The sequence below is a fragment of the Lissotriton vulgaris genome, chromosome 6 (assembly GCF_964263255.1).
Source record: "Lissotriton vulgaris chromosome 6, aLisVul1.2, whole genome shotgun sequence".
NCBI lineage: Eukaryota > Metazoa > Chordata > Amphibia > Caudata > Salamandridae > Lissotriton > Lissotriton vulgaris.
In genome coordinates, this window is record NC_141694.1 from 1,344,450,812 (window position 1) to 1,344,522,900 (window position 72,089).

The window sequence follows — 72,089 nt, forward strand, 5'->3', positions numbered from 1 at the left end:
ATGGGTCTGGTATGCCATGCACAATGCTGTCTCCACCCCCTGCCAGTACCCTGCACCAGTGTGGCTAGAACTGGATTGGGCTGGATAGAGACACTCTATGCCTTGAGAGATCAAAGGATTTGGTGGTATAAATATTAGGGCCCAGACCCCAGAACTTTAGAACTCTTTTAGATCAAGGAATCTGCCAAGAAGATGAGCTGGAGAAGCTGTGAGGAAGAACTACAACTTTGCTGTGCGCTTTGCTGTGTTGGCCTGCAGTGGTTGCTTCTGTTTTGGGCAGCGAAAGAACTGGATTGAACTTTCTGCAATCTCTCTTTTTGCAAGTTTCCCCAAGGGCTTGAGGAAGAGCTTGCACCCTGTTCAAGAATTCTCAGGAAAAGCCAAAATGTCAAGTACTTCTGCCCTCAGCACTGGGACTGTGTGCTTTGTGCTACAGAAGATAAAGCAACCCGACACGTCTACGACTCAGCTGCCGACTCCGTGTCCTGAAGGCACCACAGAGGGCACCGCCACTATGCCACACCGCAACCCTTGTCTCCCCGGTAACGCCACCAAGCTGCTGCTTGTATCGCGACCTGTCGGCACCGCAGCCTCTCTTCACATCGTTGTCCTGGTATCCCTGATGACGACGCTCCACGCCGACATCGAGGCCGCTTCTTGCACCGTAGATCGAGGGCACTGCTTGTAATTTACACGATGCACCATCCTCATTTTGCACCGCAGCCTTGGCCTACCGACGCCGGCACCATCAACTCCAGTTAATCAGCCGATGACAGCGTTTCAGCAACGACAACATGGCTGCTTGCACCGTGACCTGCCAGCACTGCGACGAGTATCGCATCACTGCGCACCGCAGCCCTGGTCACACTGACGCCGTTGGATGACCGCCACTGAGCCACTGCCTACCCCATAACCTGAGGGCACAGCACACCGCATCGCTGAACTTTACACTGCACCTCTCGCTGCCTGCCACTAATGGCGCTCCTGACTTCAAGCGCAAGGAGTTCGATCTGCAATGTGTGTGACTTCAAGGGCCTGACGACTGCGGCACCGACTTCCAGAACTGATGCATGCAGATGCCATGCTTTTGGAGCTCAACAAGAGGTCGCTGATGCCCTATATTTCTAAAGGTACTGTTTTGTGGGTCTTCCCGACAACGTAGCTGGCCTGTGATGCCGCGGTCAGCCAGAACTGTTTGAATTTGTCATTTACCATGCCGTGATAGACCCAGATGGAGCTATCAACTTCAAGGAACTTTATTTCAGGTCTATTTTGATTATTGAAGATTTCTAAGTACTGTATTGTGGATTTTTATCGTTTTTGGTCTTGTCTTGTGTATATCAAAATATTGGATTTTTTTCTAAACTGGTGTGGTGTCCCTTTGTAGTGTTGTCACTGTGTTACTGTTGGTTATGTGTAAATGCTTTACACACTGCCTCTAAGATAAGTCTGACTGCTCGTGCCAAACTACCAAGGGGGTGAGCAGGGGTTATTTTAGGAGTGTAACTCCCTTATCCTGACTAGAAGGAAGGGTCCCCCCTTGGACAAAGGTGCAAACCCCGGCCAACGAGAGACCCCCATTTCTGAAACTCCCTCTGCTGCATCCTCCTGTATTTTTTTTCTGCGTTAAGATACCTACTGTCCCTCTTGGCAGAGTCAGAGGGACCATTGTGTTGCAGTATTGCTGGACGCGTGGATAGAGGGTGCCTTCATTGCAGCTTCTGCCAGTCGAGGTCATGCCTTCTGGTTCTGCTGAGCGGCAGTGGAAAGGTAGCCATTGGAGTACACCATGACGGTGTTCAGTGGGCTTCAGTGAATGGGGCTGTTCTTCCAGGTAGGGAAATTGTGAAATTGGTGGTTGGCCTACGGAGAGCAGCCTTCGTCCCAGGCACCTACTAGGTGGTAAGTGGCTGTGTTTGGATATAACTATGCCATTTTTTGGGATCTTCTTGCTATTCCCTGAGTGTCCATTTTTCCATCATGAAGACTATGTTGATTGATGGGTTCATAAGCCTGGTTACATTGATGTCAAGCAAGGCTTCCTTGGGTTCCTTGTCCAGTTGCAGCAATGGTGGGCAAGAGAACTATTAAGTGAAAGCATATGTTATCTCCACCTTTTTCTGATGTTGAGTGTTCTATTTCTGCCAAGAAACCTAATAAGAGCAAGGGTTCTTTTCCAGGGATTCTGCTTCCCATGTCTAGGAGGAGATTCAGGACATCATTGAGCCTGCTGTTTCTAAAAGTATGGGGCAGATTTACAAGCCCCTTACAACACTTTTACGCCACCGTTGGGTCACTTTTGTGATGCAGCAGCAGTGTAAACCATGCGCCACGTTATTTACGTGACGTATATAAGCAGATGCGTCACATTATAAAGCCATGCGCCGCATGAAACCTGCGTTAGGTTTCATGTGGGCCTTCGGGCGCAGGGTGGACGTTTCATCGCAGGAATGCCTTGTAAAAGTGACACAGTGAAATCTACAAGATTTCACTGAGTCACTTTTACGTCCATGCTGCGTTAATACCCTGCACCTGCTCGAAGCAGGCGTTAAGAGTGTCGCAGCATGTTAGGCATAGGGCACCCCTGAGCATTGCTGGAGCCGTGTCGCGCTTGCAACACAACTCCAGCAATGCGCCGCCCTTATGCCACAGGATGCGACACGCTCCGCCCTCTCCTTGCGCCACAGTGCGCTGCATTGTAAATGCAACGCATTTGTGGTGGCGCAGGGAGGGAATTGTGTGTTGCATCTGTTCTGGCGCATCCCTGCAAAATTGCAGAGATGCACCAGAACTTGTAAATCTGCCCCTTTGTATTTGAACTCCTCTCGAGCTACACTGTCACCGGCTAAGTCTGCAGCTGGGGTACCGGATGATGAGTTTCAGCTTCAGAGGTTGATACTCCTTCTATGTTTTCTGGGAAGACATTTGAGAAGAGAGGAGCTTTGGGAAAGTCTCTCCCACACTCCAGAAAATCTGTGGGTTTCTTCATTCCTGCAGAAGAGACAAGGTAGAGCTCTTTTCCCTCAGCATGTTAAGTGGTCCAGTCCCAATCAGAGACTTGGAGATGGGAGAATGTAAGGAGATTTAAAAGATCCAGGTTGCTCACTTTTTGCAGAATTTCTATTTGGTGGAAGGCAAGGATATTCTTCCTTAGTCGGTGAAGCTGGATATGATTTTGGCCCCTATTAGAAATTGGGTTTCTGGATAGCAGAGGTATGCTCATGCCCTTGCAGGAACCCCAATCCTACTCAGGGCAAGTCAGATACACATCATAAATGACCATGTGCTCGCACTCCGGTAGCTTGGCACAGAGCAGTCAGGTTTAATTTAGGAGGCAATGTGCAAAATATCTGTGCAACATTTCAAACAGTAAAACTGGGACAACACCAGACAATAAAATATACCACACCTAGTTAGACAAATAGAGCTTAATTTATTTAACAAAACAAGACCAAAACAAAAAAAATGAAATAAGTATAAACAGAGTTATGAATTAATAAAGATTACACTGAAAGGTAGTGTTTAAAAACATAAAGCACCAACCGGGACAATCTGGTTACTCTAGACCAAGTCAAAAAGGTCACGTCGACTGTGATGGATTGCGAGTCAGATACAGGGCCCAACCTAGTCCGGCTGGAAAGTACCTAGTTGCATCATCGATGAAGAGTCAATGCATGGAGCAGAAAAGGCGATACGTCATTGTCGACCCCTTTGGATGTATGGGATTGTCGATCCGAACCATACGTCGGAGATGCATCGTCGTTGACCCCCAAGGTGTAGGCAGTGCATCGACATCGAGCAGCGTAAGTTGAGGGTGCATCAGGAATAGGTCCAGAAGAGTAGTGAGTTGGTGGTGCCAGAGTTCTAGTACTTATACCCAGTGGTTCCTTTGAAGTCAGGGAGATTTCAAAGAGAGGCCTTCAAAGTGCACAGAGTCTCTGCCCTTTTGTGCCCTGGCCCCATAATCACTACAGGAGGGTATATAGCCCTTTGTGTGGGGATAGGGCACAGCCTATTCAGCTGTATGTTAGCTCTTCCCTCCCATCCTGCCCTAATTGTATCTTGTGCTCCAGTCATACAATGCTCATGTTACATACTACATCACTCATGACTTGTTAAATAACATCTCTGATGACATCTCAAATGACACCATTGATGGTATCATTGTTAATGAACCCAGTCCTGTGCAAGCATCCACCCAGACCTCCTCTGCACACAACCTCTATTTGCGTGCCAAGAAAATTGGACAGGGCCTTTCCCTCTAGCCAATTTGGGATTTTTGGTGTTGTTTTTTAAAGGTTTGCTTTTTATCTTTTTGGAAATTACATTTTTTACTTTTTCTAATTTTATGAACAACGATCAACTATTGTATTTTATATACCCTTTTATTATTATTTGGGATTAATAGTTTTCTTATTTCTTATGTTTTTTAATAGGTGTTTGTGCTCCTATTTCAGATGGTGCTGCATTGCTTTCGGACAAATAATTTTATTAGTCTCGGCAGAAGCTATGACCTTCAGACAGCATTTGCAGTATATGTGTCATCTTTTTCACTCTGTATTTCCAGTGGTACAGTTTGATCTCCTTCTACAGTTTCATTCCTGTCTGCTCCCCGATGTTTTCTTTCTCTGGCTGCTCAATCTATGTATTCAGAGTGCATAATTTGCAGGTGCTTCCACATTCCACTTGTTTCCATAAAATACCAGCCAGGTTGGTCCCTGTACACCACCTGATTGCACAAGGTGCATCTTGCCCAGTGAAAATGGAAAGAATTTCCAGACTAACAATTCCCTTTCAACATAGTGGGTTGTGCTACTGCACATGAATGAATGAATGAATGACACAGTATTTTTGAAGCGTATAGCTACCCATGGGCATCCCAGCGCTGGAAGATAGCTGAAGCTTCCGGTAATCATTTAGGGAAGAGCCATGTTTTCAGCAGCTTGTGAAAGGCCAGGTGGTTAGATTCCCTTCGTAGCTGAAGAGGGCAGGAGTTCCAAAGTTCGGCTGCTTTGTATGAAAATAGTCAGCCCCCACTTCTGACTTTCTTAATCCTGGGGACGACTGCTAGATGTTGTTCATCTGAACCTAGGGACCTGTTGGCTCAGTAGGGTTTGACCATAGAGGAGTGAACTCTCTCCCGGACGGGGAGCCAGTGTAGAGCTTTCATGAGGGGTTTAGCAGATTGCCAGCTCTGATTCACCATAAGGGTCCTGGCGGCACAGTTCTGTACTGTTTGGAGTTTGACAAGGACCGAGCTCGGGGCACCAAGGTATAGTGGATTGCTGTAGTCCAGGCGTGACAGAATGAGTGCTTGGACAATAAGCTTTTTTGCATGAAAGGGAAGCAGGGGAAGCACTCTGTGAAGCATCCTTAAGATGCCAAAGCAAGAGGCCACTACCTTTCTGGCCTGGACTTTAAGGCTGAGGTCTGAGTCCAGACAGAACCCCAGGCTTTTTATCTCTGACTTCGAGACGGGTGCCCAGCCCATCCAGGATGGCCAGGTGGTATCTGCTCTGAAAAGTGAAGGATTTCCAAGGAGCATAAGCTCAGTTTTATCACCATTTAATTTTAGGTAAGAGTGTTTCACTCACTTGGCTACTTCATCAAGGTAGGTGCAGAGACAAGAGAAGGCCAGGTCTGAGTGGTTGAGTGCAACCACCAGCTGGGTGTCATTGGCATACGTCCCGATGTTCACTCCATAGGGACGAACAATGTCCATGAGGGGAGCCATATAGGCATTAAAAAGTGTGGGGCTCAGGGAAGATCCCTGAGGGACCCCACAGTGAAGGGGCCAGGGTTTAAAGGTAGCCTCTCCCTCACATACCTGGAAGGATCTCCCCTCCAGGAAGGATTGTAGCCAAGTCAAGGCTACTCCGGACATGCCCAGACTTCTGAGTCAGTCAACCAGGATTGTGGTTCTGAAAATTATGGGCCCTGCTGTAATATGGTACCGAGGTCCAACACTCGTGCCAGAAAACGTCCTCATACCATGGCGAATTTGGTATCGGCAGACCGGAAATGATCAGGACATTACGCCTGTGCTTTTGCGTCACGATCGAGTGACGGGAATACCCCTAAATCGCACTTCCTGTGTTGAACCCTCGGGTTCCATTTTGTGAGCGGCATCCATCTTGTGATCGCCCTCATATAGTCAATTGACCCAAGCCGAATTCAAGCTGAAAGGACACGTCCACCTTTCCTGACTCCTCTCTGACCTGGGCGAGCTGCCTTCACTGCCTCCAGCCAAAACCTGTTCGGGCAGTCCCCAACCCAATGGCCGAGCAAGATTAACATCAAGGCATAACATGTCATAAACCATTCACTGCATACAAACCATGCTTATCATACACACACCTGTCCCTGTTTCTTCTTTATGGCGAGTTTTACAAGGAGGAGGTGCCCGATTTTATTGGGGTTTCATCGATATCTGATGGTGGTTCTGGACCTGGCCGGGTAATCTTTCGCGAACTGGACATACAAAAATGTAGGCTGGTCATCATGACTTTGCTTTTTCTTTGTTTTAGAAATATGTATATGGTCGCATCGTAAAAACAAGGAATTCTTGCCTGAAGTGTAATATTATGTATAAAAAGAGAAGGCTGGCTCTGTAAAAACGAGCAGTCTCCTGAGAACCTACACGCTGTTGTACTTCTAGGACGCTTGTTACTTGGTTGCAGCCAATAAAACTCGATCTTTGACATCACCTAGAAGACTCCGTGTTTCTGTGGTCCAGAACAGGAAGAACTCAAGAGGTCTTTGGGTGTTTTTTCCCCTGGCACCACCGGATTCCTAGAAACCCGGTACCTCAGGATGCGAAGGCCTCGTTGAGATCTAACAAAATCACAGAAGCTGCCTGCATCAAGGATCTTTCTGGATTCTTCCATGGCAGCTAGAAGAGCTGTTTCTGTGCCTTGGCGGGTGCGGAAGCCAGTTTTAGAGGGATGAAGAAGATGATTAGTTTCCAAGTGGGTAGAGAGCGCGGAATTAACATGTTTCTCTGAAGGGATTTCACCATGGCTTTTTTCCATGGGGGGGAACCACCCCTGAGGATACAGATGAATTAATCAAATCAAGAATGACCGGACTGGCTGCTTCTGCCACCTGCTTCAAGAACTTAGCGGGGCAGGGTCTCTGGGCGATCCGCTTTTAACAAGTGCAGATGTGGTCTAGAGTGCGTCATGGTCCATTAAGGAGAGAGCCATTAGAGAGGGTTCCTTGCCCCGTGTGTGTGAATCCTCAGAATGAGAAGTGACATTCTCTGATTCCGTTCCACTTGCGGATATTAGAGTCTGAGACAAAAAAAGACAGTGAACACCGTTACCAATATCGAAAATGGAAAAACTTCTCTCAAGAAATCTTTAATAAAATACTTGAGCTAGGAGTACCGCCAGGGGGCACGGACTGCGATAATGCATATAGGAGGTTAGAGGATCGTATTTTAACTGCCTTAGAGAGCACTGCCCCTATACGTACCATGAAAAAACCCAATAGTAGAAAGAAGACCTCCCCATGGTTCACTCCTGAGCTACAGGCCGCAAAATCCTCCTGTAAAAAACTAGAACGTAAATGGCGCCTAAATTTCTGTCCTATAGTCAAAACTCAATATAAAAAAGCTCAAAAGGAGTATAACATCAAAATACGTACCACAAAGGCCATGCATTATAAATCTCGCATTGGGGAAGCAGAGAACTCCTCTAAGGAGCTATTTAAAATTTTTAAGGAGATTTCTGTGTTACCCAATGACAACACCTCCCAAACCGACTCAGTGGAAACATGTAACAGAATACTAGAAAAAACTTTTCTGTAAAAAGACTTAAAAACCCTCATATACTGTATACTAATGAATATTCCATATACCTTTTTAGATTGAAGAGGTTTTTAACATAGTCATGAGGAAGGTGTTCCAACGATCTAAGCACGGAAACGCGTCGACAATATTGGCTTTTTAACTGATTTTCTACATGTTGATACATTGAAATTTGTTTGTGATTTATAGTGAAATATGTATGAAATTTTATGTGCAAGAAATTGTTTATATCAAGTTATTTGATAAAAGAAAACTTCTTTTTTAATAAATATGGTTTTTTAATAAATACGGTTTTGATATAATTTATGTTATGTTTGGTATATGTGTAATTGAGGACAGAAAAGTTTCATAGGTAGGTGTCTAGCTTTACAAGTTACACTCAAGCTCTTATTTAAAAACCACAGAAAGGAATCCTCTTTTTGTCACAGAATCGCTAATTACTTCTCTGGAAAAATAAAAGACATATATGCCACTTTCTCTGGTAATCTGACATCTGGCCTTGATTTTGTAGAAAGGGAAGGAGTTAGCTCCACAGAGATATGCTTACAAGGTTTTTCGGTCCCCTCTCCAGAGATCCTCAATAGCATATGTAAAAGCATCAAGTCAGGCTCCCCTCGTGACCCGGCTCCTCCTAAGGTACTAGGAGCGAGCTTGACAGTACTGGAACCATTCTTTAGACATGTGCTCCAGGTCTCCTTTTGTTTCGGCCAGACTCCCTGAAGTCTTGAAGAAAGCAATTGTTCTCCCAATTAAAAAGAAGCCTAATGTGAGCCAAGATACTCTTGAAAACCTACGCCCTATTTCCCTGCTACCCTATTTAGCGAAGGTGGCGGAGAAAATAGCTAACAATCAGTTAGTGGCTCATCTGGAAACTAACAATCTCCTTCACGCCTCTCAGTCCGGCTTTCGCCCGGGCTACTCCACGGAGACTGCCCTTCTGAGAGCAACTGAAACCCTGCGATTAGGAGCAGATGCTGGTCATACCATGGCACTCATTATGCTGGACCTCAGTGCCGCGTTTGACACTGTAGCACATTCCATCTGGCTACAGTGCCTAAACATATCCGGGGTCACCAAGCTGGCACTTGGCTGGCTGAAAGCGTTCCTCACTGATCGTAGCTTTCAGGTACAGAGGGGAGCTTACTCCTCAGACAGCATAGCCTTAGAACAAGGGGTGCCCCATGGCTCTGCCCTGAGCCCCACCTTGTTCAACTTATACATGGCTCCTTTGGCAGATGTGGTGCAATCGTACGGTGTTGAATTAGTATCCTACGCCGACGATACCCAACTGCTAATTTCCCTATCCCAAGCTCCTACCACGGCAGCTACCAACTTTAAGGCCTGTATGCAGGATCTAGCAGGTTGGATGAACCAACACTGCCTGAAGCTTAATGGCTCCAAAACGGAGGTATTAGTGATAGGAGGGAATGATGCTAGCTGGACAAGAGACTGGTGGCCAACTTGTCTCGGCCCTCTACCTACTCCCTGTAAGGAAGCGAAGAATTTGGGCATCTGGGTTGATCCCAAACTATCTTTTGATGGCCACATACATAGATTAGTGGGGAAATGCTTCGGGGTACTGAAGACTCTCAATCGCACCCTGGACTTATTACCCTTAGAGGCTAGACGTACCATGACCCAAGCCTTAGTGACCTCCCGCATAGACTACGGCAATGTGCTATTCCTAGGAACCACTGAAAAAAATATCAGGCGACTGCAGGTACTTCAAAATACCGCAGCACGACTGGTCCTGAGACTACCCAAAAGAGCAGCATCCAAACCAACCCTGGCTACCCTACATTGGCTACCTATAAAAAAAAGGATCCTATTCAAAGCGCTCTTAATGTGCTATAGGATTACATCGCACAAAGCCCCTCTTTATCTGGCGGACCTAGCCCTCACCTATGAGCCTATCAGAACTCTTCATTCTAGGGGAACTGGCCTACTTAAAATCCCTCATGTAAAAAAAGCCAGAATGGGTGGCCGCTCTTTCAGAGTGCTAGCGGATAACAAATGGAATTCCCTTCCAGCGAACATCAGGCTAGCAGACACTGAAACTAAGTTTAGAAAACTCTTAAAAACCTACCTGTACGCCCTATAGATCTCTTCTCTCTGTCACGGCTATGCTTCTCTCTCCACAGCGCGGGGACACGCCGAGATGGCGTCGCCATGCGCTCTACAAACTCCTTTATTATTATTATCGGTTGGGGCAAAGGATCCGTAGATGGTTTGGATTTTGTTATAGAAATATTCCACAAGTTTGTTGCAGCGTTGGTTTGTGGCTAGTTGGGTGTCGGGTAGCAAGGGGGCTTCCAGTAGTTTCTTAGCGACTCGGAATTTTTCACGGGGGAATTTGCAGCTGAGGATATGGTTTGGTTTCCTCAAAATACGTGGCCTGGGCTTTTTTAATTTCAAGCTTGTAAGTTTCGATCGCCTCTCTATATTCCTTTATCTAATTCAGTTAAAAGTCCTTTCTCCAGACTCTTTCAGTTTTTTTACAGACTTGTTTTAAATCTCTGAGTTTAGGGGTGTAGCAGGCCATTCTATTGGGCCCTTTGTGCAACTGCGTGGTAGTTTTAGGAAGGACTTGGTCTAGTGTACCCTCAATCCAGTTGTTGAATCTATTGTTTGCCACCACTGGATCAGAGTCGGGGGGGTTCAAATTTTCTAATTCTATCTATGGGAAGTGTGGATGGCTGCACTATTACGACCTCATCCTGGTATGTCCCAGATGTAAGGGAGCAGGCAGATGAGAGGTTTGTGACTGCTGCTCTGGAGTTTTTCCTTAGGTCGTAATGGACTAGAATTGTCTGCACAGCAATGTCCCTTTGTAGAACAGCAATTTGCAAATGGTGGTCAAGAAATTGTTGTGAGAGGGGGCGTGGCTTGGGTGCCGATGTAGACGCTAGCGGGACCCCGGGACTCCTCCACATCCGCCCCTCGCAACAACATATCCTGACCCCGGACACCGGACCCCTGGCCCCCACCTGGCATCGGAAGGTCTGGGGAGCTGGGTGCCCCCGAGACTGCCGAAAATGACCGTTTCTCCCCCCGATGCGGTTGGCACGCTGGTAGCGCAAAATGGCGACTGCGGTCATAGCTCGGGCTGCCTGACACAGGCGGGCAGCCGATTGAAGAAGGCTCGCTGGGGTGGCGGACCCGGCGGCACCTGGAACGGAGCGCCCTACATGCAGTTTGAGGTGGGGAGAGCGGGCTGACGAGGCGACTTTGAGGCGCCCTGGACCGGCGAATTTGGGGGCCCCCTGACCCCAAGATGGCGGCGCCCGCGTGAGAGCCCCGGGCCCCGAACTTCTGGCCGGACACGTTGGGGGCCTGCAGTCCCCCCCCCCTCGTGGAGGAGTCTCCCGGATACTGAAGCGGGAGTGACGCCGGACCCTGTACAGGGAGGAGCGCGACGGCCGAGGGTGGTGACAGGGGGCTGCTCGAGACTGTGGACCTGTCACAAGGAGGAGTCAGGAGGTCCGGGGGACGTCTTCCTGCGAGGCCTACACATAGCTGCCATGGCCCGGTGAGCCACCCCCCTGAGATCTCTGGTGTCCCGGGGCCAGCGGTGAAGGCACTGATTGCTTCGCTGGGTGCCCCCGGGCGGGAGAAGACCCGGGGGGCCTCCTCTTTCTTCCCAATCTTGGCGGGGCCTGCGCTGGACTTGCGGTGAGTGGCCTAGAACTCCAGGAGTCTGCCCCTTGGGATGGAGGGCACCCCCTGCTATCCACGGGCAGGCCTCCCCACTTTCCTGTTGATTGCTGCAGCGGATGACCGCCTCGGCAGGCCCTGTAGCCCTCTCTGAAGATCCTGGTCGGGACGTCCTCCCTGCGCTGACATTGCCCCAGCATCCACTATCGGGGGAGTGGGAGTGCTCTTGGGCGCAAGAGACGAGGGGACGCGGACCTGGTGCCGGGGCTCCCCTGTGGAAGCGACTGAGGGCCAACGGGCCAGGTGCACTGAGCCTGAGTGGGTGGCTTGGAGCGGACTTCGGAAACCTACCACACGATGGTCCGGGGGGCCCGGAAAAAGGGATTTGATGTAATGAGGCTCGAGGACCCGGGTCACACGATGCCGGGGGGAGAGGGGGTGTCTGGCTCTGGGGGCTCAGCCCCGCCACGGGACCCCTCCCTGAGTGACATTATGCAGGCCATTATGGCGTCCCAGGAGGCCCTGGAGAAGCGAATGGACACCATTAGCACTGACCTGTCCCTTTTGAAGGATGACCACAGGAAGCTGAAGGAGCTAGTTACGAACACGGAGGCGAACATGAAAGACATTCCAGGTGACGTGGCAACCCTGAAGGCCTCATTGGCGGAAGTGGCGCAGAAAGTTCAGGTGCTGGAACTCAGGGCCGAGGACAGCGAGGGACGCTCCAGACGTAACAACCTCCGCCTTGTGGGAGTCCCGGAGAGGGAGGAAGGCCAAGACGCAGTGGCCTTCTTGGAACGCTGGTTGCGGACGGAGGTGGCGCCAGAGGGGCGCTCCCCATTCTTCGCTCTGGAGCGCGCCAAGAGTCCCGTTGCGCCCGTCTAGAACCGGTGGACCGCCTCGCCCGATGGTGGCACGCCTTTTACACTACCGGGATCGTGATCACATTCTCCAAGTGGCTAGGGCCCTGCCGAACCTACGCATTGGTAACAGCAAGGTCATGATTTTCCCGGACTTCACCAGAGACGTTCAACTTCAGCGATCATCCTTCCTGGCCGTCAAGCTATGTTGTTTCCGGCCCGCCTGAAGGTCATTGCTGGCGGGAGCACTCATTTCTTCCTTACTCCGCAGGAGGCTTGGGACTGGATAGAGACCAGGGGGATGGCTGATGGAGACATCTCCGCTACATCCACGCCTAGAAGCGGCTCACCTGAATTGACACCGACGCGACGGCCTGGCTCCCCCACTGGATGGCAACAGGAGAGAAACAAGGCGGTGCTGGCGGTGGCAGCCATCAGCCAAGGGGAGGTCAGCCCCTCCGGTAACGGCTCGGAACACTCAAAGAATGCTGAACTGAGTCCAGGCTCCAGCAGCGCTCATGGCCTCTCCGAGATGGATCTCCCGGTGGTTACCCCGCAGACGGCGGATGGCATCTTTGGAAGAAGCGGCTGTGAGGACATGTTACACTCTATTACACGGTATTGGGACGCGGGGAGGGTCCTGCTTGCTGTTGCGAGGGTGGCAGGGGTCAGCTGGCATCTGTTGCTCATAACTGTACTGTTGAGGGGGGACAGAATGAGTGAACTTTTGGATGCTTGGGGGGGGAGGGAAGCTCTGGATCTAACTGGCATTGACGTTCCGCATAGCGTAGCCTACTCTTGTTGATTGACGCTTGTTTTGCAGGGTTTGGATGGGGTTAACACGTTGGTTATCTGTCCTGGGGAGAGGGAGTTGGGTAGAACTGTTTGATACTGGGTATGAGGGGTGGGCGGTGGGTTTGGACATGTCAATCAATCAATCAATCAATCGATCAAGAAATTTACATAGCGCGCTACTCACCCGGAGGGTCTCAAGGCGCTTGGGGAAGGGGAGTCTGCTACTGCTCGAACAGCCAGGTCTTGAGTTGCTTCCTGAAGGAGAGGTGGTCGTGGGTCTGACGGAGGTGGATGGGGAGGGAGTTCCATGTCATGGGTGCCAGGTAGGAGAAGGATCTTCCTCCTATGGTGGCTCTTGGATGCGTGGAACAGCAGCGAGGGCGTGGTTGGTCGAACGAAGCTGGCGGGTGGGAGTGTAGAAGGTCAGGCGGTTGTTGAGGTACTTGGGGCCCCGGTCATGGAGGGACTTGTGTGCATGGGTGAGGAGTCGGAACATGATTCTCTTGTTGACGGGGAGCCAGTGCAGGTCTCTCAGGTGTCCGGAGATGTGGTTGTGACGGGGGATGTCCAGGATGAGTCGTGCGGAGGTGTTCTGGATGCGTTGGAGTCTCTTCTGTAGTTTGGCTGTGGTTCCAGTGTAGGGGGTGTTACCGTAGTCCAGTCGGCTGGTGACGAGTGCCTGTGTAACCGTCTTCCTGGTTTCTGTGGGGATCCATCGGAAGATCTTCCGGAGCATGCGTAGGATGTTGAAGCACGAGGACGAGACGGCGTTGACTTGTCAGGTCATCGAGAGGGAGGAGCCCAGGATGAAGCCCAGGTTGCGTTCGTGGTCCGTTGGTTTGGGTGCACTGCCCAGGGCAGGGGGCCACCAGGAGTCATCCCAGGCGGAGGAAGATGGTCCCAGGATGAGGACTTCCGTCTTGTCTGAGTTGAGTTTCAAGCAGCTGTTCTTCATCCACTCGGCTACTTCTTTCATCCCTTCGTGTAGGTTGGTTCTGGCGGTGGCTGGGTCGTTGGTGAGGGGGAGGATCAGCTGAGTGTCGTTGGCGTAGGAGATGATGTTGAGGTTGTGTTGGCGTGCGGCTCCCATAGTGGACTGTGTGAACTACAATGTGTACTGCCATGGGACCCGACTTAGGATACAAATGTCTCACGTGGAATGTGAGGGGGATGCATACCATGCATAGACGCCACAAGATTCACTCCTTCTTAATTCGGCGGGGCATACATATGGCCTTCCTCCAGGAAACGCATCTCTTAGCGCAGGAAGGGAAAGCATTGCAGTGAAGATGAAGGGGACAGGTGTATCACACTGATTACTTGGCCTATGCCAGAGGGGTGGTCATCTGGATAAGGGCGAAGGTACCCTTTCAATGCACACACCAGCTTATTGACCCGGAGGGTAGGTATGTAGTGGTGAGGGGCAGACTAGATGGGAGGGACCTCATGCTGGGATGCATATATGCACCGAATACGGACCAACCTGCCTTCTTCTCTTTGCTGTCCCGCACATTGGCACCGTTCTTAATGGGCTCTCTGCTCCTTGGGGGGGATTTTAATTGTGTATCTGATACTGCCTTGGACCGGTCACATCCCCCTTTACTAAATGCACCGGCGAGTAGACTGGCGATTTCGCGTTCCGACTGGCAGCGGCGTTGGGGGCTAATTGATACTTGGAGAGCCCACCACCCGTCAGACAGGGACTACTCCTTCTTCTCCTCCCTTCACGAAATTCACGTCCGCATAGATGCCTTCGTGTGCTCCCCGGAAGTGCACGGTGAGGTGTCCCATAGCGAATACCTTACGCGCACGATCTCCGACCATAACCCGTTGCTGGTGCACCTGCGATGGTCGCAGTCCCGCCCACGCATTCCCACCTGGAAACTTCGCCCAGAGGCACTATTCGATCATGTCTTCCGGACCACGATAGCCACGGATATAGAGTTGTATTTTCGGGATAACGCGGGGACTGCGGGATCGGCGACAATCGAGTGGGACGCCTTTAAGTCGGAGGTGTGGGGACGCTGCATTGCGACGGGGTGGGGGGTGCGGAAGACCCTGCTCAGCGCAGTTGACCAGGAGGACGCAAAGCTATGCGCGCTGGAGAAGGACCGACCTGAGCGGCCAGACATTCAGGAGGCACTCCTTGAGGTGAGGGAGTCGGTGGCGGCGACGGTGGAGCGCCTCAGGTGCTTCGATCACAAAGCCTATCTTAGACGTGTGTATTTGGAACGGGACAAATCCGGGGCGCTCTTGGCCTGGCTAGCCAACCCGGTTCGCCGCAGTTCGGTTATTCTCGAACTTAGAGACCATGCGGGAAAGGCGCAGTTCGACCAACAGGGGATAAATGACTTATTCCATGACTAGTACACAGAGCTTTATCGTAGTCGGGTGCTTCCGCTGGAGGCTGAGTTGCAGAGCTTCCTGGAGGGACTGGACATACCGGAACTGGATGAGGAGACTGTGAAACTCCTAGGGAGTAAAATTGATGAAAGGGAGGTGAGAGTCGCCATCAAGAGTATGGCGCGGAATAAAACACCGGGCTCTGACGGACTGCCTACGGAGTTCTACTACGCCTACGCCGACCTCCTGGCACCCCGACTGGCGTGGCTCTACAGTGAGACTAAACGTCTGGGCAGCCTACCGAAGACCACTGGCGAGGCGCTCATCGTCCCCCTATTGAAACCTGGCAATCCACCTTGGGACAGGTCGGCGTACCGCCCGCTGTCCATGCTTAACCTGGACTACAAAATCTTAAGCAAGATCTTGGCGACACGCCTACTTCCCCACATGGCCAATCTGATCCACGTGGACCAATCGGGATTTATCCCGACCCGCAACACCGCGCTTAATATACGATGGCTTCTCCGCGTTCTGGAGGCTGACACCTACGAGGTGGACGAGGCAGCGGTGTTCGCCGTTGATAGGGAAAAGGCTTTTGACAGCCTGGAATGGCCGTATCTTTTTCATGTAATGCACGCCATGGGATTGGGTGCGGATTTTGTGGACTGGACTGCACTCTTATACAAGAACGCTACGGCGAGAGTCAGAACGGGAGGTGTAATATCGGAGGCTTGTGTGGTAGGGAGAGGCACGCGACAGGGTTGCCCACTCTCGCCCCTGTTGTTCGCCATAGCGGTCGAACCGCTGGCGGCGCGTGCCCGTTTGGGACGGGCATATCAGGGGTTGGACGTATATGGACGGGTGCACCATATTGCATTATATGCTGACGACCTCCTGCTGTTTCTGGTGGACACTGCGGCCTCTCTGCGGGGAGCTAAGGCTCTACTTCAGGCGTTGAGCAGGGTGTTGGGCCTCAGAGTGAACTGGGCGAAGTCGTACCTATTCCCGACTCGGGCGCGCGACCCATGCCCACACTCTTTGGAAGGAGTGACCTGGGAAGAGAGGAGCCTTCGATACTTGGGTATTTCGATCTACTATACTAACATAGACATTCTGGAGGGCAATATTGGTTCGGCTATCCGACTCACTAAGACAAACTTTGACTTCTGGAGTACGCTCCCATTATCCCTGGCGGGAAGGGTGGCACTCCTTAAGATGCTGACGCTGCCTCGGCTGCTCTATTTTTTTCGGACACTTCCGATCTGGATCCCAGAGCGCTACTTTCGTCGTCTACGGGCCATGATGACCGGTTTTCTATGGGGCTCGGGTAGGCGCAGGGTGGCGCTGACCACGCTTCTGCGGCCTTGAGCTGAAGGGGGACTAGCGGTGCCAGACTACGAGCTGTACTACCTGGCGGCCCAGCTACAGTGGTTGACACAGTGGGCAGTGAGAGCCACGAGGGAGGAGAACGGATCTGGTGAGGCGGTGGGACCGGTGCAGGTGATCTCCCGGATTATACTGGGCCTGCCGATGGGAGACCTCCATCTTACTCAGGAATTTGCGATGGTTCAGAAGTGTTGGAATAGATACCTGCGGAGAGGCCACATTGTGGTACCGTATACACCGGAGATCCCACTCAAGCTCTGCAGGGCGCTCCCACACGGGGGCTCATGGCACCGGCTAAAGAACTGGGTGAACCAGGGACTGACGACCATTGGGGACCTATATGACTACGGGGCTCTAATGCCCTTCGGCCTCCTGCGGGATCGCTTCGAACTGCCAGGGGGAGACTTCCTCCTTCATGCGGCACTGACTGCGGCGATCCGTAAACACTGGAAGGCGGGTTTGGCGGAGCCTGCGCTGTCCACGGGTTGTCACTACGTGGTGATGGCTGCGGGGACGGTTAAGGCTATAACGTGCCTCTATAAACGCATGACTGTGGAGGCTCGGACCCCACTAGCAGTTCTGAAGATGAAATGGGAGGCGGGCTTAACAACGGAGATCCCTGACACGGCGTGGTCAGGTATAGTTGAACGGGCCTGGAAAGGGACGCGCAATTCGAGGTTTCAGCTGGTGCATTTTTACATCATACACAGAGCGTACCTGACCCCTGACAAGCTCCATAGGTATTTCCCGACACACTCAGCGGCCTGCCCACGCTGTCCGGCAGAGGTGGCTGATTTCCAGCACATGTTCTGGTCCTGCCCGGCTCTGGGCTCCTTCTGGCAAGGAGTGGTGGAGAATCTGCGGGAGGATACTGAGAGGGATTTGCAATCCACAATGGCACACTGCGTCCTACACTGGTTCCCACACACATCTAAAAAAAAATATCTAGTAAGTTCCTAGATCTGGGTCTGCTGCTAGCGAAGCGAGACATAACGTCCCAATGGAAAGCAAATAGGGGGCCCACAGTGGAGAGGTGGCGAGCGGAGCTCACAAAATGGGCCAGCTGTGAGGGGGAGATACGTCTGCAACAGGCACTTAGGGCAGGCACTGATACTGCTCTGGAGCGGGCCCGGGCCTGGGGGCGGTTGGTACTGGAACTCACACTGCCGACCTCTGACAGCGAGGGCTCCCCCGCAGGTAGCCCTGGTCCTTAGACACCATGGCTTGGGTGGGTGCCAGTCCCAGATCCTTCCAGGAATCGCCCTGCGCCCCACGTGTTGACTGCACTTTCCTACTGCTTAATCCTGATTGTCGGTCTCGGACCTGCTGTGCCCGCGGAGGAATCGAGCTTGCTCTTGTGGACCTCTGACACGCCAGGGGGGAGGGGTGGGTGAAGGGGAGGTAGGATAGGGGGATAGGGGGGTAAGAGATGATGGGGTTTACGGGGGGGACTGAGAGGAGGGTAGAAAGTTGTTTGTTATTGTTCAATGCTCCCTGGAACAAGTAAAGGGGGAACGGGATGGTTGGAAACGCAGCCATATGCACTACCTGAGAAACAGCTATTTGTGAGTGCCCTTACAGATCTTAGCGAATAATGCCCTACTGTATATTGCCGCTCGACCTCCGGGGTGTAAGCTGAATGGCCGTGTTAGACTAAGTTTTCCATATCTGAACGTTTGTACCACGAAAGTATGATGCTGCCCTCATAGGGGGCTAGTTTGTACATGTATTCCGGCTGCAATAAAAATTCTTTTACAAAAAAAAAAAAATGAAAGTGTTGTGAGATTTTTTCGGAAGGCTCTGTGCATATTTTTTGACAAGTGTACCCTCAGTGATGACTCAGAAAGCTGCTTTCATTTTTCTTTTTTGGCGTACCATTGGTACCATAGTCATGAGCTGTATGGGATTGGTCACATAGCCTGGCCAGTGCCCAGGCCCTGAGCCCTGCCCTCGCAGGCTGACTAACCACTGCTGTACACTGCAATCATATATTTGCCTTGAGGGCTAGATGCAGGGCCTGACCTGTGGCCAGCCATTTCACCCAAACTGCCAGGGGGCAGAAAACCTAATTGTTTTCTTCTGAATTATTTTGGGTTATAGCTGTACAGCTAGAGTACCACCAGGCTATGATACTACTGTGGTACCACTCAAGACTGCAGAGGGTCCTGTGGTACTTCAGTGCTACTCCCAATGAAAACAACATTGTTAAGTCTAAAATACTTGGGAAGTTCCTATGCCCCTCATCCACCCGGCACACTTATATGCTCGTTATTTTTGGTTTTGAGGACTCAGGAACCGAGTACCAAAGTCCTGTAATGGCAGCCGCAACATTTTTTCTAATATTGCTGCAAGCCACTCAGATCTTTTCCATACCACAGTGCCAGTTCCCAAGTGGGGGATCGGAGAAAAGTTCCCTTTGCTGATTGGGTTGAAGTATTTTTTATAATTTGGGTATAGCAGTATCATACCTTGGGAATACTATGTTTCCAACCATCTAGATAGTTCTAAATGTTTCTGAAGGTTACCTCATTCATGCCCAACCTGAGCCCCATCTTTTAATGATAATTTATAGAAAACAGCTGAACGGATTTGCACCAAGTCAAAAGAAGTATGCTTTCTGAGTAAAGTTCTATCTTTGTGCCATATTTGGTGAACATCTGTTCGGTCTTTTTTTCTATATGAGAAAGCAAACTTTCATACGGGAATTAAAATGGGAACTCACACTTTAGCGACACACCTATGTTTTTTGGCCCTCCCTTAATTGATCAGAGTGAAACTGTTTCTCTGCACTCTCAAAATGGTGGTTCAACATTTGAATTTCCCTCTCAATGTGACTGTGAAGCTAGTCATCTGCCACCGCCAGCAAATCCATAATGCAAAAAGAACAATTGATGAACAGAATTAAAAACAATATCATACATTCACCCCACTCCAGCGATCTGGGCCTAAATCCATCTTTGTTTGCTCACAATGCCATTCCAGTTTGAACCCACCCATATGCAAATCAGTCTTGACCCTGCGCCCAATGCGAACAGTCCAGCCCGAAATGCCAGACCAAGTCCTCCCTGGACTGGAAACAAGCATCCTAGGACCAGGTTCGGGCTTTCAGCCCTCATCAGCCAGGATAGCTTGACTCCAGTGGTATAGAGAGCACGGGACTCACGTCTGAGCATACCCGTCCCACTCGGGGTGACAAATGCAAAAAGAACAATTAACGGACAGAATGCAGAACAATGTCATACATTCACCCCAGTACAGAGATCTGTGTCTAAATCCATCATTTTTTTGCTAACCATGCCATTCCAGTTGGGACCCAGCCATATGCAAATCAGTCTTGACCCTACGCCCAATGGGAACAGTCCAGCCCGACCCACCAGGCCAGGTCCTCCCTGGACTGGAAACAAGCATCCTAGGACCGGTTTCAGGCTTTTAGCCCTCATCAGGCAGGATAGCTTGACTCCAGTGGCAAGGAGAGCACGGGACTCACGTCTGAGAATACCCGTCCCACTCGGGGTGACAAATGCAAAAAGAACAATTGCTGGACAGAATGCAGAACAATGTAATACATTCACCCCAGTACAGAGATCTGAGCCTAAATCCATCGTTTTTTTGCTCACCATGTCATTCCAGTTTGGACCCAGCCATATGCAAATCAGTCTTGACCCTGTGCCCAATGGAAACAGTCCAGCACGAACTGCCAGGCCAGGTCCTCCCTGTACTGGAAACGAGCATCCTAAGACCAGTTTCGGGCTTTCAGCCCTCATCAGCCCGGATAGCTTGACTCCAGTGGCAGGGAGAGCACGGGACTCACGTCTGAGCATACCCGTCCCACTCGGGGTGACCAATGCAAAAAGAATAATTGTTGGACAGAATGCAGAACAACGTCTGAGCAGTCCCACTCGGAGTGACAAATGCAAAAAGAACAATTGATGGACAGAATGAAGAACAATGTCATACATTCACCCCAGTACAGAGATCTGGGCCTAAATCCATCGTTTTTTTGCTCACCATGCCATTCCAGTTAGGACCAAGCCATATGCAAATCAGTTGACCCTGCACCCAATGGGAAAAGTCCAGCCCGAACTGCAAGGCCAGGTCCTCTCTGGACTTGAAACAAGCATCCTCAGACCAGTTTCGGGCTTTCAACCCTCATCAGCAAGGATAGCTTGACTCCAGTGGCATGGAGTCCACAAGACTCACGTCTGAACATACCCGTCCCACTCGGGGTGACAAATGCAAAAAGAACAATTGATGGACAGAATGCAGAACAATGTCATACATTCACTACAGTATAGAGATCTGGGCCACAATCCATTGTTTTATTGCACACCATGCCATTCCAGTTTGGACCCAGCCATATGCAAATCAGTCTTGAGCCTGTGCCCAATGGGAACAGTCCAGCCTGAACTGCCAGGCCAGGGCCTCCCTGGACTGGAAACAAGCATCCTAGGACCGGTTATGGGCTTTCAGCCCTCATCAGCCAGGATAGCTTGACTCCAGTGGCATTGAGAGCACGGGACTAACATCTGAGCATACCCGTCCAACTCGGGGTGACAAATGCAAAAAGAATAATTGATGGACAGAATGCAGAACAATGTCATACATTCACCCCAGTACAGAGATCTGTGCCGAAATCCATCGTTTTTTTGCTCACCATGCCATCCCAGTTTGGAACCAGCCATATGTAGCACCTCGACTCCTGCTGGTGTACCAAATTTGAAATATTCTTAACCTGGGACATATTTTATTTCATTCTGCCAGTGCAGGAAACACATAACAGAGACCTGCTTGGGACATTTTATTGGCGAATTAAAATATGTTTTGGGACCACTGTCCATGCAAGGGGCGGGTCATAAAATGTTGCAAGCACTTAAGTTGTAACACCCTACGGACTGAACGGAAAAAAAGCAATTCAAGACAATTGCCTGGTTGAATTTATTCTAGCGTCGCTTTTACGTGTATATTTTATAGCAGATTCTATTTAAATCCTTCACTGCGACCGGAGAATATATCTGTTCGCGTGTTTATTTTGATTTTAAGCATATTTAGCAAGAGATTGATTGATAAGTGAAGGTAAACGATGATTTTCGCTACTGCGTGTTCAGAAAATATGATAGTGTTCCATTAAGAGGCCTATTCGATTATGTGCTTGCGACGAGGGGTGTTTATTACTAGCGCTGGAAAGCTTAAAGGATTTATTTAATGAAACTGGCAGAGAGGAAGCCGGATCGGGAAACCACAGGGAATTCACACTTTAAAGGTCCGGCGCGCGCTCAGGGAGCGGATTTGGGAGTATCGCCGATTATTCGCTCAATTGTCATGTCCCACTGTACAAAGACGTGGGTCAATCTGTGTGTGCAGACGGCTGTCAGCAAATCTAACGCCAGCAATTGAGCCACATCACAGAACAATGTTCGGAGTCCTTTGAAGGGATGAAAGCAGAAAGACTATGAACCTGAACATTGCACATAATAAATTCAACGAGGCGTAGAAAAGCGCGCGCAATGAGCCGTGAAGGCCTGCGTATCACGTAAGGCCTGCTGCTGTGAGCGCGCGAAGTAGGGAACGCAGACGCGCTTAACTCCGCTAGTGTGCGCTCTCCAGATGGGCCTGGAAATGCTAGATTCCCCAGACAATAGTAGCACATTTTTCAGTGTTAGGACTCTAAATTCAGGATTAAATACATTGATAGCAGATTTGGCAGACTGTACCACGCACTAGATCCCTGAGGGAGATTTCCGCTTTAGTGATGCTCTGAAAGGCAGCAATTTAATGCACCATTATATAACTTCAAAACACCGGAGCATGTTCTCGGGAAAGTGTCTGTAAACGAGTTTGCAACAATGTAGAGTTATTCACTTTTTTTTCTAATGATGATCATCTAATAGCCTTTTAAGTGACAAATATTGGTGCGTTTTTGTCCATTTTCTAGCCCTTACAAGGTTACAGGGGCGTAACACAGGCAGCACCTTTGGTTGGGGAGTTGTTTGGGCAATCCGCCCCATTGAGCCCAAGGCCAATGACTGTTTGTGAAATATGCGAAACTCAGGGGCCCTTTTTCACTTTGTGCTGCAGGAGGACTCCATCAGTTTGCGTTACGCCAATGGTGCAGCGTAAATTTGCCCACCCTCTGCACGTCACAAATAAGTCACAACTTCATAACAGATACATTACACAAATGTGATTTAGCACTTGATTCTTATATTGTCTAATGATATTCAAATAAGTGTTGCGTTTGACATTATTACTAAAGTACATTTACTGTAGGACTAGTGAATTTACTCAAGTTGTGTGTTTAACTGTATTAAATAAGATATTAATAAGTCATCCTTACTTAGTAGATATGTACATGATAAAGATGAAATTCGACTTTTATAATGTGTGTATTAATACTTTGAATAACACTTACTGTTTAGACAACTGGATAAGAACCATCTTCATATATGTAGAAGGTGATTTCCGAATCGGTATTTGCTATTGAATCCTATGGGCCTTGAAGCCCATAGGATTCAATTCAAATACTGATTCGGTATTTACCGAATCGGTAAATACTGAATTTGTCAAGGGTGCAGGGGGTGTCACTTTGACACCCTCTAGCACCCCCAAAACGGGCATGTGTGCAATGTGGCACACAGACATGCCCTAAGGGCACGTCTGTCTGTCACATGGCACATGTGTACATGCACAGATGTGCATGTACACAGGAATCAGTATTTTACCATAGATTTGTATTCCATGGTAAAATACCGATTCTGAAAGCCATGTGCCAATGGATAATTGGCAACCCACATTTCAATCTTGCATTTTCGGTAAAATTACTGAATCGGTAAAATTACCGATTCGGTAAAATTACCGAAAATGCAACATTTAAGGGCCCCTACATGTCAATGGCCATTTACCGGTCGGTAACGGCCGAATTCGGCCGTTACCGATCGGTAAATGGCTATTTTCGGCCACCTACATCTGGCCCTATATTGTTTAAATACTTGTAACAAGCGTTCATAATATGCATGTACAGATTCATCTTTATTCTGGGTGGTTCTATCTATTCTAGTCCAATTAGTTTCCTATGCAGGTACTTTCCCTTTGAGATACAGAATTGCTTGATTAAATTTCTTCATTACATCTTCTGAGGGGGCTCCTGTCTTTGGGTCTCTAGGGTACTCATCACTTGGCCAATCAACAGCAACTTTACATTCTGTCCATAAATCTACAGGAACGACAATGTCAAATAACCCATCTAAATCTTTTAAAAGACATTTTGAAACCTTCACAAATCTCTCGACTTGTCTGTACCATTCTACAGGCTTCTCTTGAAGTTTTGGGAAATCATTTGTGAATGACAAAATATCCTGTCGGGACCATGGGACATGTACATAACCTCTACCTGGTACCTCTCTCATGTGACACAACCTTTCCACTTTTTCTGCTTCTTTTAATACATATTCAGATGCAGCTTGTTTTGATCGAGCCTCTTCTTTTTCCTTTGCCCATCTAGTTTTCCAATTTTCTAGGACACCCCATTTCTGCAATAATGACATAAGCTCATTAATTTGTACTTTTCTACCCGACACATTCATATTTTCCAAGTCTTCGTCAGAAAATTAAGCTCGATATGGTTTCTGTAACAATGTAGATTTTCCCAATGTCAATTCCCATATTAGCTGCCATATCCATTAATTTTTCATGAAACACTCTTGTATTTCTAGTAATGCTTTTGTATATGAACAACAACTCGTCATCACTGAATGTCTAATCCCACATTTCCAGCAATCATTTCCTCTAATTCGACTCTTAATTTGAATATGTCTAATACCTTTGGCTGTGGCTTTGGTTTCTCTATTTCTCGTGACCATCTCTCTATTTCTTCTGGGGTTACTACCGTGGCACTTTTGTACCTGAGGATATCTTCATCTGTACTTCTCTAGAACTTATAGGAGTGGTTTTCCTGACCGAGTCACTCACTGGTTCTCTCATTGGTAAATCCAACAGGGAAATCACTGACTCACATTCACTTGCTTGATCATCAATTATTAAGGGTTCTTTTCTAGGCTGCACTACAGGTGTAGTTAGTACGGTATTTTTAGGTCTAGGTTGTTTATCTCCATACAGAGGAACAACTGGGCCAATAGTTACCGGAATTGTCAGGGCTTCAGGACTTGTATTCAATTGGGAAATGTTCTGGTTTAACTCACTTCTTTGTTTATTAAATGCTTCTAGTTCTCTTTCCTGAAGTACCTTTTCTATTGAAGTCTCATGTACCACTTGCAGAATTAGAGGTGGTTTCAGGAACGGAGCACTTGGATTAACTGTGCTTGGCTCCTCATTATAAGGTGGTGGATTTTTCATTAATAAATCCTCCAAATAATGATCATCTGATTCACCACTAGTCATTAAATGTTTCGTTTTCTCAGTCCTTTTGCTTCCTGTAGGATCTTCTAAAGTAAATACAGGATATAATCCTTCCACTAACATGGACTTTCTCCATTGTTTCATGTGTTTGTCTCTTGTCTCTTTTGGAAATCGGGGATAAAATATACTCCAATTCCTGTTACTTCTGGGTCTGTCTCGCTCAAAAGCCTCAGTTTCCCATTCCTCTAATGCCTCATATTGTGTTAATCTAGGTCTGGGATCTAATTCATTCATGCAAGTTCTCACATTGTTTAGAACTCTGCCATTAAACGTACCATTTTCTGGAAATGCTAAAGCACCATCATCTTTTGTGTACTCCATCAAATTTTCTAACCACACACAAGTGTGATAGCCCCTTTCAACCATAATGTATGATTCGGGCATATTTGGTGGTGGAATAATAATCCCTTCTCTTGGTTTAATTGCTTTATCTTTCTTGAAAAAGTTCTTAATTCTTTTAATGAATGACATTTTTCTTTTCTCTCCGTACATGATATGAGGTCTTCCTCTTATATTCTGTTCTTGTGCAAACCCTAGATATTTTCTATTGGGTCTACCTCCTACAATCGGACCTATATGCCACATATATTTTAAACCAAAATTTTTTTAGGATTACTCTCAATTTGTTTACAAAATTACTTCCAATGCCAGTGCGTCTTTTATTTTTCAGTGACCAATCAAAATTTTGAATTAAAAATAAATCCAACAAATAGTTGCGTGGCTTTTCTCGTGAGACTAGTTCTCACGCTCCTGTATTCACCCCTCCTTTACAATTACTATCTCAGCTACACACCCGCTGTCTCGACCAATACCAGCGCAGCTCTGAGTGATGTCAGCGCAGCTCCGCGACTGACTCCCTTCTTTGCAAGGTAATACGAAAACTTAATTTCTTTCACTTTTAATGCAGATTTTATAATTCAACAACATAAAAACATTTGCCACTGTGTCCGAGTGACTAATTCAAAGAAAAGATAATTTCATTCAATGTGAGTAAATCCCTTCCGCTTACTCTTCACACACTACAAGTACATCCCTTCTGTCTACCCTTCACGCAAGCATTAGGGAACCTGCTACTCCTTCGGACTTATCCTCTCTAGGATATTTTAAGGCCAAAGTTCCACCAGCGATTCCCTTTGCTATCAATCAAGCTCAGTAGAACCTGCTACTCCTTCAGTGTGATCCTTTCTAGGTGATATCACACAAAAAGTTTTGCCAGCGAACTCTTTGCTATCAATTATTTACACATTTATACAGAAAAATCCCTAAAAAGTGCTTCCGGTTCTACCTAACCATGCACTTACTTCCTACAGGCAAGTGACCTCACTGCAGTGTGACTTCCATTTACCACCCGCTATTCTGCCCCGGGGATTTCAAAACAAACATATAACAGGTACGAACAAGTCTTTGTTAATACATAAAATCAATACAAGTCAATATTCATCAATACAGTCAATAGTCAAACTTAACTAACTACCTATCTTAACTAATTCCTAACCTTTCCTCTGCTACCAAAAGAAATACTGGTAGAGCGCGCAGGTGACGCGACTCGGTTTTACCATACTCACCTGGGCCCATAAAACAACATATGACAGGTAACCTGTGCACTTTCCTCTAATCAGTGATTTATATGAAAAAGTTTTTAGGACCTATATCATTAACTTACCAATCCTTGTTACCGGTACCTAAAAGTCCTAAAGGATCAGGGAGTTAGCAAGAAAATAGATAGAAAAATAACATTTGCACTCATATAATAACCACAAACTCAGGAACAGTTTAATCTCTTTATCTAAAATTCTTTAAAAGTCATAATCCAAACATTTGTAACCAGAAAACTTTCGATCAGGAAAATAACGATTAGAATGAGAATATGCAAAGATTTTATAATGCAGTCTTTACGCATTTGACATTAGGGTGGGAAGAGAGAAGGAAACAGTGCAATGACATACCCACATAGAATATTTACCTAGAATGGTGTGAAGATATAACCCCGGCCACGGGTCTGTTAGAGAATAGAACCCCAAAAGTGAAAGTGCCAGCAATACAACAGGTGCCGACCAGAAATCAGGCCAGTTGCAGCCAAATTGGATCAGGACTGGATCACCACAGGCTAAGACCGGCACCCACAGTTAAAGTTGCTACGCCAGCGCTACAACCCTCTCTGCAGCTAACAGCCTAACCCCAATTGGGTTATCGAATCTTCCGTCAAAGTGCTCCGCCAGCACCTCTGCTCTCGATCGATCACCTGTTGAGTGCGTTGGATCAGTGACAGGTCAGCTATTCGGACAAGTCGGACAAATTAGCTAACTAAGCCTACCCTAGTTATACTGTTTTCCAGGTCAGTGTACCATGCCACAATATTGCAAGTATAAGGAACCCCAATTTTGATTGGACAAGAAGAGAGGAGAGCTCATCACACCATGCCAAAATGAAACATTTCTTGATGATAATAAAATTAACGTTCCCGCCCATAACTTTATTTTCCCATGCACTTTTATTCCACCCGGCAATGAATGTATCAATCAGTAACAATAGCGTTCAGTATTGTACAGTCCAGCTTCCTCTCCTGGGGTTGAAAGTTCACGCTCCCAGGCACATCTTCTCGCAAGTTTGGACTTGGCTTCCATTCAATGCCAATGACTCTTAAGCTTTTGGAGTCTTGTGCGCATGTTCAAAATGAGTGCAGTGGGGTTTCATCAGGCCCGAAATGTTACATGTAAAAAATAAAAGACAAACAGTTTTAGAACAAAGAATAAACGAATGTTCTGTATACCACTTATCACTACTCTATTCCCATTATTTTATTTTAACTATTGCATTAGAAATTAGGCAGAACGAACAACTTAGCAAAAGCAACCATGCAAGATTCGGTAATTTTTAAGGAATCGGTATAAAATCCAGATGTTGGTACCTACATCCCATTTACCGATTTTGAAATACCGAATCGCTAAAATGCGGTAATATTCGGTAATATTCGGCATTTAAAAATCGGTAAATGTGATTTACCTACATCTGGCCCATAGTGGCCTAGATAATATTGATATAAAAGTCATGACGCATTTCATCTATCGGTTTGTGTCAGGATTAAGACCAGAAATTTCACAATGGATTAGAGATCATAAAATTTGTTGGCAGGCCAAGCCGATTGATGACATTGTTAAATATGCAAATTATTGTGAAGATGAACTTGACAATGAACGAAAAGAATGAAAGGAAAAGGTAATGTGGGCACAAGTAAAATTAACAGAGCAACAGGAACTCCAGTTAAGTCAAATGAACAGTAACCAGACTCCAAGTGATGGTAATGGGGTAAGCCAAGGGGCAAACTCAATAGAGAGGAAGCCAAAAAGAAGTTTCCTTGTCACGGGTGCAGAAAATTGGGGCACTGGAAAAATGAGTGTAAGGCTGTGCAAAATAACTCTGCTCAAACTATTGATTTGAATCCACAGACACAGAATGAGGTGCCACGGAAGCAACAGCAGCAGGTATTACAAAACCAGTTACCCCTTGCACATATTCCAAATTTTAGGAGCAAAGCACACCAAAGTGTGGATACCACAAATTGGGAGAGAAGTGGTAATAGAGACTCAATGACATCACAGTTTCTGTTGAGCGACACATTTTTTGGGGAGGAGACATACTGACGGTGCCCGAGAGGGGAGGACGAGGCGTGCGTATTTGTCGCCTCCTTGCCGGTAGATCAGTCAGGTCCATACATTTGAGGAAAGGTTGAAGGAAATGATGTCACCTTTCTATTGGACACTAGTGCTACCCGTTCTACTGTGAGAACAGCAGATGTTCCAAACCTACCCCTCTCGGGAGAAGCGATCCAAGTAGTGGGCATTTCTAATAAACAAATTAGTACCCCAGTCACAGAACCAATGGAACTTAGAATAGGTAATTTTAAAGAAATGCACAAATTTGTCGTTTGTGATTCTAGTCCAGTGAATCTGTTAGGCAGAGATTTATTGTGCAAAGTGAATTGCACCATCTTTTGCACCCCAAGTGGTGTTGAAATTCAAACTCCAGATGAAGACGGAATCTATAAATGAATGCTAGCAAAACAAGATATGGAGAATAAAAAGTTAATTGTAGAAGACCTACCAGAAGAATTACAACATTCTGTAAATCCTAATGTGTGGGATTTTACCGGAAAATATGTAGGATTAATGGCAAATGTCGATCCGATAAAAGTGACTGTAAAAGAAGGTGCAGTTTACCCAAATATTTGGCAGTATAAAATGAGCCCAGAAATAAAAGCAGATGTTGCATCAGAAATAAAGCGTTTGGTTGAAACTGGCATTTTACAAGAAATAATGAGCAGTCCATGTAATTCGCCCATAATTGGCATAAAGAAACCAAGCGGAAAATACAGGGTCGTACAGGACCTCCGCAAAATTAATATAAGTGTTGTCCCATACTGTCCAGTTGTGTTAAATCCTGCAGTGATTCTGTATCAGATACCGTGGGAAGCTGGATAGTTCATTGTAATAGATTTATGTCACTCATTTTTTTCGATTCCATTACACCCGGATAGCAAATTTCTTTTTTCTTTTGAATTCAGCATTCATGTGTACGTTTGGAACCGCATTCCTCAGGGGTATACAGAGAGTCCATCGATCTTTAATCAGATATTGAAAAAGTGCTTTGAATCTCTGGTACTGCCCGGACAGTCAGTCCTGGTTCAGTGTATAGACGACCTATTGTCTATCGTCTAAAACTCGAAATGACTGTGTTGTTGATACCATTGCTTTACCGAATCATTTAGGTGAAGGAGGACATAAAGTGTCACCTGAAAAGTTGCAATTTTGCACCACATCAGTGAAATATCTGGGGCACCAGATAGAAAGAGGTGTTAGAAGGGTTACCTCAGAAAGAATCAGAATAATCAAAAACATGAATCTACCACAAACTCTGAAAGAGATCAGGATGTTTCTTAGAGTTGTAGGTTACTGCAGGCAATGGATTGTGGGATTTGCAGTCCTAGCAAAACCATTGATACAAATGACAAACAAAAGAGCAAAAGACCCGGTAGATTGGGATGACGAAAGCATGACTGCTTTCTTGAAATTACTAGAATGTCTGTGTACAGCTCCAGAATTAGGGATGCCTGACTATTCAAAAGACTTTGCACTATTCTGTGATACACAAGATAATTGTGCACTTTCAGTTCTGACCCAAACTCATGATTTAATGAGACGTCCTGTGGCATATTTTTCTTCCACACTAGACCCAGTGGCATCTGCATTGCCAGGATGCCTGAAAGCAGTAGCTGCAACCTGCATAAGCCTTGAGCAAAGTGATTCCATTATTATGGGACATCCAGTGACAGTGTATGTTCCACATGCAGTTGTGATTTTGTTAACAAGGACCAAGACTCAGTACCTAACTCCTAGTCGGCTGACTAAGTATGAGCGAATCATTGTAGGTGCAGGAAATGTAACCATTGCCAGGTGTAATATTCTGAACCCAGCAACACTGCTACCTGATTCACACTTTGCAGAAGTGAAGTGAGAAGTTGAACATGATTGTATCGACCTGACTGAATACAGTACAAAACCACGTCCGAACATAAGAGAAGAGCCATTAATAAATTATGAATATGAGCTATTTGTAGATGGCTCATGCATGAGACATGAGGCAGGAGGTTTGAGTGCTGCCTAGGCAGTGTGCACATTGGGGGTCCAGTTGAAGCATCCTATTTACCTGGAGTCAAGTCTGCACAAGTAGCCAAATTGGTTGCATTAACAAAAGCCTGCAAATTTGGGAAAAATTGGAAAGTTACCATTTACACTGATAGTCAGTATGGTTACGGGGTTGTGCACGACTTTGGCCAACTCTGGATGCAAAGGGAGTTTCTGACTTCTTCAGGTACTCCTATTAAAAATGGTCATTATGTAAAAGATTTGCTGGAAGCAATTCAATTGCCAAAAGAAGTGGCTGTGGTCAAGTGTGCTGCTCAACAATCCGGAAATGACAAAGTGACAGCTGGTAACAGATATGCTGACCAATTGGTCCAACATTGTGCCAAATATAAAATGGCTGTAAATAAGAAAATTGATGCATGTGGAAACAGCTGCCAACTTATGTTGCTTGAAGGTGTGAGAACGTGGGAGGAAGTGAGAGATTTGCAAAATAAAGCAGAACTGAAAGAAAGGGAAGAGTGGAGAAAAATAGGTTGTCAGAAATGGATTGAAGATGGTGTCATTGTTTACCTTGATGGTAGGCCTGTGTTACCAGACTGTATGCTTGCTCCTATGGCTAGGATGTTCCACGGCGATTCCCACCTAGGGCGGAATGCCATGATCGGGTTGTTCAGACAGAGTTGGTTCAATGCGAGGTTCAGGAATGTAGCAGAGAGTCTTTTCCAGAGGTGTCTAGTTTGCCAGCAAATGAATCCTGGAAAGAAAACTGCAGTATTGCCAGGAAAGATTGGAAAGGCAGAAGGCCCATTTATAAGACTACAGATTGATTTCATCCAGTTACCCCCTTGTTGAGGACGAAAATATATTCTTGTCATTGTCTGTTTGTTCTTAAAATGGGTGGAAGCTTACCCCACACACAGGAATGATAGCATCACTGTAGCCAAACTACTACTCAGAGAACTCATACCTAGGGTCAGTTTTCCAGTAACAATTGAATCAGACCAAGGCTGTCATTTAAATAATGAAATAATTGGCCTAATCTGTGAAGCATTTAACGTTAAGCAAAAGCTGCACTGTGCATACCGCCCACAGGCTTCTGGAGTGGTAGAGCAACTGAATGGCACAATCAAGTCAAGATTGGGAAAGATGTATGAATCTACCCGATTAGAGTGGCCAGATGCTTTACCTCTTGTTCTGATGGAACTCAGAAGTATTCCAGACTGGAACACAGGCTTGAGTCCTCATGAGAAACTAATGGGAAGAGCAATGAGGCAAGCATGGGTGCCAGTACACAAGCTGATAAATATATCTGATGATTTAGTACTGGAGTACTGCAAAGAACTGGCTGACCAAGTGCGTTCTATCTCTCACCAGGTTGGGAAAGACGCTGTTGCCAGACCAGCAACTCCAGCACCCAGCACATGACCTGAACCAGGTGATTGGGTAGTGTTAAAGAAACACACTCGAAAGTTTTGCCTTGCACCAAGGTGGGGAAAACCACATCAAGTAATTTTGGTTACCACCACAGCTGTAAAGTGCGAAGGAGTTCCACACTGGATCCATGCCAGTCACACAAAAAGAGTGACTGAACCTGATGAAACTGAAGCTGAAGGTTGTGCAGCTGAGGGGTCTCAAGATATCGATCCTGAAGTAGCTGAAGAGAAACAACCAAGCACCAGTCAAGATGATTGGATTCCAGTAGTTGAGATACCTGCAGAATATGGGAGAACCAGAAGTCAGACTTATCTAGACAGTCAGAGTGATAGTGAGGATGAGATATGTCTAGAAGAACATACTCAGATTACAGAAATCCAAGCTAACAGTAATTCTGAGGAGGACCAGATAGGGAAAGATAAAGATACCCAGACTTCACCAAGAACTCCAGAGTCTAAAGAGGGACAGATAGGTATTAGGGCGGAAGCTCAGGCAGGAGAAAATCAAGGGTTCGAAGAGCTTGAGCAGGGCCAGATAGGAGTAGAAAAATGTGTTCAGGAAGAAGAAGGTGAATCAAATCAAAGTCAAATTCAGCAAACCTCTGAACAAGGACAGAATAGTGACCAGGCAGAAGAAACTGAAATAAGACCTGGACCAAGTCAGACAGAGAGGGATACAGAGGATAACATTGAAATAGATGCGCCACAACTGAATGAAAATAAGAGAACACTGGAAGAAGGCCAGAGCACAGTGCCAGCTAAAAGGCTCAGAAAAGGAGACAAGTGGCCTAGGTTTGTTAAAAGACTGAGATTTCGTCTAAAGACAATAAATGAAGAACCAGAACAAGTAAATGAAATAACAAGTCAAGCTGAAGAATCTACAGTACAACCAAATAGGAGAAGTCCACAACTGAAAAGACTGAATAACAAATTCAGAGGCCCTGAATGGACTTACGTCATCCTAGAATATTTCGAGAACTTAGAAATAAGTGACGAACGTCATGACAAATTAATTGCTGATCAGACTGACGGAGAAGTGAGACCCATTTGAAAAACTTCACAGGTTAAATGACTGTGTAAAAGCTACAAAGAAGGGTTAAGTCTCCTTGGTCAGAAATGGCTTATCATACTGTTAATGGTAAACCGAAAAGAAACTGTTTAAAAACATGTTGTAGAATATGGACATGTAGTATAGTGATAGTACTCATAGTATGATTAGGACTGACAATAGCTATTCCTTACATAATTAGTAGAGACATGAAGAATAACACGAATAAGCTTGAAATGATAGATACATCTAGAAGAATAGATACACAAGAAAAAGCACTTAGCATTAGACAGCAAAAGGTAGATTTCGAAGCAACAGATGAGGAAGGATTACATTATACTAGAATTAAAAACAGAACTCACTTAAATGTATTTGCAAATCTATTAGTACACTTTGTAGAAGCTATGGAAATAGAAGATTTCTATGTGTGTATGAAATTACCTACATCAGTTTCTGAGGTGGTTACTTATCATCATTTACCCCTAAAATATGGTATTTCATGTAGTATTTTAGCTAGTTTATTCTATAAGAAAGGACCTTTGCAGTATTACTATTCTAATTCAGGTGTGATATTTTCTGAACTTCCTATACATAGTAACCTGAATCCTGTACATACTAAGAGTGATGTAACACGTTATATGGGTGAATACTTTCTAACTATAGACACAATAGATATAGCTGAAGCACACAAGAATAATTTAACATGCTTATCACGTGAAAAAGAGAAAATATTTTTGAATATGGTTGAGAAAAGGAGAGAGAATTTCCAAAGAAAGGCAAATGATAAGAACGATAAGAAATTATCGAGTGATACTGCTGGAGGGTTCTTAATGGTCAATACCGAATTGGTTGCGATCAGACCAATGGTTTTACAAAATTGACTTGCTCCTGATACATTATTAGCAAAAGAGGGCTGAGTCTGTAGAATGTTGAAAGCACAACATTGTTGCACTTACATACCTGACAAAAGTATTGAAATTAAGAGGTATGTAAGAAATATTACTAATTTGGAAAAAGAGCTTAAACCACTGGAGGTTGATAGTGCATGGAAGAGACTTACCGATGGTCTCTCCTCTATAGGTAGTTGGCTTTCTAATGTAGGAAAAAGTTTTGTAGGTAGAATACTGATGCCAATGGTGGGAATAGCCCTGCTGATCTTAGGGATAATGATTTGTTGCAAATGCCGTAAGCACAAAAAGTCGTATGCAGTAAATAAGAGAGGGAAAAAGAGAAATATTGATGAACTTGAGTTAGCTCTCTTTACGCCGGACACGCCATCTGCAGCCATGGGCGCTCCCCTCACTGTGCCTCGTCATGCTGTTTGTTATGGAGCTGTGTTACGGGTAACTCATGAGGCATATCTCTCTGGTGCAATTGATAGTCCTATTGATAACGCTCCAACACTGCTGGCCACTTGCTCTGGACTCGACTTACTGGAGCTCGCTCTGGGCCCGCTGTCTTTTGGATCTACACGCCGCCCTACCGCCGCCACCGACGAGACCGTCCCGCTGGTGATGACGTGGGCGGTCTCAGCCTACAAATCCCGACATCCTTGGCATCCATGTCTATGCCTGAAGCTCCTCAAAGGGGGTTAATGGCTGATTCAGGCCAACATGGAGATGGCCGTAGACCATTACACTATGAGGCTACAAAGCCAGCACGTGATATTCTTAATCTGCCACCGGCGGCTTGTCCCCTTGTGGTGGTTTTGGCTGGCTTCCCATCGCTAAGACTTGATCAACCCGAATCCTGGTCCCAACTGAGTACCAAAACTGTTGATTGGCTCTCAAGACATAAAAGCTTTAGACCAGCTATGAATAATAACATCTTAATGGTTTGTAGAGTAGCGTGGTTGGGTCAGTCTTCAAAGAATATCGGGGGGACCGCGTGGTTGTTAACTTTCGAAGCCCAGCACTTGCTCAAATGATCTTAAAGAGCGAAGATCAATGTTCTCCATCTGCAACTTCTATCTGGGCTTTGCCGCTTGGTTACTTTTACAAACCCCCACTGAGAACCCAGAGGGAGATAGCTCCATTTATCCCGACTGAAAATAGGTTTGAGGCGTTGTCTGGTCTAGACACTCAAGACTGGCTGATTTCTGAAAGCAGAGTCACAGCGGATTCATTAAACATATGGGAAAGGGCTGAAGATGTAGCACCAGTCTCTGTGCCCAACCTCCCAAAGGTAATTGCCCACTTGGTGTAGAGCCTTTTTCCGCCTTACTTAGCTCCCCTAATTTTAATATCAATCCCACTCGGTGTTCACCGACAGGAGCCTTTTTAAAAGTTCTATCGTGGAACATAACTGGGCTTAGGGCCAAAAGGGGAGATAGTAATTGGGAGCAGCTTCTTGCTAGCTTCCACATTATAGTTCTACAGGAAACATGGGATCCTAAGGAATCGTATTTCCTGGATGGATTTTTAACGTTTTATATACATGCCATACCTTCCCCTATGGAAAGAGCTAGTGGGGGACTTTTGCTATTACTTAATCTTAAATTATCATACAAGGCTAAGCAAATAGATTCACTGTAGACTTGGCTGTAGAACTAACAGGGAAGAATGTTCCGACCCTATTAGTGGTTAATTTTTATAATTCATTCACTAGAAGTGATGACTTAGAGCACCTAAGATCTTTAACCGCCTTCTTGACTAATTATGAATTAAACACTGATACTTATCACTATATAATAGTCCTGGGAGATTTTAATATTCATGTCTGGTCGCTTAACTGTATTTAAAAATTGATGAGGAGAATTGCCCGTCGGGTCTAATGCTCTTTGAACATACTCCCTCTGGGACTTTTTTAGAGAGTCTTTTATCAAATCATAATTTGATCTGCCCATCACAGCCTGACCCGTCTTCCCCCATACCCACATTTACTGGGCGGGGCTGTCAGAGCACCATTGACTTTATTCTAGTCTCTGGATCTCTGACGGACTTGCTAGGTGAATTTGGTCTGACATACAATTGCCTAAGTGATCATAACCCACTTACACTAAATATTAATATTTTGGTAACTGATTAATCCAGACCGATGGCTCATGTAACTAAATCCAATATTGCCCCAAAAGATCAACCCCATAGGCTAAGATCGGAATTAATCACCCCTGACAGTTTTATTGAAAATCTAATTACTGTGTGTGCAGAGGAGTTTGGAATTTGTTTAGACCAGGGTTTCAATCCATCATTAGTCCTAGGTGCATTTGATCAATGTCAGGAAGCCCTATCTGGCAACATGTGGAACATTGCGGCCCATGGTAAACTTACCTGGATTCAAGGTTTTGCTGCAGAAGCGACAAGACCCCTGCTGGAAGTCTTCTCTCCGATTGATGCTGCGTGAATTACAACGTTCCGCCCTATTGAAGTAACTTAAGGCCGTTCCCATCATTGATAGTGGTGTGCAGTCTAGTTATTCTTTTTTGGATCTCGGACTGTGTGAATTATGCGCATGCGCGACTAGCGCGCGGCGCACTTCAACTGTTGAGACAGTTTGACAGGACCTTCGCCGCTTCAGTCTTCAGCAAGGAAATATGTATTCCTTTTTCTTGAGAACAAGTTCTTGTTCGAGTATTTAGTTTTACAGGAAAGTAAGAGTGTGAGACTCTTTTGAGAAGGGTTTTTGGTCATTGTTTTCACTCCGTACATTTTTTCCTCAGCTTTCGTATTCGGGAAGCTTAAGTGAAGTACTCCAGTCAGCACAAGTTTAACAACCTGAAGAGTATGGAATGCTAGAGCTTCTTCAGTCAAGAGAAGAGCTCTGAACTTGCAAGTAAGTGTGTTTAATTTATTCCTTGTAAGCCGGCCCAAGTGCCCAGAGGTGGGGAGTCCTCAAGTGATTTCAATAACTCGCTGTGACCCATGTGCATCTGGAGATTCTAAAGTCGCATCAATAAAATGTACCTTTGTGTGACGAACTAAAGATTGTCAGAAAATAAGAACTGGAGAAATTTGACTTGTGCAGTAGTTCGACTTTTGTACTATAAAATCAAGTGCAAAAGTCAGAAAGAACATATCTAGAACTTCCTAAGACTGATGAAAGAAATAGTTCAATACTTAATCCAAGAATATCATTGGCACAGAGCACTTACTGTCACCACACTTGAGGGGGCACCTACTTGCTCTTCACGGCTGCTGTTCCTTCGCTAGGTCTCTCACCCTCCCTCCCGCCGACGCGGCATTCCATCCCGCGACCGCTGTGCGGAGGAGGGTCTACAACCCCCAGAGCCCTTTGCGGCGGAAGCCGCCTCTGACGTTTCCGCACCCGGAGGTGCTTGAAAAAGAGAGGACAGCCCCGGTGGAGCGGGCGCTGTCACCACACTTGAGGGGGCACCTACTTGCTCTTCACGGCTGCTGTTTCTTCGCTGGGTCTCTCACCTTCCCTCCCGCCGACGCGGCATTTCATCCCGCGACCGCTGTGCGGAGGGGGGACTACAACCCCCAGAGCCCTTTGCGGCGGAAGCCGCCTCTGATGTTTCCGTGCCCGGAGGCGCTTGAAAAAGAGAGGACAGCCCCCGCGTCCCGGGTGCGCGCGGGCAGCGCCGGGCGAAACCCGGGCCAAGGGCGGGCTGTCTGTGGCCGTTCGGGGCAGGAGAAGGTAGGGCAGGGCCCCATCCCTAACGTCTGCCTAAATAGACTTCCATCGCTAAAAACTGTAAGAGGAACCTGTTGTTTTCTTTGTGACTGTTAATGGTTGGGGTTTGGCTGTTTGCAATAGCTGTTTATATCCAGGCACCATGGTGTAACGCAAATCAATGGAGGGGGGAACGGAACTGGTAACCCCTCGAAGCTCCGTAAAGGGAAGAAAGCATCAAAGAGGTCAAGCCAGTCAGCTGGTAACAGTGTAATGGATCGAATTAATACTCTTGTGGACGCGTGCAGGGAGATCCTTGTGAATGATCAAGGACATACCAGCGAGGATGCCACGAGTGATAAGGGTGGGGTTCCCTTAAAGCCAGCAAAAGATCCTGTCGAACCTCCAACAATCCCAGATATGTTTAAAGCAAAAAGGAAACCTAAGGATGGCATGGTTAATCTCATTGGGAACAGTCTAACTACATCTAATGAGTCTCTTAGCAATGAAGGCCCGATTATCCACCTTGATTCCGAAAGTGTGAACCTGTCATCGCCATCTGTCCCCCAGGTACTTCTTGGTAACAGGTTCACGGTCCTGCCTGAAATCCATAATGAGCTCCCGCCCCCTCAATTACAGACAATAGCAGGGACAAGGCAATGACCGTGGAAGTTGGTGCTCTGACTAACCTTGTTATTTTATTATGGGATGAAATAGAGTCACTGAGGGCATTGATTATTAATCTAACTTCTACGGTCAATGACAATTGTGAGGGCTTAATAAGGTCCACGTTTAATGTGACACCTGCAGCATGAAATTTCTTCCCTACTAAAACTCATGAAGTAAGCAAAGTACATCTAGCCAAAGCCTTGAATAAGCATAGTGATCATATTACGGTGAAAGCTGCTGTTCTTAGTCCTGGCCCCCCACCCCTGAAAGCCAGGAAGGAAGGGCTGCCTACCCAACACTCTAGAGGAGAGGGAAGTGGGCAAGAGTTAAGACAAAAAACCACTGATCTAGCCGGACGGCAGATAAAAGCAACTGGGGTGGCAACAGGTTCGACAACTGTAGAGGCCTGTAGAGGCCTGTAATTTAGCGAACAAGGGGAATACCGTTTCTAATAAAACTCACTCCCAAAGGAACAAAATATATATGACTAATGTTCCTAAATTAGGGAATATGAAATTTGGCAACAGCGAGCGCCCAGATTCTCTAACTAACAAAGCCATTCATTGGCTGCGCCATGTTAGAGGATGCCGCTCGGTGATTAGGGAGGATATCTTAGATGCAAAAAGGTTAAGTTCCCCAAATCTTTCATATGACTCTATAGAGCTAACTTTGAAATCTGCATTCCTTGCAGATAATCTCTTTACACTGGAGTTTAGATCCAGTGCTCCATCTCAATCACAGATCCCAATATTCTGGTGCCCATCTCTAACGCCACAGGAAGAGTAAGTGCGAGGAGCTGCTCTGGGTTAGACAACAACGATTGACAAACATCGGTCTCTCCGATAGCAGCTAGTGGAAACTTGGTGGACCTGAACGGTGGGGAATGTATGGAAGCACCAGAAATAACAGAGGTACTGGGGATTGCACTATGGGATGCTGCCCTTCCAATTTGAGCCCCAATCTAGAGGTTGATACTAGGAGCAGGGCTGGTTTTAAAATCAACCAGTACCAAGGGATGCCATGTGAATTAGATCAAGGGCAAACTACAGATACCCCTGTAATTACTACATGAAAGCCGTCCGATGGTATAAAGGATGGTGTGGGGAAGTTAGTTTCATGAAACATCGCTGGGTTTCGTTCCAAACAAGATTCCCAGGATTGGCTAAGCTTTGTTAACAGTTTTGATATGTGTATTTTTCAGGAGACATGGCTATGTGAACCATCTTTTGCTCTGGGATACTTAAACTACTCTGTGCCAGCATCCAAGGGTACAAAGGGAAGACCTATGGGTGGTCTAACCATTTGGGTCCGCCAGAGTCTTCCGTTAACTATTAAGGTGATAGACACCAGAAATAGAAATATCCAACTTATTAGAGTAGACTCAGGTATTCGGGGTCAGCTCGATGTCTACAATATCTACTTACTGTGAAGTTCTTCCGGTCAGTCAGATACTGTGAATTGCAATTATCGACAAAACTGAATAGGAGAGTGCCTAGCTTCTATGCATAAAATGGTAAGAGAAGTGATAGAGAGTAGCATAACAAACAGGAAGATTTTAGGGTCATAGAGAAGTAATTCTGTGTCTATTCCCTTGCAGGGTTTCACTGAAGTGAGAAGTAGGAGCCAGTGCCCCAGAAGCGTGTCTCTCTTGTTTTCTCTTCCACTTCCCCTTTCCCCCAAGCTAAGTGCAGAGGCAGTTTATATAACAGGCCTCTGATCTTGGTAAGCTGGAGTTGGGGTAAGATCATCTGTTCCTGAGGGGGTCGAATCCAAGAGTATCCTTTTGACAGATTGAAGTGCCTCCTCTTAATTGAGGTATAGGCCCCCTCCTGAGCAGTATGGCAGAAGTTTTTGATATAAAGGCTTTAACCAATGTCCTAAAAAGTATGCAGGAGCAGTTAAATAATACAGTAGAAGAAAATAAGTCATTGAGTGAGGAGGTTAGAAGGTCTAGTCAGGAGTCCATTCAAACTCGTCAGAGGCTGGATGATTTGGTAGCCACTGGGTCAATTTTTCAGGGAATTTCGACGCCCACTCTTCACCCCTCACCCCTGATATATCCACTCAGGTAATTCATGCCATTTCGCCAATCATTCCACTAGCACCACCAGAGAGATATGGAGGTGATCCTCTCAAGGTCCAGATTTTTCTAACACAATGCTCCCTGCATTTTCTATGCTGGCCAGTTATCTTCGCAGAAGAGCAGGCAAAAGTGGCCTTCATTTTTTCGTATCCGACTGGAGATGCAGCCGCATGGTCTATGTCTTTGGTCGCCAAGAATGATCCGATTTTGTTTAACTTTGAGAGCTTCAAGGTAGAATTTGCTCGAATCTTTGACCGACGCTCAGCTTCTCAGGCTATAGACAATGAACTGTTGGATCTCAAGCAGGGAAATCGAGATTTACTTGAATACTTAGCGAATTTTAACAAACTGGTGGTGGAGAGAAATTGGCCGGAGAAGAAAAGGGCGGCCATATTTTCTAGGTGTCTATGAGATGATTTAAAGGACGCACTTGCACAAATTCCTCAAAGACCCACAAAAATTTTGGAACTTATTGATTTAGTTTTGCAGCTTGATCATCGGTTAAGTGAGAGAAAAAGAGAATTTCGTCTCCCACCTCCTTGACTTGATCGAGTTAAGTCCGGCGCTCATAAGAGTGCAGAAGGAGTGTCGGCTGAAGAGCCCATGCAGATAGGATCCATCAGGGGGCCTTTATCTAAAGAAGAGAAAGAGAGACGAAGAAATTCCCAGCTATGTTTGTATTGTGGATTGTCAGGACATTTTGTTAAGGAGTGTCCCAAGAAGCTCAAAACCATGCAACCGTTAAAAGATCGGCTTCGCCCGTAGAATGAGTTGCACGGGTGGAAGCGTTGGAAAAGTGAGCTCCAACTCAACAACACATCATGAATCCTTACAGTCAGCCGCCCTCCTCTAATTGACATTTTGTCAGTGAAGTTTCGGAATCAAGAAATCAAAGAAGTTTCAGTGATGATTGATTCTGGGGCGACTGGAAACTTTTGCGATATAAAATATGCAAAACAGAGAGGTTTACAAATAGTGCAAAAACTGCTTTTGGAGGTAGTTCGAGCGGTAGACGGGACTAATCTCTCGTCTGGCCCAATTACGCACGAAACTGAATTGGTACTGTTGACTGGATTAGGTGGACATTCAGAATTTACCACCTTCAATTTGATTGATGCTCCACAATTTCAGTTGATCCTCGGCCTCCCCTGGTTAACCGAGCATAATCTGTGCATTGATTGGAGCAAGAGAACTATTGTGATGAATTCCACATATTGCAAAGAAAATAGTTTTGGTGAACAAAATCATCCTTTGGAAGACACCTTAGTTCGAAATTTGGTGTACCATTGTCCGGCTCAAATTTGTGCAGTAGAAATTAAGGAAATTCCTGCAGAATATCAAGACTTCTCTGCAGTGTTTGATAAGAAAGATGCAGAGAGGCTACCACCGGTTCGACCGTATGACTGTAAAATTGAGATCGAGTCCGTAGCAGTAGTGCCCTGTAGTCGAATCTATGCCCTCACAGAAGCGGAGAACCGATATTTGAAAGAATATTTGGATGAACATCTCTCCAGTGGATTCATACGTCCTTCCCAGTCCCCTGTTTCCTCCCCTTTATTTTTCATTCCTGAGAAGAATGGAGATCTTCACGCTTGCATCGACTATAGGGCCCTCAATCTAATCACCATCAATAACCGGTATCCTCTCCCCTTGATTTCTGTAATATTAGACCAAGTGAAAGATGCCAAGATCTACACGAAACTCGATTTGCGGGGAGCATATCATTTAATCAGAGTAGCTCCAGGGGATTAGTGGAAGACAGCTTTTCACACTCGTTATGGTTTATTTGAATACCAGGTCATGCCTTACGGATTATGCAATGCTCCGGCTGCCTTTCAACACTTCGTGAACGATGTTTTGGGAGAATTTCTGGATCGAGTGGCTGTTGTGTACATCAACGACATTTTAATTTTATCAAACATCGTGGAGGAGCACACCCAACATGTAAGAGCCATTTTAACCAAGTTATTGGAAAATCATCTCTATGTAAAATTAGAGAAGTGTGCTTTTCATGTTAACCTTGTGGAATTCTTAGGGTTCATCTTATCCCCTGAAGGTGTAAGCATGGATGCTGGCAAGGTTAAGGCAGTGCAAGATTGGCCATCACCAACATCGGTGAAAGAAGTGTAGAGTTTTCTGGGATTCTCAAATTTCTATCGAAGGTTTATACCAGAATTTTCTCAGAAGGTGGCTCCTATCACTCGACTGTTGAAGAAGGGGGTCAAATTTGTTTGGGAAGCAGAAGCAGAAGAAGCCTTTAAGTTTCTAAAAAGGTCCTTCTCTCAAGCTCCAATCTTGTTGCATCCAAGAACTGAAGACCCGTTTTATGTTGAAGCTGACGCCTCAGACATTGCTCTGGGGGGAATTTTATCTCAGAGACATCCAACTACCTCATCAGTGGCTTACAACTCTCGAAAGCTAACTCCTCCAGAATGCAATTACTCGATTGCAGACAAAGAATTACTGGTGGTAAAATGTGCATTTGTCGAATGGCAACATTTCTTGTTGAGTGCTAAACACAAGGTCACTGTGTTTACTGACCATCAGAATTTGCAGGTCCTCAAATCAGCTCGCACTTTAACAGCCAGACAATTGAGATGATCTTTATTCTTTGCCGATTTTGATTTCATGATTACCTTCCGACCTGGAAAGAGTAATGTGAAGGCGGATGCCTTATCTAGAATTGATTCCAGCTCTCAGAAAGCAAATGGAGAGTTACAAAACATCAGCCCTGAAGAAAAAATCATTCTAGTCGCCAACACTTCTAAAATGGGTTACAAAATTCAAAAGGCTATGACCATTCAAGAGATGGAGGAATGGGTTCAGGAATTTGATGGCAGAGAAATTAAGAAAGGTCTTCCGTATCAGAGCAATCGTTTGTTTCTTTCCACTAAAGAACTTCAAGAAGAAGCATTGAAGTCTTGTCATGATAACTTACTTGCCGGTCACAAAGGAATTCTTAAAACCACTGAGTTGGTGGAGAGAATTTTTTGGTGGCCGGACATGAGACCTCAGATACAACAATATGTGACCACTTGTGAAAAATGTATAAGAGGGAAATCTGACAGACAAGCCCCGCAAGGGAAGTTAATGCCCCTCCCAACTACACCACATCTATCGCACACTGTATCCTTGGACCTCATTGTAGATTCACCTCCTAGTCAAGGATACACTACCATTTTGGTGTTTGTGGAGGTTTTTTCAAAAATGGCGCATTTTGTTCCTTTGAAAAAGATCCCAGATGCCCCACAACTGGCGCAACTTTTCTCTCAACACATAGTGAGATTCCATGGAATTCCCAAGGTTCTAGTTTCGGACCGAGGCACACAATTTGTTTCACACTTTTGGAGGGCCTTTACTAAAAAATTAAACATTGACACTTGTTTCTCCACCAGTTATCATCCAGAAACGGATGGCCTAACAGAAAGGGTGAACCAAGAACTTGAGCCATACCTCAGACTTTACCTTTTGGACCAAAAAACTGAGTGGGCAGAATTAGTCTGGGCTGCAGAGTTTGCTTATAATAATGCAACACATGTTTCTACAGGGAGACCCCTTTTTATATCAATTATGGTAGACACCCTAGTTTGATTCTAGAAAAAGAGGAAAGTCCTGTTCCCGCAGTGGAATAATTTGTATCTGAAATGCAGAATTCTTTAGCAAGAGTTGAGGGCCATCTGGCCAAAGCAAAAGAATCCTATAAGAAACAGACCGACAGGAAAAGGAGAGTAGGTACCACCTTCAAGGTAGGGGATACGGTTTGGCTATCAACAAAAAACCTTAAGTTTAAGGTTAATCGAAAATTGCTGCCCAGATTCATTGGTACATTTAAGGTAGAGAAGATGATAAATCCAGTAACACTCAAAATTCATCTACCCTCATATCTTAAAATTCATCCTACCTTTCACGTTTCTTTGCTTAAGAAAAGTCCATCTAGTTTGAGGGCCAGTTCAAAACCCAAGCCCATCCAGGTAGAGTCAGGTGAAGAGTTTGAGGTGCACAAAATTTTAGACTCCGCTTACAGAAAGGCCAAGTTATAGTATCTGATTGATTGGAAGAGCTTTGGTCCTGAAGAAAGATCTTGGGAGCCATATGCTAACATTCATGCTCCAAGATTACCTCGGGAATTTCATAAGGCCAACCCCACCAAACCCAGGTTGGTGAGTTGCTTTTTGGCGAGGAGTACTGTCAGGAACCCCTATTTGGCAATATGTGGAACATTGCGGCCCATGGTAAACGTATCTGGATTCAAGGTTTCGCTGCGAAAGCGACAAGACACCTGCTGGAAATCTTCTGTCCGATTGATGCTGCATGAATTACAACGTTCCGCCCTATTGAAGTAACTTAAAGCCGTTCCCACCATTGATAGTGGTGTGCGGTCTAGTTCTTTTTTGGATCTCGGACTATGTGAATTATGCGCATGCGCGACTAGCGCGTGGCGCACTTGAACTGTTGTGGCAGTTTGACAAGACCTTCGCCGCTTCAGTCTTCAGCAAGGAAATATTTATTCCTTTTTCTTGAGAACAAGTTCTTGTTTGAGTATTTTGTTTTACAGGAAAGTAAGAGTGTGAGACTCTTTTGAGAAGGGTTTTTGGTCATTGTTTTCATTCCGTGGATTTTTTCCTCAGCTTTCGTCTTCGGGAAGCTTAAGTGAAGTAGTCCAGTCAGCACAAGCTTAAGAACCTGAAGAGTATGGAACGCTAGAGCTTATTCAGTCAAGAGAAGAGCTCTGAACTTGCAAGTAAGCGTGTTTAATTTATTCCTTGTAAGCCTGCCCAAGTTCCCTGAGGAGGGGAGTCCTCTAGTGATTTCAATAAATCGCTGTGACCCATGAGCGTCTGGAGATTCTAAAGCTGCAGCAATAAAATGTACCTTTGTGTGACGAACTAAAGATTGTCAGAAAATAGGAACTGGAGAACTTTGACATGTACAGTAGTTCGACCTTTGTACTATAAAATCAAGTGCAAAAGTCAGAAAGAACATATCTAGAACTTCCTAAGACTGACTGAAAGAAATGGTATACAACCGTTACAACGCAACTTTTACAACGACCTACCATTACAACGCAACTTTTACCACGCAAACTATTACAACTCATTGCGCTGGGGGGCGCTCTAGGATAGGGAATAGGTTAATTTACTATCCAATAACCTTCCCTACTATCCACGGGGACTGGAGTTGGAATAGTAAATTAAACTATTCACTATCCAGCGCCTAAAAGCATTATGCGTTGTAATGGTATGCGTGGTAAAAACCGCGTTGTAAAGGTAGGCGTTGTAAAAGTATGCGTTGTAACGTCATACATCATAAAGAAATAGTTCAATACTTAATCCATGAATATCATTGGCACAGAGCACTTACTGTGAAGTTCTTCCAGTCAGTCATATACTGTGAATTGCAATTACAGACAATACTAACTAGGAGAGTGGCTAGCTTCTATGCATAAAATGGTAAGAAAAGTGATAGAGAGTAGCATAACAAATTGGAAGATTTTAGGGTCATAGAGAAGTAATTCTGTGTCTATTCCCTTGCAGGGTTTCACTGAAGTCAGAAGTAGGAGCCAGTGCCCAAGAAGCGTGTCTCTCTTGTTTTGTCTTTCACTTCCCCTTTCCCCCAAGCTAAGAGCAGAGGCAGTTTATATAAAAGGCCTCTGATCTTGGAAAGCTGGAGCTGGGGTAAGATCATCTGTTCCTGAGGGGGTCGTATCCAAGAGTATCCTTTTGACAATCGAATTGTAAGGAAAGTGGTGGATAACTTGACGGTGCCCTATAAATCTAGGCCTACAAAACATAAAAAATGGTTTGATGATACCTGCTTGTGTGCCCACAAAGCTTTGATGGAGGAGCTAAAGGGGAAACCCAGATCTGCTGAGAGGGAGAAGCTTGGTAGGGGGGCCTATAAAGCCGAAATAGAAGTTAGGAAGAAGCAACTAAGAGACAAGGCCTGGGATGAGCTCACCAAATGAGCTCACCATAGCTAGTGTTTTGTCAAATAGTTCAAAATTTTGGAGCGGGGTTAATAGTCCCACTTTTGATGAGACATCTAAGGTCGTTATAGACTGTCATATCCCCCCTGAGAAGTGGGTTCAACACTTTGGGGCGTTTATAGTGATGTGAATCAAGGTACTTCGCCCTGGACAGCTGAAAGTGGCTTTGTTTTAAACCCTTTGATTTTCACTGTGGCTGAAGTCAATGAGGCAATTGTGTCAACATCATGGGGGGATGCCCCGGGGCCTGATGGCGTCCCGGCTGATCTTTATAGAGTAGACTCTACTCTTTGGGCAAAAATTGTAACTCACGTTTTTAAAGCTTCATGCCAAGCTGGCTTTCCCCTCTCTTGGGCTAAAGCAGTTATAGTTCCCATTTTTAAAAAGGGAGCCAGAGATGACCCGGCATGTTATCGGCCGATTCCACTTCTGGACACCGTGGCCAAAATTCTGGGGAAAGTTTCCTTGCCCGCCTAATGGATTGGTTAGGCCAAAACTGTATTATTTCAGATATTCAATATGGTTTTAGACAGGGTAAAAGCACATTGGGCCAATGCCTAGATCTTCACTTAATAATTGGGAAGTACATGGTCGTAAAGCATGGGGATCTTATTTAGGCCTTTATAGACCTATCCTCAGCTTTTGACCTCATTAATCAATCAAAACTGTGGGCTACCCTGCATAGCATTGGCTTAGATGCTGATGTGATTTATTTTCTGTCGGCTATACACGCGAATACCTGAGCCGCTGTTCGTTATAATCAGGACGGTAGCCTCACAGATTCTTGGGCCGTTAAAGGAGGTGTCAGACAGGGGTGCATTTTAGCCCCCCTGTTGTTTACACTCAACATTAATAAATTAGAGGCCGTTTTGACTTCCGAATACAAAGATATCCCAAGAGCTGGCACAAAAATGATCCCAGCATTGCTCTATGGGGATAATGCTGTTTTGGTGGCAGGGACTTCGAGAAGAATGCAAACTCTTTTAGATTGTTTTATTGATTTTATGGATTCTTTGTATCTGGTCACAAATTTAAAAAGGTCACAATTTACGACCATTGGCTCGGGTAGCGCCAGGAAGGCTAACTTTTATTGTAAGAACATAGAATTAACTAAGGTTCCTGCATTCCCATATTTGGGGTCCTTTTTGATGATAGGCGCACGTGGTTAGTGCAACGCCTAAATGAAAGAAACACACTAGCAAGAGCATCAGGAGCCATTGCAGACTTTCCTAAAAGAATAGGCTCTAAACCTCTGCCGGCCCTGATGAAGATCTATAACGCCAAGTGTATCCCTATGGTGACTTATGGGAGCGAACTATGGGGATATACTGAATCCGACGATATTCAGGTGGCAGAAAATACTTTTTTTCGTAGATTGCTGTCGCTCCCGGCTTCTACCCCTGTATTTAATCTTCATGAATATTTAGGAGCTTGTTTTATTGCGGACCAGATTGCGGTCACTCCCCTGATATTTTGGTTGAGAATTTGGACGCAACCGTCCCCTAACTTAAACCAGTGGATCATCCAAGACTGTATTTCGCTAGATAAGGGATTAGATATACCGTGGTTACGTTATATTCAATCTCGGATGGACTCTTTGGGCTGTCCTGATCCTTTTTTAAGCCCTGGAGCCCTGGGTAAATCAGCAATTAGAGACCTGAAAAGGCAGTTCTTGGATAGATCAATGTGGACTAGAGAGGATAGGGACCTAGTAAAACCTACAGTGAGAAGTTTTGTCACACTGAGCTTAGGTAGAGAGTTGCAGCCGTATTTGTCCTACATAAATAAACCTTTTCATTTATTTGTCTTAATCAGATTTAAGCATAATATGGCTCACTGGCTACTAGATTTCCCCAAAGGGTTTTTAAAGAAGTATCGTTGAATCCTTGTCCCTGTGACAACTTCTCTGATCAGAATATTCTTTACATGATATTCTTCTGTGATTTTTATGCTCACTACGTAGGAAATTTATCATCCCCCTCCTAAAAAATCAAACATTTGAACAAGTTAGGCCAGCGCTGGCGTATTTACAAAGGCTGGCATCACCCCATGTGTGTTTTGGAGTTGCAAGTTATCTAACAAGTGCAATAAGGTGTAGGAATAGGCTTGTGGAATCATAGAGTGGACTGTGTTTTAAAAAATGAGGCTATTTATTTATTATCATGCATTTAAAAAAAAATATATTGCTATGTAAAAATCAATTAAATTTTTATCTACCGAGGACCTGAGTAGGAGTGTCTAATATCTATGAATTATTAAATATAGTGTCACAGCTTAAGAATTATGTATTAATGTATTGTTGAATTTTAATGCTCTATGTCAAGCTCTTTGATGGTTTTAATTTAACTGAATAAAGTTATGTTTGACTTGACTTGACTTGAGTTAGAAGAACTGAATGGAAACATATACAAGAAAGTGAAAAACTTTTACATAATAATGAAAAGAAACAAAACAGAAAGTTTGAAGAAATTGAGCTGGGAGAAATGTGAAAGATGGCATCTTTTCATTAATTAGTGATGATATAAAATATCATCAAAGGGATTGATGGAGCAAGGTTGGCAATGTAAAGCGACTTGCTTGTATTCAACCCTCCCTAACAACTCATAATGTACTAACTAACATGTTTTGTCTTATTAATATTGCATTATACAACATATTAGGTATCTAGAGGAAGCTTGTCTATGTGCTTTTTACTAACCATAATCCGCTTGCACTAAAATGGCTGCTGCTACACGGGATTTCTTACTGCGCATGCGTCTGTCACACTCACGTGACATGAGGTATTATTCTGCTTGGAGGGAAACTTTTGCTTCTGTGCACTAGAACTAAGATGGCTGCTATGTGTTATTAACGTGCAAGAAGCTTGCATAGTTGCTTTTGCTAAGCTGTTCATTCTGCTTAATTTCTAATGCAATAGTTAAAATAAAATAATGGGAATAGAGTAGTGATAAGTTGTATACAGAACATTCATTTATTCTTTGTTCTAAAACTTTTGTCTTTTATTTTTTACATGTAATATTTCGGGCCTGATGAAACCCCACTGCACCCATTTTGAACATGCGCACAAGACTCCAAAAGCTTAAGAGTCATTGGCATTGAATGGAAGCCAAGTCCAAACTTGCAAGAAGATGTGCCTGGGAGCGTGAACTTTCAACCCCAGGAGAGAAAGCTGGACTGTACAATACTCAACCCTATTGTTACTGATTGATACATTTATTGCAGGGTGGAATAAAAGTGCATGGGAAAATAAAGTTATGGGCGGGAACAATCATTTTAATATAATCAAGAAAAGTTTTATTTTGGTATGGTGTGATGACCTCTCCTCTCTTCTTGTCCAATCAAAATTGGGGATCCTTACACTTGCAACATTGGGGGGTGGTACTCTGACCTGGAAAATACTATAACTAGGGTAGGCTTAGTTAGCTAATTTGTCCGACTTGTCCGAATAGCTGACCTGTCACTGACACAACGCACTCAATAGGTGATCGAGAGCAGAAGTGCTGGTGGAGCACTCTGACGGAAGATTCCATAACCCAATCGGGGTTAGGATGTTAGCTGCAGGGAGGGTTGTAGCGCTGGCGTAGCAACTTTAACTGTAGGTGCCAGTATTAGCCTGTGGGGGTCCTGTCCTGATCCAATTTGGCTGCACCTGTCCTGATTTCTGGTCGACGCCTGTTGTATTGCTGGCATTTGCACTTTTGGAGTTCTATCCTCTAACTGACCCATGGCCAGGGTTATTTCTTCACACCATTCTAGGTAAATATTCTATATGGCTATGTCATTGTACTGTTTCCTTCTCTCTTCCCACAATAATGTCAAATGCGTAAAGACTGCATTTTAGAACATTGGAATGTTGGGAGCTCCATTGAAAACAATGGATTGCTCTGGGCTTATAATGGCTGGTATAAGCCTGGAGCTCCAACATTCCAATGTTTCTTTGTTCACAGCTCTGGCTGTGAACAAAGGCTTCAGGGAGCCTGAGGGGATTCCAATATCCTCACGCTCCCAAAAGGCTTTGTTTTTTTGTTAGAACATTCTGCCCTCTAGTGACAGAATGTTCTAATAGCCTTATAGCCCTTTGTAGATGGGCTATACCGCTATTAAAGTCCCTCTCCCTTGTTAAAGGCCCTCGCCTTTGGCTCGGGGCCTTTAACGCTGGAGAGGGGCATTAATAGCTGGTATAGCCCTCTACGGCGGGCTATAAGGCTATAATAAAATCTTTGCATATTCTCATTCTAATTGTTATTTTCCTGATCGGAAGTTTTCTGGTTACAAATGTTTGGCTGTGAACAAAGGCTTCAGGGAGCCTGAGGGGATTCCAATATCCTCACGCTCCCAAAAGGCTTTTTTTTTTTTTTTAGAACATTCTGCCCTCTAGTGACAGAATGTTCTAATAGCCTTATAGCCCTTTGTAGATGGGCTATACCGCTATTAAAGTCCCTCTCCCTTGTTAAAGGCCCTCGCCTTTGCTCGGGGCCTTTAACGCTGGAGAGGGGCATTAATAGCTGGTATAGCCCTCTACGGCGGGCTATAAGGCTATAATAAAATCTTTGCATATTCTCATTCTAATTGTTATTTTCCTGATCGGAAGTTTTCTGGTTACAAATGTTTGGATTATGACTTTTAAAGAATTGTAGATAAAGAGTTTAAACTGTTCCCGAGTTTGTGGTTATTATATGAGCGCAAATGTTATTTTTCTACCAATTTTCTTGCTAACTCCCTGATCCTTTAGGACTTTTAGGTACCGGTGACAAGGATTGGTTAGTCAATGGTATAGGTCCTAAAAACATATTTATATAAATCACTGATTAGAGGAAAGTGCACAGGTTACCTGATTAAAACTCATCATAGGTTTTTTCATGGGCCCAGGTGAGTATGGTAAAACCGAGTCGGGTGACCTGCGCGCTCTATCATTTCAACCTGGCTTTTATGCGAGAAGACAATGTCGTTCCCATGGTTGGTGTGAGATATTTGGAAATTGTTAAAGTCTTCAACATAAGAAATAGAGAAACACAATAGGCCCCTTATGATGCATGCAAAGGGATGTTGCTCCAAAAGACTCTTGTGCGCTATAACGTAGTGAACACACACCATTGGAGAATCAGATTCTTTGCAAATGCTTTTCAGATTGTCTCCAGATACCTTGCAGATCCCTTCAGAGGCTTTCCCCTGAACGCTTGGAGTACTTATCCTCAACTTGGAGAAGTTTAGACAGTTATGCTTTCTTTGATTCTTTGCTGAGTGTGGCTTTGACTACTACTTACTTGCCTGACCCAAGAAGACTCTTGACCGAGCTTCTGAAAGGCTGACCCATTCTTACCTATTTTCCTTTCATAGTTCTTCTTTTCTTTATGGAAATTCCTGGGTTTTGAGATCCTTTAGTTTTTTAGAATCATCCTGTTAGCTGGAACTTTACTTCAGATGATTTAGATTTACACATGTATAGACAACAACATTTGTGACAATTCTCAGAACATCAGATACTCTTACTGATCTTTTGTATTGCTGTGACCGAACGTTTGCCTAATATTGGTCCGCCTCAATTTCTTCCATAGCTTGGACCTACTGTTGTTATTCTGGACCTTTAAAGCATGGTGCTGAGTCATGTATCTTAACTTGATCCTGGATTTGTAATAAACCTTCTTAGCCCTTGTTACTGACTCTTGGTCTTCATTGTGTAGTCAAAATGGTTGCACTGTTTATTAAATTTGACTGATGTAAATGTTAACTCCCATCACCTCTCAGTTGGATTAAAAGTTAAATCAGAGGACCAATGAACAGCGAGTGGGCCCAGAGTATGCTTGATTACCAATGAGCCACTATTTTTCTCAATTTACTCCCTGTGAGCAAAACGCAGTGAATTCAGAGTTGGAGTCCCAGCAATCCTGATTTAAACCAAATGTTCCTAGTCAAAAGTGAAGTAGATGTTAAATGTCTACCACTCATTTTAAATTGCTTTTGAAGTGCAGATCACCTCTGTGAAATTTAATGTAGAAGCACTGAATTGCTGGCACCACATTATTTAATTTGTAAGTAGGCTGGTCGTGTTAAACATCACTGTGTGTGAGAAAATACCCTAATCAAGATTCTCGTTTTTGTGTTAAGCCTGCATACCTCATATAGACAGAACAATGCCCTGAAAATGCAAGTTATATATACCTATTGTTAGAACTGGGGGTCTCTAGTTGGTAGAGGTAGGTAACACTGTCCAGATAAGGACCCTTGCTTCTAGTCAGGGTAAAGAGGATACACTCTTTAGATAACCCTTGCTCACCCCCTTGGTAGCTTGGCATGAGCAGTCAGGCTTATGAAAAGGCAATGTGTAAAGTATTTGTACCAACACTCACAGTAACACAGTGAAAACACCACAAACGGACTCCACAACAGTTCTATGGGTGTTTGTACCTTTCTCTCAGCACTAAAAAATACAATCTTGCTGCCTCCATCTGAGCTGGACTCCACCTCCAAATCAGAAAAGCTCACCTCTTGAGCTAAACATGTTCCTTCTTCAGCTGAGGCACTCATGGCTCCAAGCCTCTCGAGATCCAAATCAATCTCCCTCATTCTCAATTCATGGGCCAAGGTCAATTTCAATTCCTCCAGGGCAAGAGCATTTGTGCTCTCCTCCGCCACCCTTTCTCTCTCTTCCTCCATTTGCTTCATCTTCAATTCAAGCCTCAACATTTCTAACTTCTGATCTGTAGCCCTTTGGTTTTTCTCCAACTCCTCTGGAGAAAAACTTTCAGCTGAATGGTTGCTGCCTGCCCTGGAGGCTGCTCTGTACACAAGCATATTCTGTGATCTGCAACAATCCCTTTCTGTATCCTCCTCCAATTCTGCACCATCTGTCTCCCCAGCCTCTTTGGTCTCCCACCAGGCCCTTATGGCCTTCTGTAGCTGCTCCTTCTCTGAGTGGCGTTTCATGGGGCATCCAAAGCTCCTGCAGAACTGCTTGAGTTGACCTACTTTGTAACCACTTAACATTTCAATATCAAACTCCAGCTATGCAACCTTACTTGCTGGTTTACCATTCAGAGACATGATGCTTGGATTCTTTCAGGATTATGATCAAAAATAGTACCAAAACAAAAAACACAACCATAGTATGCGGTGGCGTAGTGGTCTGCACTCACTAGTGATGTACACCAGTCACTGTGAGTCCAGTACAAATACAAGTTCAAATCCCATTGCTGCCACCAATGTTAGAACTGGGGGTCTCTAGTTGGCAGAGGTAGGTACCACTGTCCAAATAGAGACCCTTGCTTCTAGTCAGGGTAAGGGGGATACACTCTTTAGATAACCCCTGCTCACCCTCTTGGTAGCTTGGCATGAGCAGTCAGGCTTATGAAAAGGAAATGTGTAAAGTATGTGTACCAACACTCACAGTAACACAGTGAAAACACCACAAACTGACTCCACAACAGTTCTATGGGTTTTTGTACCTTTCTCTCAGCACTAAAAAATACAATCTTGCTGCCTCCATCTGAGCTGGACTCCACCTCCAAATCAGAAAAGCTCACCTCTTGAGCTAAACATGTTCCTTCTTCAGCTGAGACACTCATGGCCTCAAGCCTCTCGAGATCCAAATCAATCTCCCTCATTCTCAGTTCATGGGCCAAGGTCAATTTCAATTCCTCCAGGGCACGGGCATTTGTGTTCTCCTCCGCCACCCTTTCTCTCTCTTCCTCCATTTGCTTCATCTTTAATTCAAGCCTCAACATTTCTAACTTATGATCTCTATCCCTTTGGTTTTTCTCCAACTCCTCTGGGGAAAAACTTTCAGCTGAATGGTTGCTGCATGCCCTGGAGGCTGCTCTGTACACAAGCAGATCCTATGATCTGCAACCATCCCTTTCTGTATCCTCCTCCAATTCTGCACCATCTGTCTCCCCAGCCTCTTTGGTCTCCCACTAGGCCCTTATGGCCTTCTGTAGCTGCTCCTTCTTTGAGTGGCGTTTCATGGGGCATCCAAAGCTCCTGCAGAACTGCTTGAGTTGACCTACTTTGTAACCACTTAACATTTCAATAGCAAACTCCAGCTATGCAACCTCACTTGCTGGTTTACCATTCAGAGACATGATGCTTGGATTTTTTCAGGGTTATGATCAAAAATAGAATCAAAACAAAAAACACAACCATAGTACGGGTTGGCGTAGTGGTCTGCACTCACTAGTGATGTACACCAGTCACTGTGAGTCCAGTACACATACAAGTTCAAATCCCATCGCTGCCAGCAATGTTAGAACTGGGGGTCTCTAGTTGGCAGAGGTAGATACCACTGTCCAAATAGAGACCCTTGCTTCTAGTCAGGGTAAGGGGGATACACTCTTTAGATAACCCCTGCTCACCCTCTTGGTAGCTTGGCACGAGCAGTCAGGCTTATCAAAAGGCAATGTGTAAAGTATTCGTACCAACACTCACAGTAACACAGTGAAAACACCACAAACTGACTCCACAATAGTTTAGAAAAATAAACGTATTTAATTTAAGCTACACAAGACCAAAATGACAAAAATCCAACATACACAGTTCAGGAATATGGTTTCAAATGAGTTCTTAAGGTTGGTTTACAATAATCCACAGTTGCTTCACGTTTTAGCCAGCAGTGCCTTTAGATGCAGCAAAAGTTCCAAGTGAAATCTGTAGCGGTAAAAACCAAGCGATGCGTCACACCTGAGACCCTGGGGAGGTGATGCAACAACCCTGCGGGCTTGTTGCGATGACTCCGGTCTGTATGGAGAGGATGCAATACCTTGCGTGGATTCTGGTGCACAGGTTTCGGTGGAAGCGGCTCGCAAATGGTACGATGCGACGATCTCTGGGGAGGCAACAATCTCTGGTGCGACGGCGATGTGCGGCTCAGCGGTGACCTCCTCCTCCAGCGGCTCCTTGATGCGATGGCTCTGCGACGACTCTCGCAGCGATGTGATGCGGTCTGCAAGCAAGCAGTGCGACGATCTCACCCAGTGACGACAGGCTCTGCGACGATACATGCAGCAATGGTATCTTCCTGCATCGGACTAGTGCGTCCCGCAAACGAAGGATGCAATGACTCTGGCAGCGGCATCATGTGCTGCGACGATCTCGACCCTCGCGGTGGCGGGAATTTCCTCGCACTGAAGGGGATGCGCAACGCAACCGAGCGATGCAATAAAAATTGCAGAAAGTCTTTAAAATCTTGGTTTCCAGCTTCCCCACACAGGTTCAAGTTCCTGAGGCACCACAACTGGCCTAAGCACTCTAGGAAGGACAGAACTCTCTCAGTAGAGTTCAGGGAAGCTGGGGTGAAGTCCTTTTGTTCCTGGGACTTCTTAACAGGGAGCCAGCTCTTCTCAGGCTTTGGGAGATTCCTTCAAGCAAGGGGACACAGTACAAAGCAAAGTCCTTCCCCTGTCCTTGGTAGCAAAGCAACAGCAGGTCAGTCCAGCAGAGCAACAGCAGGGCAGTCTTCCTTCTTCAGTTTCAGCTTTCTCCTTGGCAGAGGTTCCTTCTTGATTCCAGGATGATCTAGTTTTCTGTAGTCTGGGGTTCTGTACTTATACTCCAAAAAGTCTTTGTTCTCTTTGCAGGAGGGCTCTGAGCCCGGCCTGAACCAGTTCTGGGTGTTCCTTGAGCACTTTGTTTTCCTGGATTCTCCTTTCCTTTCAGAGTGCAGAGCAGAGACATCAGACGCACCACAGGGGATGGAGCCAGCACTGTGGGGGGCAGGCACAGACCTATTGAGTTCCCAGGTGCAACTCCACCCTCCCATCTAGATGCAGATATCTCCATTCACCACTGGGCGGACTCATTCTGTCTCCTGGAATCCCCCAGCCCTGTCACTCACAAACCAGACAGTCAATTCCCAAACAGGTCAAGGCGCACAGAAAGGCCAGACAAGAGAACAGCCACATTCTAAAAGTGCTGTTCTCAAACACAGGATTTAAAAACCACCTTTCCTAAAAGATGTGTTATTAAATTCTGAGTTCAGGTATACCAGACTTTTATGTCCCATCTTGCTCCTATGGGAAGATATGCTGGTAGCCACTGTAGCCAGCATTCCCCATGATAGCCTATGGGGCAAGATAGCCTTACAATAGTGAAATACGAAAATGGCTGTAATTCACTACCAGAGCATGTCACCTGCACTAGTACATGCTCTACCTTTCACATACACTGCACCCTGCCCAAGGAGGGTACCTTGGGCTTTCCAGAAAGGGACGGGTTATGCCCGGTCAGTGGGGACACTGACCAGGAGGACATGGCAGTTCACAGACAGTAGTTTGCGAAGTTTGCACAACTTCGCACTACGCAAACTGCACGTAGCACAGTGCGAACATGTGTAGCAAAGTGCAGTGGTCATTTTGTGCTTGCTTGCGGTCCTCAACGTCAAGTTGGTAACCGCGAGCAAGTAAAATGACACCCTGGCGAGACTTTTTCCTCGTTCGCGATCAGCAACATCAAGTTGCCGGTCGCAAGCATGGAAAATAAACCTCCCTGCGAGATTCTCAATGGGGACGTCTGGTTTCTCATTGCGAGTGTTCGCGTATGCTCGCGACATCTTGCAATGAGAAACAACCAGTCCGCGTTGAGAAAGATGCCGCTCGAGTAAAAATCTCCTTGAGTGGCAGAAAATTACAGCTCGCACTGTGCAAGATGCCGTTTTCAATGATTACACAGTGCTGGATGCTTTTCTGCACTGTGCAATCATTGAAAACTGCATCTTGCACAGTGCGAATTGGGTACTACGCAGTTCGCGTAGTGCGAAGTGCACTTCGCGTAGCCACGCAAATTGCTACTTTGCAATCTATGCCCAGCCCTAGAAATAATGGGAAAAAATCCTTCCAGTTTTAACTTTCAATAGCTAAGACTGAATAATTAGCATCAGATAACCTGATTTAAATAGACAAAGTTGAAAGATGGTTGGCCTTGGTTTTAAATAGGAAATACCATTCCTTGCATAACATGCTATACATTTGTGCACTGGTGAACAACATTGTCTCTTTGGGCAACCGAATGCTTCTGCTACCATGTGAATAGTCAGATACCAATGGGCAAAGTATCGGCCCCTAAGGATCACCAGATGACGTTGTTATGGATGGATCTTCAGTGCTTAATTTGTGCAGGTGCTTTCCGGTGCTCAGCACCAACACTTACAGGACTACCAAGTTGCAATTCTGCACATCATATGGCATTGTGGCGAGTGTAGGCAGTATATAAAATTACCTCACTCAGTGTTGTATTCGCAGTGTTCATCTCCCGAGGCCGAGTCCTGGTGAAGCAGTACTGCGGTGAAGTCAGAGTGTTGTAGCAGTGGAAGTGCGACAGTGACAGCCAATTAAAATATTCACATTGATGACATATGATATATGATTCATTACTGGGTCAAGACCGTCTGACTCCAACCATAACTTATTTATTCTTCCATTTCCAATATGATCCACATTCAACATCAACTGGTCCTGATGATGCGCACTGCCAATTTGCCTTAGTCAGGAGGCAGCTGTTGGCCCTTAGTTCAGTGCTGCCAGTGGGCGGGACACTGATTGGGCTCAATTTGGGCTTGATTTGGTTATGAAGGGGTAGGGCTGTGTGGAAGGCATAGTGCCTAATTTTTTTTTTAAATGCCACGTCCCGGCAACCCTGCACCCGCGAGTCATCAGCGTGCGGTTCAACTGGGTGGTATACAACTTTATAAGAAATCAAATCTAGTCTTACGAGTTACACTAGATATTAGGGAAAATAAGTATGGTCCTGTATCTTGAATACTTTCATGCTTTTTTCATTTTCTTCTTTATTCCTTTTTTCAATTAAGCAAAGTGTGAAACTTTGAAAATAAGATCATCTGGTTTTAAATATGGTGTATAATAGAAATGTAACCATGTGTTATCTATTGTTTAAATATGTGTGCAATAACTTTGATCAAATGTATAGAAATATTTTGATGAAAAATAACATATTCTCTTACCAACGCCACAAATTTACCATAGGAAATGTGTTCCTAGATTTTGTCAGGACCGCGCTCTTTTTGTCTTCTTAGACATTGACAGTGGAGTAAAAATTGTACAAATCAAACACTTGGCTATAATTCATAAGAAATGTTTCTTAAGAGAAAGATTATCCAAAATTGAAGTAAAAGTTTCTCTTTCACAAGTAGATAGAATATAAGTATGTACTATAACACTTTTTATCAAATATAGATGAGAACTAAAAAACTTCTTGTTCTTTTTAGAAAAAATTGGCTGAAAATATATTGTCCTGAGGAAGACACTACAACGTGTCGAAACGCATTGACAGACTACAGCCGTGCCAACAATATACAGGACAACAATATTGTCCATTGAATGTTTTTAGAACAAATGTTTTATTTTTGATTACCAACAAAAAAACTTTTAACTGTATCAATTATCGTGTATTCAAGATATATGTGTTTAAATCCTCTTTTTTATCAAAATAATTAAAAATCCTTTTTATTAATATTAATGTTTGTGTTATAGTTTTTGCAAAATATAGCCAGTGTGTTTTGTCTGTGAAAGTTGGCCTGGGTTGATACCTTCGCATTTCAACTGGGTGGTTAGCCCGACGACGTTGAGTGTAGGCAGTAGCAGGCCCATCACAGTTATCAGTTAATAAAGGCAGGCAGCCATTGCCCACCACCTAACCCTAAGTGTAGCAGCCATTGTCAAATCAACAGTGCTTTTTTTTTTTTCTTGAGAGGGGCCGTGGTGGGTGGTGTGACGTGACGGGTCACCGTGGTAACTCCAGCTCCCACTCCAGATGAAGAATCGATCATTGCACAGGGCCCCCTCCTCTGGTATGTGCAGTAGAGCAGGCGCCTTTGCCTCTGACAAGCATGGCAGTGTAAATTATGTGTGTGCAGCAGTACTAGTGTGCAGCACAGGAACATCATTAAACTGCATTAAGTCAGAGTAGGTGGGAGCGGCTTGTGTCAGCACAGGGTTATATTGCCCCAGTGCGGTGAACCACAGCATATCCGAGTAAGGGTTCAATGTACTTAAAAATGCACAAAACCTGTAGAAAAAAATAAAAAGATTTTGTAGTCATCTAGATCAGTTATCATGATAGTGTCAGGGTTAACTTAAAGGCCCTGCCCACCCTCTACGTTTCTTCCAGCCTTCTCCTGGTCTGGGTAGTCAGTGGCATTGTACTTGCACATGGTGCTCGGCACCGGAGGTATGATTGCTGAGGACAGACCTTGGACTCTTCACTCTGTGTTTCACTTATACGTATGAAGTATGAATTGAAGTGAAACGTGAAGTGAACCACGGAGTGAGGAGTCCAAGGCCTGCCCTAAGCACTCATGCCTCCGTGGCCGTGCCGGGCACCATGTGCAAGTACAATGCCCTTAATCATGGCATTGATTTGTTTTTTGTGGAGGCTGTTTTAACAAATTAGGCCATTCCAGAAATGTATTTGAAGCATCATCCAAGTAAGCCCAGCAGAGAGGGGAAAGTGTTATTTACCTACTAAAATCCTCACATTGGGTGACAAAGGTTTCTTTCACAGAACATCACTATGCCAAGAGCACCCTAGTCTAAATAATGTGTCATAAAATTAAATCTTATTTGCATTGTTTTTAATGATGCATATCTTTTAGTAGACCCTTTATCATTCACAGTAAGAAGATTTATGTTTAGGATTCTGGACCAAGGCACTGAATTTCCTAAGAGTTAATAGGACAGATCTAGGCGCAAACTATCATGAAGGAAAGTCTGCAGTGAATACTGAAGAAGGGAAACATGGGGACAAAAAATAGCTGAAGTGGCAATTAAAGCAACGAAAAAATGAACTTCTTTTGTTTTGCAAATTGTCCATTTCACATTGGCTTCTAATTGGCTGCTTGTATTGGTGCAAAGACTGGCTCTGCTGTGGACAATGTTTAAGGAAACTAATAATGGTTAAAGGTGTCATTTCAATGTGTTAATGGTCCAAAATAGAACCCTGGACGGTTTTAAGCCTTGGTTGGCTTATCGGTGAGGTGCAACTTGAGTCCTATGAGACAGCTGTGTCATAATACAACCTACATCTCTATATAGACAGACCATATTTTAGACCTGAAGCATGATTTTGAAATGAAGGGTGACGCTGATGCTGTCTAGTGCTGTGTGTGTGGATACACATGCACTGTAGAGTTAATTGGTCATCCTTGTACTTCGGACAGCTTTGATCTAAATCATAGACAGTGGAAACTACCTGCTACAAAAATTAGGAGTGTAGAGTTTTTACTGCCAACCATGATATTTATGTATGTAGCTAGTACAATATACTCCACTTATAGGCTGCTTCAGCACCTGGCATTCATGGCAAATGCCATCCATCCTGGTGCCCCCACTTAGTCCAAGGCGTAGGTATGTCTGAGAGGTGGCTAACAAAATGTTAATTTTAGAGGCTACTTGGTAAATCTGTATGGACACCTCAACTTTTTGTGTTGCACCACTACTTCTACTGCAGCAGTTACTTAGATCTGCATACTGGCAGCTCAAATCGAAAGAAACGCATGACCTGTGAAGCGAACACAGTGACTTTCAAGGTAATCAATGTAAAAATGTGTCACAGTTACCAGGAGAGAATATATATTAGGTAGACAATGACCTGTGAGCTGCAAGTGTTTCAGTGAAGCTTTGTGGAAAGGAGATTCCCCTGAGGAAAATAAACTGTTTATCTTTTTAATTTTTTCTCTGTACTGTGGCTTCATCATTTTAATGTTTCTCATTGAATACAAGCTATGCTCAATTCTATCAAATATTTTGACTCTGGAGATCAGATTCACACAGTTTGTTGTATTCATTATAATTGTGCAGAAAAGTGCAGTGCAGCTAGAAGTTCTCTGTGAGTCAGTTGACATGCTGGATGTACTGTTGTGAAAATCATCACCACCCAGTCACCCCTTTTTTCTTTCTTTTGGAGCACATTGATCTCCTAGGGTGCCGCAGAAGCATGGTAGTGAGAGGGAGATGAAGTGAAGAATAACTTAGAAGAGGGTAGGGAGGAAGGGTAGGAAAGAAGCAGAGAGATACAGTTAAAGGGGTGAGGTCGGATATAGTGAGCTTGCAGCAGGTTCCGCTAATTATAGCATTTGTGGTGATCTCAATCTCCACCTGGACCAGGCTCGAGATAACGCCATCTTTGTAGCAGATCTTGCTGCTCTTGAGCTGGACCAATTAGTCCCTGGACCTACACATTTAGCAGGACACCTGCTAGACCCATTATTTACTAACCTTCACTCTGTTACTATGGATCAACCATCTCCCATGGGTTGGACAGACCACTACTTGGTTAGATGGTTTGTCCCTCTCATTGAACGCCCTAACAACGGAACTCCTAGGTCGATTTTTAAACGGCCTTGGCATAAGTTGAAGCTGGATGAGTTTCATCACTTTCTTAATGCCAACCCTCTAGATAACCATCAAGACTACGATCGCTTTTGCGAATGGATCCTGCAAGGTTTGGATGCCCTTATCCAAGGAAAATGGGTGAAAGGTCGTAGTTCTACCTCCAATCCTTGGTACAACAACTTTTTAACCACTCTGCGGAAAGCCTGTAAAAAAGCTGAACGCGACTGGAGAAAAGACTACCTACCAGAGGAAAAAAGGTATTACTCAACAATGATAAAATCTTACCATAAAGCAGTCTACAAAGCACGCGCATCATTTTATGCTATGGAGATTAGCTCCAGTTCTAATCTCACTAAATGCATTTTTAAAATCCTTAAAGAGCTCAGGACAAAAAAAGCTGGTACCTCAGTGGTAGCCTCTACGACTTTATGCGACGAATTGGCAAATTTTTTCATCAATAAAGTGCGCACTATTTACTTATCTTTTCCTGCCCCTGCCCCCTCAACCTATGTCAAACCCACAGTCGATCCTAGGTTTTCCTTGACATCTATCCCGCTCCTTTCAGAGGACGAACTCACTCGGCTTAGCAGAAAAATTAAGTCAGGCTCCCCCTTGGACCCCTTACAACCTTCTCAATTTAAGGACTCTCTTTTAGTCTTTAAGGGGCCCCTTTGTAACATAATTAACATGTCCTTATCGACCGGAACTGTACCGACTTTTTGGAAGCACGCTTGGGTGTCTCCAATTTTAAAAAAACCTAATGCAGACCCCAACAAACCGGAAAACTTCTGACCAATATCCCTTCGGCCCTGGGTGTCAAAAATAACGGAGGCTCGTGTCAACAATGTACTGACCCAATTTGTGAACAATAATTGCACTCCAAACCCTTCTCAAAATGGGTTCCGAACGGGCCATAGTACAGAAACGGCCCTTCTGGCCACCACAGAGCAGATCTTGTCTCTTGTGGACAAAGGTCAAAGTGCGGCGCTGATTTTATTAGATCTCAGCGCCGCCTTTGACACAGTGTCCCACGAGATTTTACTTCAGAGACTCGAGGAAGCAGCGATATCAGGCCTGGCCTTGGAATGGCTTGGCTCATTCCTGACCAACAGATCATTCCGAGTCTCATTACCCCATACACATCCCAGACCCATGCCATTGGTCAAGGGGTCCCCCAGGGCTCGGCCTTAAGTCCACTTCTCTTCAACATATACGTCCAGTCTCTAGCTGCGGTTGCCAAGCGATGGGACCTCACGATCGTCTCTTACGCTGACGATATGCAGCTAGTAGTCACCTTGGCGGACGGTGCCTCACCCTCGGCCTCCAAATTTAAAGACTGCATGACAGCAGTGGCCAATTGGATGGCAGCCAATTGTCTACAGCTAAATGCCGGAAAAACTGAGGTTCTGTTGGTGGGTAAGCACGTCAATCTATGGAGACGTGCTTACCCACCCAGTGGTGGCCGGCAGCCCTGGGACCAATTCCCACCCCAAAAAGTGAAGTCAAGAACTTGGGGGTCATGATGGACTCCTCACTTTCCTTTCAGGCACATAATAACAGTTAGCCGCATCGTGTTTTGGTATCTTGCGAAGCTTAAGACCCATTCTAAAATACTTTGCCCCCTCGGTCCACCAACTCATCGTGCAAGCTACCATCATTTCACGTTTAGACTACTCAAATTCTCTTTTTCTGGGGGCAAACAAAGCAGAGATAACAAGACTGCAACGCATTCAAAATGCGGCAGCCAGAGCCTTGGTGGGTTTGCCACGTTTCTGCTCAGTTTCCAGTACTATCCGCAAATTGCATTGGCTCCCCATTGACAGACGCATTCACTATAAAACACTTTGTATTTCTTTTAAGATGCTGAAAAGCGCTAGCCCAGCCTTGCTGAGCAACTTGATTTCACATTAGCAGAGCTACACTTCGCTACGGTGCCCAGAATTAGGCTTTCCAGGACAGGAGGTCGGGCTTTTGGATATCTTGTGCCTAAGCTTTGGAATTTTCTTCCGGTCCACATCCGCGCTATGAATTCTTTGACATCCTTCAGAAAGGCTATTAAGCCCTTTCTGTTCCCATCACCTTAGTCTCCTCTGGTAATTTCCTAGCTGGCCCATATTGTTATCGTCTCCTCATGTGATAGCGCCGGGACGCCCCTTAGCTGGGGCAGCTGCGCGCTTAATAAAACGGATAACATAACATACTGAGAAAGAGATGACGGAGCAAGAGATCGGCAAGGAGAGAAAAAAAAGGTATATGAAAAGACATGGTGTTGAGGAAGTGATAGGTAGAGAGAGACTATTAGAGCTGGAGGTAGACAGGGGGGTGGGGGTAGAGATTTGGGGAGAAAAATAAAAGCAAGTAAGTGAGAGAAAGAATACCGGAGACGGGGAGGTCCTTGGGAGGAGGAGGCGCATATTAATTGTCCATTTTTCCCTTGCCTTAAAGAATCTCTGGGTGACAAACCATCCCAATTACCCATATACAAAGTTGTGATTAGAGTTGGATTGGGATTAGAAATTTGCCAGGGCACACTAAAAATAAAGTGCCCACATTTGCATATTGAGTTTCCACAAAACACTGCTTCTGCAAAGTTTTATATAAAGAAGAGGGGGTCTCAGACAGAGGCATGTTTTCTTAACTTTACTTAGATAAAAAAAAAGATATGCACGGATTAGTTCACATTGGTGAAAAACAACTGAAACAAGTGAGGCCACCTCTGCTCAGGCTCCCTCCCCACACTCAATATACATACATTAATGGGCAGGCTCAGCGAGAGAAAGGGAGTGACACCTCTGCCCATTGATAAAAGTGAGTGCAGCACTATTTATGTACAACTTGTGTGAAATGTGCATTAGTCATTTACCTTATAAAAGTTTGCAATTGCAAGTAATGCACATTGCAGTGGTGGCCACAACTTGTGATTCACACTTCCTGTGTTTAACTGTTCATTGTGTTAGGGAAGCTTGTGATCTTGTTGTCACATAGTGCACTGGAATATTTCAAGTGCCCCTTTTCAATGCATTAGTCATTTTAGCTGATTTATTTCAAAATTGTGCTTTAAATGCACTTTTGATGTAATCTTTATCAAAATGTTCACAGGGCGGGGGAACCTCCTATAAAAACCTTACTGTGAGGAAGGCTCCCTTGCAGCAATTCAGATCAGGTATTACATCTGACTTTTAGCAGTGCCTGTTGAGGATGTGGGTGAAGCAATAGTGGAAGTGGGTGGAGCTAGTGGAGGAAGGGGGTGGAGGCGGGGGAAAGTAGATGTGGCCTTCTACAAACATTTGAGCACCTGGACTTCATATTTGACAAATTAAGCACTGGGGATCTCCATTTGTTCCGACTTTATCTACTGCACACTAACAAGGAAAATCGCTTCCAAATTGCATGCCATCTTCCTCTCAGTTTATGAAAGTGACCCCTGTGTACATGAGCTCCCTGTGGTCAAGTATATTACATGCTGGAGTAAAATTCAGAGGAAAGTACTGGCAATCACATCCACCATCCTGCATAAGGAAAACATGAAGGGGGACGTTGGTGTAGCTCAACATGAAAGTCATGCTGATAAGGACACTAAGGCTGGGTTTGTCAATGTTCTTTTGTAAGGGCAATGCTATATCCTTTACATTCAGTCTACTAATGAAGGTTAATTTTGTGAAGGGAAAAAAACCAAATGCAGTAAGTAAACACAGTCTAGTTTCTGTGATTAATAAATGTAAGATGTAATTACTTTCTTAATCAGAGGGGCAGATTCCCTGTGAAACAATACACTGAAGAAGCAAGAACATTTATGTTGGAAACACACCACCTACATATGAAAATGGACCAGTTGATGCCTGCAGTCTGGTAAACATGTCAAGGTCCAATTCTTCAAATGAAGACTAACAAGAAACACATTGAGACACAGATGTATACAAATCCAATTTATCTGTGGCATGACCATTATAACTGAAAATTGTAGGGATGTGTGAAGTGCGCTTGATTTGCTTTTGCATTATTACCTGACATTTTAGGGAAGTTATGCAAAATTAAATGTAATGAAGTGATATTTAAATCTGTAATTTAATGCTGCAAGAAGGTGTGAAATGTATTCTTAGGTCAATTTATTGATAAGAGTACGCCAGTCAGTCAGTCAGTCAAAAATACTTTATTCGGTTCATAACAAAAACCATAAAAGTATACTAAACATTTTATGTCAAGACCAGAGTTATTAACAGAAAACCATAAACATACAATAAAAAAGTGCAAACTGAAAATGTATACAGTACCTATTATCATTTCATTTAAAAACATCCTTCAAAACCACATAAACATTAAAAAAGAAAGTCCTCAATCGCAGTTAATTTTGTCAGAATCATGGCATTAGCTAATCCCATCTAATTTTCTTCTTTAATCTTATGCCACAATGAGGAAATTAGCAAGAGTATGCATTTCTCAATAAAAAAAATAGCAAACACAGTTGCTGCGAACAACAGGAACTTGCATTCTGGTTGCTTGCATTGTTCCCATGTTCCCCGCTACAATTTTGCCACGAATGTCAGTGGAATTGATTGAGGTGGTGTAATAGCATAATTCCAGGAATTTCGCATAACAATCGTAATGCATTATTCTTGAGATTATGCGTAATTGAAATTTCGCCAGAGCCTAATAATTGTGGCATTGTTTATGAAGAACTGAGGGGCTTATTTATGAGCCCTTGCGCCACTTCTACGCCACTGATGCATCACTTATTGTGACGCACTGGCACTGTAAAAAATGCACCATGTTGCTCCGTATTTACAAAGTGACGCATCTAGGCAGATGCCTCACTTTGTAAAGCCCTGCATTACATTATACCTGCACCAGGTATAATGTATGCAGGATGGGCATTTCCCCGCAAAAAGCCTTGTAGAAGTGGCACATTGAAATCTATGAGGTTTCAGTATGCTACTACTAGGATGCCATTGCGTCAATATCTAACACCTGCCTCACAGCAGGAGTAAGACTGATGCAGGCCCTTTCACATAGGTCTTGTCCCATGTGAAAGGACACATCAGGAGTTACGTCTGTTTTCAGACACACCCCAGCACAGCAATGCGTCACTTTTGCACCTGCAGGTACGTCAGAAATACTGACGTATCTGTAACTCCTTGCGACCTGATGCGTCGTACAGTAAATATGGCGCATCCATCAGGTCACATGGAGGGCGCACGGAGAAGTGAAGCATCGCTGTTTTCACACAGCGATGTGTCACTTATCATAAATAAAGCCCTGGATGTTTTGATAAGATTTTTCTTTGAATGAGATATAACAGGGGAAAGCTCCAGATTAACACTGCACATCAGTTCATTGGAATAAGATTTGCAAGTTATGCTTTGCTTGACCACATTGCCTCGTTTTAAGTAATTTGCTTGAGTCTTTGAGTGCACTCTGGTTATTTAGCCTGGTGTGAACATTGCCACTTTGTCTCTAGTTTACATTCATGACCTGAAGGCTCCAAGCAGCTAAAGGTTTTAAGTTGTACTATTCTGACTTGTAAGTGACTGGTGGAAGTTAAAAAGCGATGGACCAAAGCATTACAGAAAGAAATAATTTAATTAACAACAGTAGATGGCAAGGTTGATAGATCAAAGTCTTTTAATTACAGTAAACAATCATGAAAATTAACTTGTCTTTGAAAAAAGCAATATATTGATGCCATCTACCCAGAGACAAACCACGGCTCACACAAAGCCTAAAGATGTCCTCTTAGAGGGATCCTGTGACTGTATTCTATCTACACTGCGTGCGTACTTGAAAGTGACAAAGGTCCCACAGACAGGAGAACACGAATTGAGATTGGGTGCCACAACGAGAAGTGACAGAGCAATCCTGTTGTGAAAGCCAAGGACAAAATTGCAAAACAAACTCAAACGGAGACTTAAAAGAGTGCAATATTGTTCCCATAATTGTGTACGTTTTTTAAAGTCAGTGACTCCCTTATGAAATACAACAGTGTATTGTTTCTTAATTATATAGTATTTAAAAAGCAAGAATAATTAAATCATCAAGCCTGACAATAGCTACTGTGTTTACAAACAATGTTAGCGAGTTCCAACAGTTGTTCTTGGCATCACACTGCTTCCTTTTCAATTTATGAGAAAAACAGGTTGGCGAACCTGAACCTGGTCGGTTTGCAAACCTGTACACTTAAGCAACAATAATGAATTTAGAGCTGGCCTTCAACCACTTTAAAGAATTATAATGGAAATAAAACAAGGAAGTGAGGGGCATATTATCAAGCCTGTGCTCTAAAATTATCGCCGCTTTATCGGCCGAAAACGGGCGATAATGGGCTTGATAATATGCTCTGTGGAATTCCAATCGAAGCCCACGTTAGATGTCTTCACATCTAACATGTGCTTCGATTGGAATTCCATAGAGCATATTATCAAGCCCATTATCGCCGCTTTATCGGCCGTTTTCGGCCGATAAAGCGGCGATAATTTTAGCGCACAGGCTTGATAATATGCCCCTGAGTTCTACTGTGAATGTGCTAGGCATAACGTGGCAGATCTACTAATATTTCATGCAGCACAGATAGGCAAATTGCTGCACTGCGTTGTGTGAAAGGGAGACATCAGAAATGGGCCATATTTACTGTGTGCTGCAGAGAGTGAACGCAGGCACCCTTGCACCATGGTGCAATGGTACCTACGATAAAGCAGATTTGTTTTTATGCAGGAAGGGACAACCTTCCTGCAAAAAAACTATCCTTAAAGGCATTTTTATTTTCTATGTGCTATGCAGAATGCATCACAGATGGAAAAGGAAATAAAGTGGAGGGATAAAGATGTTTCTCCTCGTTATGCCTGGGCCTGGGAGGCACACCATTTTGACTCATTCTCAGGTTGAATCTTTTTGTAAATATGGGAATGCTGGAAAAGCATGGGCGGATGCATGGGAGTGTCCACACTTCACCCATGGAACGCCTCACTGTTGCAAAGTAACACAAGTTAGTGAAATGCCCTACCTTGCGTTACCTTGGATTTATGGAACCACCCAGAGCCTTAAAATGTGGCTTTGCATGGCTTAGTAAATCCCAGTTAAGGGCATGTGTTCTTTTGCATCACCTTGCGTGACAAAAGGACAACCGAAGCCCTTAATAAATTTGACCCAACATTCCCAGCTTGATCCAAACATTACCATGTTACCCTTCTTCTTCATCACATTCCTTACTATGGGTCTGTTTCACAAAAAAATAAACTTTACACGCTCCAGTTTACTTCTATATTTGTATTAAATGTGCAACTTATCATGCACTAGTGTGCCTTACTCCAAGATGGCTGCACTTATGTGAGGCTTCTTGTACTGGGTAATACTATCCTGCGAAATCCTCATTCTACAAGCATCCAGACCATAATCTAACGAATCTTTATTGAACCAATAGCACGTAACAGCTTATAGAGACAAAACTCCACAACAATGGCGTGGATGGCTTAGGCTGCCACTGATGGGGCTTGCCCAGTCGCTAAGAGAGGTGGGCTGCAGCAGGCTGGTGTGGTGCAATGCCAGGACGAGCCCCTGTGAGTGGCACTGCGGGGGGCACAGAGCCCCAAAAAGTACCTGTAGGATTTGGTTGTGTAGCAGGAGAGTCCGGATCGGGATTGCAACTGAGGCTTGTTTGTGTTCTCTGACACCAAGCTCCGACCTGGGGTTGGAGCCGTAGCAGACTGGCCTCATGGATGAACTTCCTCCCCCCATCCTTGCAACTAGTGGGAGCCACCCCACTGGCCCTGTAGCCGTGATGGGTGCTTGTGATCCCTGCTGTGGTGCCTGGAGTGACAGCCTGGAGGAGGAATAGGGTGGACCGGGCCTGAGTGGCAAGATGTTGTGGGCCCTGGGTTACGCTCACAGTCTCGATCAGGCCACAGAGCAGCCCACAGGTTCTTCCTTGGTGAGGGTTGCGGCCTGTCCTGCACTGATTACCTCATCTAATTGCAATAGAGCCTCCCAACTGAAAGACTTCAAGCGATTCATCCATGGAGACAACACAATTTCCATGTATCTGAACAACACCCAAAAATATAAAAGGCCAGTTTAGTCAACTTACTGATTAAGCAAAACATCAATACTTTTTTGAAGAGAGTTGTCACTTGCCAAATCTTCAGGCAGCCCAGGGCAATGCCTTGTTTTACAGATGAATTTACGATCTTCATCAGCATGAGTGAGGAGAGGTGACTGAGTTCCTTCAGTATTGTGGATCAGATAGGATCATGGAAATGTGAAGCTGGTTTCATGGCTAGTAAGGTCTTGTGGACCTAATTCTCAATTAGTGCCTTATTTATGAAATGTGTCACATTGCTGCAGTAATACAGCGATGCAACACTTTTCAGTGCGCCCTTCTTGCAACACCATGGATGTGCTGTATTTACTGTATGGCGATCCATGTCGCAAGGTTTGACAAATACGTCCGGAATCCTGACGTATCTGTTGACGCAAAACCCACGGTTTGCTGAAGTTGTGTCGTGAGCATGACACAACATCAGCAATGCATGGGGGATGCCTATACCTATTGCACTGCGTCACCCTTACGCCTGCTGTGAGGCAGGCATAAGGTTTTGACAACGCAGTGGTTTCCTAGAAGTGGTGCAGTAAAATCTGATAGATTTAACTGCACCACTTCTACGAGGCTTTCTCGTGCGGGAACGCCAACCCTGCATACATTATGCCTGACGCAGGTATAATGTAGCGCAGGGGTTTACAAAGGGATGCATCTGCCTAGATGTGTCACTTTGTAAATATGGCACATTATTTATGCCAAGAGTGCATCAAAAAAGTGACGGACTGGCTGCGTAAACCTGATATAACAGGCTCATAAATAAGCCCCTTAGTGTTTTGAACTCATTCCAGAATGCTTAACAGTCGTAGCAGTGATAAATGCAATAGATTCTTCCTGTAATTCAAATCTCATATGGGTTCTATATCCTATATACTAGGCATTAGGGGCCTGGTTCCAGAACGTGGTCATGGAAGCTAAAAAAGCCCTCCTGAGACTAGCCACCACAAGACACCGAGCTACATGTATATAGATAAACTTGTCGGAGATGCTGGTGGAGGTAACCAGAGGCAATTGGAGGGCTTTTTAGCTTCTGTGACAACGTTCTGGAACCTGGACCCTGATGCCTAGTATATAGGACCCATATGAGATTTTAATCACTGGAAGACTGTTGTATTCATCATTGCTACGGCAACCACCTGTTGGCTGTATCAGCGTATTTTAGGATATTACAGAGTAGAGTTTCATCCACTGGACACCACTGAGTGAGGCAATATATATCTGTATCCATGACTATTGTGCTTGAAATAATGATGTAGCTAGAAACTTTTAAGCTTTATTTTGGGACTAGAAGCTCAATCTAAAATTTTCAAGACCAGGTTTGGTTAACCTAACCTTGAATGTGTTTCACCTCAGAAGGAAGGAGGCGAATATTGTATATTTATTAGGAGGGAAAAATTATTTGTTGGTGTCCTGAAGAAGGTGGTTCTACTTTGTCAAGCCAATGAAACGCGTCAACGCCCATCTTGGCTAAATTTGAGGAACAATGTGTTATACATGGAAAAAAATTTAGATGACTCAATCATCCCATTGATTCCGTCAAATTAACAAATTTCAAATGACAAATTTGTATGGCTTATGTGCTGTCTCTCTTGTTACAGTGTATTTGTGATATATCGTGCTATATTGTTTTAGTCATTATTTTTTTACTTTTGATTTTAGATTCGTTTTCAAATTTGATGAATTCTATGTAATGGTACAATTTTTTTATGGTGTTAAATATTAAAAATCAATAGTTAAGAATTGTCTTGTTGGTCCCTATTAAGACAGGTGTAAATGGATGTATGGATTATAAGAAGTGCAGTTTGCAAGAGGTGAATGAATAGACTTCTCAAAGAGATTTTATTGTTGCTATACTGCTATCATACATGACATCGCCTTTCCCACCCCACTTCCCACGCTCCTAGGAGGACAGGTGCCGCAGAGCAAATGTGCAGAAATCCACACAGCGATCACCACGCAGCTAGCATGGGAAGGCATT